Source organism: Furipterus horrens, unplaced genomic scaffold, assembly GCF_987537825.1.
Source record: "Furipterus horrens unplaced genomic scaffold, mFurHor1.1.pri manual_scaffold_3, whole genome shotgun sequence".
Classification (NCBI taxonomy): domain Eukaryota; kingdom Metazoa; phylum Chordata; class Mammalia; order Chiroptera; family Furipteridae; genus Furipterus; species Furipterus horrens.
The window spans coordinates 206,670,492-206,741,448 of NW_028327173.1; the positions used below are offsets into that span (position 1 = coordinate 206,670,492).

General features: G+C 45.5%; 1 protein-coding gene across 2 annotated transcripts; it reads left to right on the forward strand.

Moving 5' to 3' along the window:
* Positions 1-9,198: 9,198 nt before the first annotated feature.
* VRK1 (VRK serine/threonine kinase 1) lies at positions 9,199-51,772 on the forward strand. Of its 2 annotated transcripts, none has more exons than XM_090271373.1 (12): positions 9,199-9,358; positions 10,839-10,894; positions 19,020-19,089; positions 19,926-20,013; positions 22,532-22,640; positions 22,757-22,849; positions 25,007-25,139; positions 25,384-25,504; positions 25,793-25,851; positions 29,570-29,748; positions 41,591-41,678; positions 51,285-51,772. In XM_090271373.1, the coding sequence occupies exons 1-12, from the start codon at positions 9,199-9,201 to the stop codon at positions 51,305-51,307; spliced, it is 1,179 nt and encodes a 392-aa protein (XP_090127499.1). In that variant the 3' UTR covers positions 51,308-51,772. The 2 variants fall into 2 exon arrangements, with proteins under 2 accessions (XP_090127499.1, XP_090127498.1); XM_090271372.1 differs by lacking the exon at positions 51,285-51,772 and adding an exon at positions 46,170-46,582.
* Positions 51,773-70,957: the final 19,185 nt, after the last annotated feature.

The window sequence follows — 70,957 nt, forward strand, 5'->3', positions numbered from 1 at the left end:
GTCAGTGCCCTTCCCGTGGCCTGTGTGTTGGGTGCAGTTGTCACATCTCCGATGTCAGGCAGCTAGTGTGCTCCCCTGGCTAAGTCCCTGCCAGCTGTGCCAGCTGCCTTGCTGTTTCTGGAACACGCTGGGCATGCTCTTGCCTCGGGGCCTTTGCACTTGCTACTCCCCAGTGTGGGATGCTCTTCCAGCAGGTAACTGCATGGTTACCTCCCCTCACGTTAGTCTCAGGGCTTCATGTAAATGTCGCCTTCTTGTGAGGCTTTGCCAGGTCATCTTTTAAGATTCAAACCAGACAGCAACTCCTGGTCCCTACTTCATTTTTTTTCCTTAGCAGTTTTTACTGTTGGACGTAGCACATGTCTTAACTTTTTAAAAATTATCTCTCTCCTAAATAAAAATATAAGCTCAGCGAGGGCAGGATTTTTGTCTGATTTGTTCACTGCTTTTTTTCTATATTCTAGAACAGTTCTGTGCTCAAGAAATACTCGATGAGCAAATGAATTAGTGAAGCAGGCATTACACATTGTAATAATGTAGAATTCTGTGGAGCTCTATTTTAAATTAAAAAGGGCATACCAAGTACTATAAAACATGTGCACACTCTGGTGAGAAATTGGTCCACGGGGGAACTCTTGACTGAAGTATTCAGAGTTTGATTTTTACTTTGACCGAAGTGTTGTGAATTGAAGTACAAGTGCAGGACCTGTTCCAAAAGCGGGGTGTCCACCCCGTTGCGGGAGTCGGAGCCCTTCCCGTGGCCTTCGGGGCTCACTGGCTCTGCTGCTCCTGCGTCAGCCCTCCTCCCCTACATTTTCCAAAATATTAGATCATTTATCCATTATGTTTATTTTTAGTCTTTCTGCGAGAATGTAAGTGTCAAAGGGCAGGACCTTTGTTTTGTTCCACAGGTGCCTAGAACAGTGCTTGGTACATGGCAGGTTATTGATCACTATTTGTTGAGTGAATGAATGAATGAACAAACCATTACTCGTCTCCGTAAGTTCAGAGTTAATCTTATTTATTGCTGTGAAAACTAGTATACAAAAAGTGGAGCGAGGGCCTGAGACGAACAAGCTGTCACTCCTTGCTGCATCTCCCCAGGGGTCTAGACTGTGAGCGGCCTCAGCAGTGGATTGGAAACCAGATGGTATTGTGTTGTGACCGCGAAGGAAGCGAAGGTGTCCAGAAGGGGTGAGGCGGCCCCCGGATGAGCGCCGCTGGCCAGGCGGAGGAGGGGAGCCCGAGTGTCCTTTGCACTGGGTGCCCTTAGTAAGGGGGGTGAGGGTGGACTCCCGGAGCTGGATCCAGATGGAGGGGCCGTGGGGCGAGTGCTGGTACGTACAGACGGTTGTTACGGCAAAGGGAGAAGCTGGGATGATAGTGGAGGGCGACGAAAAAACGTTTGAAAAATAGATGAGCCATGAGCGTATTTAAAAGTTGGTGGGAAGGACCTAACTGAGGGAGATGTTGAAGAAATGAGGGAAGGTTAGTCAATAAATAGCCTTAGGTCCTGAGGAGGTGGGGCCCAAGGCAAAGAAGACCTGGCGTTTGATCGAGGAGGGTCGCCCTCCTGAGCACGGTGGCAGGGTGGGCGCAGAGAGGGCTTTGCGGGGGGGCGTTGGGTGGTTTGCAGGTAGGGATTCCCACGTGCGGCCTCTTTTCTTTGTCTTCGTTTTTTCCTGTAACCCAGGAGGTGCGTCACCTTGAGAAGTACGGGTTGGGAAGGTGGAGTCTCGTTTGGAGGAGAATGAGCAGGGTTGACAAAGTCATTGTAGGGAGCGGAAGAGACTTCAGTTGCTGGGCTTCTAAAAGGAGTGACAATGTCCACTGCAGCCAGGCGACATTCATTAAGCGTGAGGTCAGGGGTCCGGTGCTCAAAGGAAGAAAGAGCCTTTTGCTGTTGAGTTCACACGTTTTCTTTTTTGAATTCCTACCAAGTGCAGTGTCTTGTAGGACAGTTTTCTTTTCGGGGAACTTATCAACATACAGGGAACATTTATCAAAGGTGGTAGGAGGTAAGAACCGCGCTGATGCCAGAGGTCCTGTCCCACGGAGGAGGAGGGGTGTTTGGGTGTGGGAAGGGTTTCAGTAAGTGCAGAGAGAGAGGGCAAGAGACTGCTTTGTGCTGCGAGGCCTGGAGGTGGGACCATGCTGGTACCATTTAACGGAGTGGCAGAGTCCAAGTTGCATGTCTGTGCAGTTTAAAAACATCAGAGAAGCTCAGACTTTAAAGAACACTTCATAAAAATATACGACCCTCTCAAAGGAACTTACGTGCACACTTATTTCAGGGAAATTTATGGCTAGGCACCCAGCATTGTCATTTTGCAGTTTGGGTGTGATGAATTCACAGAGCTCACTAAGTGTAAGGAGAGTTGTTGGAATCATTGACACACTTTTCTCTTCAACAGAAGATTAAAAAAAGAAATTACTCCAAATTTGAATCCAGGACTTGAAAAATGCCAGTTGTCTAAATACAGTAGGGTATTGTGATAAATATAGCTATTGAAATTTTAAAAATCTCTTCACAAAACTATTTTAATATTCATAGCAGAACTTTTTGGAATGTTATCTAAAAAACAGAACCATTTCATTATCAGAGCTGACTATTAGTTAGGGTATTGTTTCAGATATAAAAGTTGATCTGCCACTGAAATTCTATTTGAATATGTATAGTTCCAAGCTTGCTTTGTGTATTTAATAACTTTAGGACCATAATTACTGTGTTTACAATTAAATTTTGGTGCATATGCTAATGCGGAATATACCAGTGAGTGGTTTCCGCAAAGGGCCATGTTGGCTTGAATTTTGATGTGCGTTTCAACTTGCATCTGCGTTTCCTTTAATGTCGGTGGGAAAAGAAGTCGGTTTTTGTGGTGGGTTGTGTGAGCTGGGGAACTTTTTCTTTGAAACATCTCTGGATTGGCTCTTATAATAGTGGATTTTCTCTTTTCCAAGTGGGCAGAAATTATGCGGAAAGACCTAATTTGGTCAAGGTGTGTGCCCTCCAGTGTATTCTTCTCTAGAAATCTTAATGTAAGTATTGGTTCATTGTTAGAAGAAACCTATAAGGTACTCATGTAGTTATTTAATTCAAATTAATATTTTAAGTTCTTCAGATAATTCACTTACTGAAGTAAATGCTCTGGTTATGTTATTTATCACAGTTTTTGAGCAGGGACTTCTGGTTTTAAATACCATATTTTTCGCTCCATAAGACGCACTTTTTTCCCCCCCAAAAGTGGGGGGAAAATGTCTGTGCGTCTTATGGAGCGAATATTGCATCACAGACCGTGATGTGTGTCACTTGACCTGTCAACGCTGGTGACAGCTGTTAGAAGAGGAAGCGGTGGGCCCACGTGAACCCCCTGGGGACACTTAAATGGCCCACTTTACTGCTGACTCTCAGGGCGTCTGGTCAGTATGAAGATAGCGAAGAAAGTGATATCAGTGATTGTGAGCAACCGAGCTTCCTAAATTCTGACACTAGCGATGATGAGTTCGTGGGGTCCCCAGAAAACTAGAAGAGTGAACCTTAAAGTCTCTCCTCATTTGTCAATGACAGTGATGATGGTTCTTAATACAGCTGCTGACTGCTGTTCACTTTACATGGTGAACTGTTATTCTGTTATATTTTATTAAAAACTTTAGTACACCATTTGGTTCAGAATTTTTTTTTCTTGTTTTCTTCCTCTAAACCTAGGTGCGTTTTATAGTGCGAAAAAAAAAAAAAGGTTATTTTCTGTTCTTTTCAGAAATCACCTAAAAGGAACAAGGAGACTGAGAAACACAGATTGCATGTTCTCTAAAACTGGGAGACCTCTGTAACCCTGGACCAGAAATCAGGAGGGGCTGTCAAGTGCAGGAAGGTCGGACAGGGGCGTGGGAGGGTGCTGGGAAAGGGACGCTGGGGTCTGGGACACAGATCTGAGACAGCGCGGGCAGCCGCGTGTTCTCTAAAGTAATGGAGACACCCTGGGGGGCCCAGCCGTAAGCTGGAGGAAGAGGAATGCCTGGGTGCTGGTAGGAAAGAGCCCTGGGCGACCTGATGGTGTGACGGAGGTGTTCCGTGGGTCTTGGTCCCGGTGGTGGTTGCTTGGGTGTGTGCGTAGGTGCAGTTAGCCAGTCTTGTGCACATGATCAATGTGTTGCCGCTCAACTCCAAGTTCACCCTCCATTTCTCTGTTTGTGATAGGACTTGAGTTCGACCCTGTAAATGTTTTCCTTTTCAGCACAGTGGCAGGTTTAATCACTGGAGGGTGAGGGAGACACTGCAAGGCCCAGTGGGGAAGGGGCCTCTCAGGTTCCAGTGTGCCTGGTTTTTTTTCTTCCTTCTCCCTCTTAAGGTGTGGCTGCCGCCCAGGCTTCCTCCGTGTGACGTTCTTGAGCACCCCGGTAGGCAGCTTCTTGCTCCCGCAGTACCCCAGCAGGCAGACTCCTTTGGGCCAGCTGCAGCCCACTGGCACCCTGGAGAACTCTGCCACCCGGCGGGCTGCGGCCACAGCTTGTCCCACGAAGGGTGCCTTTTTGTGCACTCCCCACTAGCCCCGTGTGAGTAACCGCTTCCTGCCTTTGCTGTGCTGTGTTCCTCAGCGTCCGCTTTTACCCCCTTTAGCAGTGCACCGCCTTTTACAAATGAATAACTTTTCTCTTAAACTTTCCGTTTCAGTTACTTGTGTATTTTTTAATCTCCTGACTGTACCTTGTCATAGCACTAATGATTTATGTAAATTACTGTGTTAATTTTACAAAATAAAAAACTGAAAAAAACATAAGCATACAACTTGATTATTTTTTATGACGTGAACGCACAGTTTACCTATCACCCGGACTGGGTATAGAGCATTCCTGTATCCCCAGAAACGGCCGTCTGCCAGCTGAGTCCTGTCCTCCCCGAGACGGTATCCCTGTTTGACTTCTGTCGTCATGGGTTAGTTCTGGCTGGTGTCACACTGCATGTAAGTGCAATCACCCAGCACATTGTCTGTATCTGATTTCCTTTCCTGTGCATAGTGTTTGGGGGGCTCATCCATTTCATTATATATTTTGCTGGTGATGGACATGTGAGTTTCCAGTGTTTGGCTATTTTGAATAAAGCTGCTATTATCATTCTTGTACATGCCTTGGTGGACGTGTTTTCATTTCTCTGAGGTAGACACACAGAAGAGGCCAGTTAGCAGCTCCTGCCCGTCAGGTTCTCATGTGGTGGAAACGGTGCCCAGGACGCGGGAACTCCACTTGCCCCATGTCCTTACCAGCGCTTCATAGTGTCTGGCTTTCACAGTCGGCGTTTTCGGAACCTTTAAGGACCTGGTCATTTAAATGCTATTTAAAGTCTATATTGTGGTAAAAGAAGAGCTTCTGAACTCTTTAGGAAGTGAGTGTAATAGTGAAATCAAGACAGATAAATCTAGTAGAAAAAAACTGCAGACCAGTTTCACTTATGAATATCCATTTTATTCCTAAATAAAATAATATCAAATAGAATCCAGCAGCATGCTCTAAGAATCATAACCATTATTGGGTATGGCTTTTTTTTTTGAATGGTTATTAATTAAATTGCCCTGTACAAGTCCGTGGCATGCCAGCTGTATTTCCTTAGGTCTTTTATGTCTCTCAGTATTTTGAAAGATGTATTTGACCAAATGTTTATTAATTCACTGCTATCCCAGCAGAAGCCAGCCCTTGGGCACTGGCCTGGCCTCCGCGGCCTGAGTCCCACCTGAGGTCGCAGGGGCTGGGAGGCCTCCATGTCCTTTTCCACGAGCTGCTGCAGGAGGAAGGGAGTTTCATTTAGGGGCATTAAATTAAATTAAATTAATTAGTTATCTCACCTGAGGACATGCTTATTGATTTTTAGAGATAGGGGAAGGGAGGCAGAGAGGGAGTGAAACATCAGTGTGAGAGAGAAACATTGATTGGTTTCTTCTCATAAGTGCCCGGAGTGGGGACCTGCAACCCAGGCATGTGCCATGACCAGGAATCGAACCAACAGCCTTCCATTTCATGGGGCGATGCTCCAACCAAATGAGCCACACTGGCCAGGGCCATTGAGGGACATTTAAAAGAAATAGTTTGTGTTGCAATGGCCTTTCTTTAGAGCTATTTCAGTGACTTCCTCATATTCGTATGGAACGGGTGGAAGTGTGCGGGAGACTTTCACCCAACCAGAAAGCCAGTTTCAAATACTACTGAATAAATTATTTTTCTTTCTCTTCTCTTCTTTTTTGTTTGTAAAGAAGCTGGTACACTAGGACCTATATTGAACAACTTTATATGAACCTTGTGCTTAGTTTACTTAAGTTGGTATAAGTTCCTTGAAAAAACTGGATTCCTACTTTATATCTTATACCAGTTTAAGTGTAGACAGATCAAAATTTTACCAACAGAATATGAAACCATAAAACAAGTAAGAGAAAAAACATGGGAGATAATTGAAAAAAGTAATTTGGGTGAGGCCTAAGGATGATGTAAATTCCAAAAGCACAAATAGACAATATCAAAAGACAAATTGGGAAGACTGTTTGCAATACAAAAAGCTAAATTCTTTAATGTATTAGCACCTCTAAAAAGCAAAGGGTATACAGTAGTTCACAGGAAATGCTGCGCAAATTTTACTAAGGGAGACTTTTTTACTTTCAGGGGGCAGGTGCTGTTGGTGGTGGTATGTGTGTGTGATAGAGAGAGAGAAGGAGAGAGAGAGAGAGGAAGAGAGAGAGAGAGGAAGAGAGGGAGGAGGGGAGGGAGAGAGAGGGAGAGAATATGAAAAAGTTCTAATTTTGATCCTGTTGTGGTTGTTATAGGAGCAGTAATTTTTTAATGTTTAAAACCATAAATAACACTACAGAAAACCTTATCAAGCAAATATAGACAATGAATTACAAGGCACTTTCTTAAACAGAATTTGGCCAGCCTTGTGCCCCATCCTGTGACCACTTTGTTATGCCTTTCCAGTGTAACCTCTGTCTTTTAAGGTCACGTCCTTTTCTTTACAGTTGTATGCTCAGCTGTGCACCCCTAAACGCTGTAGCTTACATTGGCCTGATTTAGCTGTGTTTTACATATGCCATCTTTAAGTCTTTTTAAATCTAGGTTTTTTTTTCCCTCCCCATTTCTTCTTTTTTTCCTTTGTTGAAGAAATGGGATCCTATGCACTATAGGGTTTCCCACAGTTAGGGTTGTGCTCATTGCTTTCCTGTCTTACAGTTTATCACATTCCTCTGTTCTCTTCGGAGCCTGTTATTGGTAGGCTTGATCAGATTCGGGGCCTATTTATTTATTTATTTATTTATTTTTTGGCAAGAGTGCTTCACGGGTAGTGGTATACTCTTTTATCAGGAGGCATATAATGCCTGGATATGTCTTGTAATTTAATGTTAGCAGCTCTTAAGTCTCAGTGTCAGGATTTATTAATTGATTAGTAGGGAGAAATGTTATTAACCCAGACTGTCATTAGTCATTTATTAGCTGAAATTTTTCTATACGGAGATATTTTTCTTCATCTTTTGTGGTTACCCAGTGGTACAATTTATATCAGCAAGAAAGGATAAAGGCTTGATTCCTGCCCTTTATTTATCACTTTTGAAAATTGAGTGGTCTTCTCTCATCCTCTAGAGGTGACCATTTAGGGTTTCTCACTGTAACAGACTGTTGAATTTACCCATTTTATGCCTTAATCCATTGTGGTTGTTATCTTTATTGACACAAATTGGCCCATCTTTGGTCAGGAGGAACATCTTTCAAGCTGGCTTCTGAGACATATTTGACATCACTATGGTAGTTTTTGATAGCTTCCTTGACATCTACAAACGACAGGTGTTCCAAGTCTTATCTTGTGCATTTGCAGCTCCAGACCTAGAATCAGCCATTTCTTCACCTGGTTTCTTTTGACAAGAAATGGTATTTCAAGAATACAGTTTGTCTACTAGGGATGCTCATTGCTGCTGGGTTGGTTATTGTTTTCAAGATTTTTTGTAAATGGGGTTAGGAAATAAAAAGGTGTGTGTGTGTTTGTGTGTGTGTATGGTTTTTGTAAAAATATCCAAATACACAGCATTTTAAACTTTACTAGTTCTGTCTTTCGCCTGAATTCTCTTGGTTCCATATTTGAATCCTGATTCTTAAGGATGTAGGGGTATGATAGAATTAAAATATCACAAAATTGTTCACTTGCATTATACCACATTTGCGCATACAATAACCTTAGTTAACAAAACCAACTATCACCACAGTGATTACTGGATAATTACTTTTTTTGCATATGTTCCCTGATTTTTCACAGTTGGACTGTATCTGCATTGTCAGAACATGTACCCATTATGTATTTTATTCTTTCCTTTGTTGCCATTTGAGTCTCGGGTTCTACAAGTACATATCTATTTATTGCTCGCTATCAGTTCTTATGTAGGCATTTTGGGTACCTGAGGCTTGTTCTTTAGTAGATTCGCACTCCCTTTTCCATGTTGATAACACTTTGATATCTTTGTACTTGAAATTTAACTGAGTACAAAGTCTTCAGTTTCTTATCAAGTCTTAAATAACATTATTATTTATTTTTCTGGCATAAAGTGTTGCTGTCAAAGCGATGACAATCTGATTTTATTTTCCATATGAAATATTGTTTTTGGCTTGGTGCTCAAAGAATACTTTCTTTTACTATTAAGTTCAGTAATTTTATTAAGCTGTTTCTTAGTGTTGGTTATCCTGGGTTGATTTTTCTTATATTATGTGGTGTGACCTTTCATTTTGATCTTCACATTATTTTTAAGTTCAGAAAAATCGTTCCTTTTCCCTTTGTGTTCATTGTCTTGTGTTTTCACCCTGTTTTCTATGCACTTATCACACTGGTATTGACCGTCATAAACATGCTGCCTTACAATAAAGCGGGCATTCTAATTGGATGCACCTTTTCCCCTTCAACTTCACAGATCAGTTTTTTGTTGTTGTTAAGTAGCACTTAAAACTATAAGTACTTTCTTGAAAGTAATTGCATAGATCATTTTATTTATTGTTTTCTCTCCAAAATTAAGGGATAATCGAATAGGATTATAAATTAGAAGGGCTGCCCTTTGAGTTTTGGAATTAGGAACGTAAACAGCATCTGTATTGCACAGAAGCTTTCCTCAGTGAAAGATGTTTTTGGCCCCTTCTCGGATTGTAGTTCTGAGGAGTGCTTTGTTTTGCGTTTCAGTGAGAATGCCTCCTGTGAAAGCAGCTCGGGCCGGAAGGCAGGCTCCTGCGAAGAGACGTCTTGCCGAGCACTTTGCAGCCGGGGAGGTGATCACTGACTTGTCAAAGAAGGAGTGGAAGCTGGGGGCGCCCATCGGCCAAGGTGGCTTTGGTTGTATCTATCTTGGTAAGTGTGTAACTGCTTGTAATGATGTGGCAAGCCAGGGTTGATGTGCTTTCTTACCCAGGCAGTTTCTCAGTTCGGAGCGTGCACAGGCTGTCCCTGATCTCCCGTCGGTTTAAGGTTGTAAGACTAGACATGGGAGTGGGAAAGAAGACGGTTGATGTAGCCACAACAGAAAAAGAGGGTAAAACACCTGTAATAGTGTCACTAGTGAGCACCGTGGCTTTAGATTTTTAAGGTATTACATATAATCTATTTTTTTTTGTGACCCAAAGAGATTGATGTAGATTTTTTTTTCCACCTCCACCCAATTAGGATTTATTTCCTCTGTTTTGGTTTAATTTGGCAATTTTCAAATCTTTGACAGATGTAAATTTTTTTTTCTTTTTATACAACTCTAATAGTCATTATTGTGGAATTAGGAGAATGATCCTGATTTCGCGTGCTGTACCCTGTTTCCCTTGACATTGTGGGGAGCCTGCTGTGGAACCCTGAGATTCTGTAGGTTCACCAGTTGGACCTGGTTACTTCTAATGCCGTCTGCTTCGTCCAGGGCAGCACAGTGACGCAGGGCGCTGCACGGTCGCCCTGGCTGTCTCTCTCCCTCCTGTTTTTACGTCGCCTTTAACCTTCGTTCTGTTAGTCCACACTTGATTAATTATTTAATTTCTGCCTGGAGGTTTATAAAATTTTATTTGTAGTAGTGGAGCCCCTTTTCTCTTTGAAGCAGCATCGTTCTCAGAATGCTGATATTATCGTGTAGATCAGCGCCGTGTGGAAACCTGCTAGGACTGCAGGTTCTCAGGCCCCGCCGCTGACCCGCCGGTCGGAAACGGTGGGGGCCCACACGTGCTGAAGTCTGAGAGCCCCTGACCCAGATGGGGAGCCGCAGCCCTCACCCTGCCCTTATGGTTTAATGAGCGCGGGCAGCCTTAGCTGCTAACTCAGTGTTCTAGGGCAGCGGCGCTTATTTATTTCATGAAATAAAACGACCGCTGGGTGACAGGTCAGGGTTTTAGTGCCAACATCCTGAATCTGGGTGGGGTTTTCCCCCCAAACTAGTGCTTTTTGGAACTGTAGCTCCCTCTTTTATTCTATTAAAAATGATTCCCTTCTTTACTAAATGTAAGCAGTTGCATCAGTTATTCTCTTGGTAAATCACATGTTAGTATATCAAAGGTCATGCATACTTTCTGAATGAAAGGTTTAACTTAGAGTTTTTCATACTTAATTCATGATCATATTGAAGATACCAGCCATTATATGGTGCATTCCAGTTTCAGACATGCTAAAACATGAAGAAAAGTCTTAAAATTGATGACACATACTGTAATGATATCCTGAACTACGTATTTGGGAGCTGAAATTTATTCTATCAAGTGGTTATAAATCTATATACCGAAATATTAATTAAGAGTTAGTAACACTATTATTATGATGCCACTTCTTGTTTTGATATTATATGTCAAATTTTTTCAAACAGCTGATAAGAATTCTTCAAAATCGGTGGGCAGCGATGCATCCTATGTTGTAAAAGTGGTAAGAAAATTTTTTGTTGTTGTTGATTTAGTGTAGTCCCCCCAACTTTTGAAATCCTCACCAGAAGATATGTTTATTGATTTTAGAGAGAGAGCAGGGGAGAAAGGAGAGAGAGAGAGACATCACGCAGTTGGCTGCCCTATGTGTCTTACCCAGGGATCAAACCCATTGCCTTGTGGTGCACAGGACGATGCTCCAACCAACTGAGCCACCTGGTCAGCACCCCCCACCCCACACTTACAAAAAATTTTTTTTTTAAATAATAAGGTTGTTCTGCTTTTCATAATTGAGTGCTAAGAGAGGTATTCTGGATACAAGCCTTTTTTCAGATATATGTGTTGTAAATATTTTCTCCTAGTCTGTATTTGGTTCTCTTTTTAAAAATGCTTTTTTCTTCATCTATGGAGATGGATCGTAGGATTTTTCTTTTTTATTCTGTTCATGTGGCAATTATATTGATTGATATTTGAGTGCTGAACTAACTTTGTATTCTTAATACACGCCCCACTTAGTTATGGTGTATTGTGCTTCTTACATAACGCTGGGATGGACTTGCTAATAGTTTGTTAAGGACTTTCACATCTTTGTTCATGAGGGATACTGGTCTTTAATTTTTTTCTGATATATATTTTTTTAACAGTTTGTTTTAATTGTTTTTCATTATTTATTTTTTAAAAGTACATTTTATTGATTATGCTGTTACAGTTGTCCCAGTTTTCCCCCTTTGTCCCCTTCTGCCTTGTGCCCCCATTCCCACCAGCACCCCTCCTCCCCCCATCCCCAGTTCATGTCCATGGACACATATAAGTTCTTTGGCTTCACCCTTTCCTATGTTATTCTTAGCATCCCCCCTGTCTATTTTGTACCAACCAGTTATGCTTCTTAGTCCTTGCACCATTTCCCCATTTCTCCCCCTTCCCCCTCCCAGCTGATAACCCTCCAAACAATCTCCATATCTATGATTTTGTTCCTGTTCTGAGTGTTTGCTTTGTTTGCTTTTTTTTTAGATTCAGTTGTTGATAGTTGTGAGTTTTTTGCTATTTTATTGTTCATAATTTGGATCTTCTTTTTCTTAAATAAGTTTCTTTAACATTTCATATAATACTGGCTTGGTGATGATGAGCTCCTTTAGCTTTCCCTTGTCTGGGAAGCACTTCATCTGCCCTTCCATTCTAAGTGATAGCTTTGCTGGGTGGAGTAATCTTGGTTATAGGTCCTTGCTTTTCATCACTTTGAATACTTCTTGCCAGTCCCTTCTTGCCTGCAAAGTTTCTCTTTAAAAATCCGTTCATAGTCCTATGGGAATTACTTTGTAGGTAACTCTGTTCCTTTCTCTTGCTGCTTTTAAGATTCTCTATCTCGAACCTTTGGCATTTTAATTATGATGTGTCTGGTGTGGTCCTCCTTGGGTCTAGCTTGTTTAGGACTCTCTGTGCTTCCTGGACTTGTATGTCTATTTCCTTCACCAAATTTGGGAAGTTTTCTTTCATTTTATTTAAAGATACATTTTCAGTTTCTTGCTCTTCCTCTTCTCCTTCTGTCACCATATGATTCGGATGTTGGTATGTTTGGAGGTGTGCCAGAGACACCTTATACTATTCTCTTTTTTTGAATTCTTTTTTCTTCTTGCCATTCTGGTTGAATGCTTATTTCTTTCTCATCCAAATTGTTGATTTGAACCCCCTCAACTTTTGGTTCCCTATAGACTTTTCTTTATTTTACTTAGTGTAACCTTAATTTCTTCCTGGGTATTTTTATTTTGTTGCTGTACTCAGTGAGTTCTTTGAGCATCCTGATCACCAGTGTTTTGAACTCTGCATCTGATAGGTTGGCTATCTCTGTTTTATTTAGTTCTTTTTCTGGGGTTTTGTTCTGTTCTTTAATTTGGGCCATATTTGTCTCCTCAATTTGGCAGCCTCTCTGTGTTTGTTTTTGTGTGTTAGGTAGAGCTGCTTTGACTCCCTTAGTATCGTACCCTGTTGTAGAAAAGGCACCTGTAAATTGTGTGGAGCAGAGTCTTAAGTAATAGCCAGAGTGGGGCAACCCGCTTCATCACTTTGTTGCAGTGTGACAAGCACTCAGAGAGGGGACAGTGTCGCTGCCTGGCTTCTGGAGGTTTGCCGGGCACTTGCTTTGTGTGACTGGTGCCCTTCTAGCTGTTGTCCTGGTGCTGAATCTTAGGGGTGTATGTCTGCATACGTTTTAAGTCTGTGCGGCCCTTTAATTGGAGTATCCTGGAAATCCAGCAGTTTCCTCTGCCACTGAACCCCCACTGGTTTTTACAGCTAGAAGTTACAGAGATTTATCTTCCCGGTGCTGGAACCCTGGGCTGCGCAGTCTGGCCTGGGGCTGGCCTTGCTCGCTCCCAAGGTGTCCCTTCTGGTTTTTATCCATCCCATGGGAATGGGGGACCACCTGTGCTGCTGCCGCCGCCTCTCAGCACTGCATCCCGTCTCTGTCTCTGCCCCTCCTCCCTCTCTGGGTGATTGTGCCACCTTTAAATTCTTGGTGTCAGACTTCCGTACAGCTGGATTTTCTGACGGTTCTGGGTGTTGTTTTGAGGTCTAGTTGTAATTCTTTCGGTGGCTGTGCAAGGAAGTGAAGTGCGCTTACCTACGCCACCATCTTGACCGGAAGCCCTCGGTATTTCTCACTTCTCACTTCTGTGTGTGGTTTTGGTGTCAGGGTCGTTGGAACGCTGCGTTTGGTCTCCCCGGTTTTTCCCTGCTAGGCCTTTATTCTGTCCCTTTCCACTCCTGTCCCCCTGTGCAGAAGGCTGGGGCTGTCGTGGGCTCCCTGTCTTCTGGTCGTTACAGGCCGCTGTCTGTACTGCCTGTTTTGTCTAGTGTGCAAACCAGTAGTTTCCTGTACTTGTCCCGTTTTCTTATTTGTTTACGGGGGAGGGGTAATCGGATCCCAGTTACTTCATCGTGTTTATCAGTGGAAGGGAAGTTGGTAACTTTAAAGTGTCGTTTGTGTGTTTCCCACCCCATCACTTGTCTTCTTGCTTTTTCCTTTGGGATTTTTCTTCTCTCTCATCTGTAGAACAATATTCCTCTTGAAATAGTCAGTTTGTCGGTATGTCAGAGGAACAAAAGTTCTTACTGTTAAATTGGATCATTTGCGTGGAGTGCAGAATATTATATGCATTTGTCTTTGATACAACTAATTAAAATATTAAAATCTATGGGTAAGATTAGTTTCTTCCTAGAATCTTCAAAAAGTTTCCATTGTGAGAAGAAAGAAGGTCCTCCTATGACTTCATAATCTTGAGGTTCAGAGAATATGGTTACTTCGACTGCGTTGCAGTTGGTCAGCCTGCACAGCCACCTGCACGTCTCAGACGGGGGTGGGACGGGCTTGGGACCTCGTCTGCTCCTCTCTGCGACCCGGGCTTCCTCAGACTGTGTTTTACTTTACGATTATGATGCTCTTCTTTGCTACGGGCAGTTCTGTGTATTTCAGTTGTGATTCAGGGTAACTTCACTGTTACCACCTTTTTCTAGAGTTTCGACATGTAGGTAGCCACAGGTATTTCCTAACTGCTTGAGTTAGCAAATTACCTTGCGGTTCTAAGTGTACAGCCGTTTGTTACCAGACCTGGCTCAGTGCCCTGCCTGCCTTCTCATTGGTTCCCTTCCCTGTAGCCTGTGTCCCTCCTCTTTGTGACTGCGGCAGTGGTGGGACGCAGGCAACTTCCCCTCTGCGTGTGCTGTTTCTGTAGCGGTTTCAGTGCCCTTGTCCGTCTGCGGTCCTGGAGGCATGCCGTGGACAAGGTAGCATTTCCAACTTCCCCGTTCCTCTCTTGGGGAGGCTAGTGACTGCGGTTTGCTTGTTTCGGCCCCGATACCTGCCTTTTCTGAACTCCTTTAAGCTCCTCCAGCCCGCATTCCATTTCCGTGTGTTCTACATTTTCACGGGCTAGTACCCTTCTCTTGCCACAAATGGTTTTCGGTTTACCTCCCTTACTAGGTTTTAAGTTATTTCATGGTAAGGAGCTTGTTTTAAACTTTTATTTTCTTTAAGCTGTCCTTAAATGCCTGTTTTATTCTTTTGAATAATTTACTCTTTAACGTCTTGATACTGCCTGCTTCCGTGTCCTGCCTGCAGCTGTAGAGCAGGCCCGTGTATGAGCTGCCTCCCGTGTGACAGGCTTCGCTGTACGGGCGCCCTGTCCGTCCTGCTCTGCGGTGGTTTCGTCCTCGGGGCTTCGTAACATTAGGCGTTGAAATGGTTCATCAAATATAAACATATAAAGTGAGGATCAGATCTTTTCACTCTTAAAATCTGAAATACTTATGAACATTTGCCATATAAAACACTAAGGCCTATTAAAAATCATGTTTTCAAAGAATAAATACTGCTCCTGGGAAATCTCAATGACTGAAAGAAAGGCAAGAAACCAACTAGTATAGAGGAAGTTTTTTAAATAGCTATGTATGTGAAGAAAATTCATTAAAAGTATTTCCAGATTTCCTAAGGAGAACATGTATTTTGTCTTTATAGAGAAAAAAAATCTCAGCAAATGCTAAAAATAATCAAAGGCAAATTGCCTTTTAATGTGACCTTACACTTGGTAGTGTAAGAGCACATCCAGCGGTGGTCCTCAGCTCCGCTTGCGCAGGGGAAAAGCAGAATCTGCGCACGTGGCCTGGTGAGTACAGTCCCCAGGGGACGCCCGTGTGCACGGAGACTGAGAACCTCCGGTGGAGCCTGGCGCACGGAGCACCTTGGTTGTGTCCGGTGGAGCTGCGTGGACATGCTCACGTGCACCCATGTTTGGGGATCCTGTTCAGCAGGGACATGCAGGTACCCTGTGCTTCTGGTAGGGCCTCCACCGTTATGTGGGAGACTTGTCCCTCACTGCGCTTGCTGCTAACACGCAGATCTGCTCTGTGAAAGAGCCCAGATAGTGCAGTTAACCCACACATGTTTTTACAGTGGGCTTTGAAATGAAGTTAAGACATACATGTTCAACATGAATGCTCAGGGAAATGCTAAATATATTCTCTCTTCTACCAAGTGAGTGTGTCTGGTTTTATTTAGGGCACTAATCCTTATTGACTTACAGGAGCAGCCTTGGGGTCACGGTGCTGGGTTACCAGAGATGGGGAGCTTGTCCCTCTGACTAGTAACTGAGAGACACTGTCTGTGCTTTATGTCAGGGAAGTAACTGTGCCGAGAGAAATGGTAAATTGATAATAATAAGTTGGATAATGCCCAGAGAAAAAATTCTCTTCTGTGATTTCTTGTTAAAAGACTTTTTAGTAATGAGCACTTTCAGTTACACATGCACCCCCTTTGCAGTTGGGTCAGTGAGCTAAGAGAGAGCTGGAGGTGAAGGTCATGCTTTTGGATCGTGGGTCCTGACAGGTCTTTATATCGTGGTCACTTTCCAGTTTGAACTAATGTAAGTCTGTATTTCTGAGTTCTGCGGAAAGAAGTTTGCGGACTGATGTTTCAGTTCCCTCACTGATGTTATGAGAAGTGACCTGAATTTTCAATTCATATATCATAATTTTTTGGTAGGAAGGCGAAACTTTGTACAGCTTCATTTTTAAATGGCAGCCAGTTGCTTTTAGATGGTGCCACTGAAATATATCACATTTTAAATTTTTTCTGTTGTCATCTTCATTTTGACACTTAAAAGTCTTAAAGAAACGTTTAGTGATATTCTAGTTAAAATGTCAGTCCTGATTTCTTTTCTAAATCTTGGCTATTATAGAGTTGGCAAAGTATTTTAGATTTGAAATATGTTAATAAAATTTTAGTTATGAGTTAAGGTAGCTCCTTCAACAGAAATAGCTGGCTTTGGCCAGAGTGCAGTGCCAAGGACGTAGCTCCTTTCTTTTGCTATAATGGAATCGTACTGGATTAGAAAAATAGGAAATGAGCTCAAAGATCCTTCATTGTAGTGAGGCTTTCATTATAACATCCTGATTTATATGGTTGATTCTCATTATTGTAAGTTTAATAAATTATTGCCTGAAGGAAAGCCTGAAAATTAAAGTTGATATGACATAGGTTGAAATTGAAGAAATCAGAATTTTATACTGATGGCTAATAAGCCAGGATTTGTCTTAGGAAAATCCCTTTCAAGCCTGAATTATATTGATGAGCTATTCTAAAAGTTAGCTTTTGGAGAGTAACTTTATGAAAATTCCTCCTCTTGAATTTCCATTTTTCCGTTTCTTACGCCGAGTCTCTCCCTCCTGCTGAAGGCCTGTTTCCAGCCTGTGAGCTCAGAACACGCGCCTGTGTCTGTCCAGCTACTGCTGCTGCTGGGAAAGGAGCCTCAGGTTTTGGGGACCCTTGAAGTACTGAGTCTGCACATTAGGGATTTGGCCCTCACACCCTAGTACGTGGGTTAGATTCTGCTTCTTAAGAGCGATGACGTGCCGAGCCCTGGGGTGCCGCGCTCTTCCCAGGCCGGGCCGGGCCGTGTGCTCAGCTGTCACACACGAGGCAGCGTAGTTCCCGGTTCTGAGCCAAGTGTCACACGGGATGCCCGTTTGCTGTCGCATGCTCAGTCTTAACTAGTCCTGCCTCACTCTGAAGGCGGGCTGAGCAGTTTTCCTGTAAGTTCTTCGTCTTGGGTTCCTATTTTCCTCACTTATGAGGAATCTGAGATATCAGAACTGTGTGCGCAGAGTGGTTTTATTTAAACCTCAAGGAAGAAAATCAGCATCTGTGACAGTGAGGGCGTATCTTGAGTGGAAAAAAGGAACATATTTTAAGTGTTGCAAAATACATAGCTGAAGACGATGTGTTTTCACAACTATTCTCACAGGATAATGGGCCTCGTTTTCCACTTCTGCCACTTTGCTGACCCTTGAACTCCAGCTACACAGATACTCTGTCCCAAATAACTTTTTTTTATACTTCCTAAAAGAAAAGCAGTTCTAATATTACTTTAGAAATGTTAGCTTTCTCATTTTAAGTTGTCACTGCTTTTCAAAGTTTTTCTCAGATTCCCAATGAACAGGATAATAACACAATATGAAATGTTAAATAAATACAAACCACTTTTAATGTGACAAAAGTTACTGTTTAAAAAGTCCACATGGCCCTGGATGGGTCGCTTAGTTGGTCGGAGCATCGTGCTGACACACTGGGCCTGTGGGTCCCCTTGGGTCGGGGCGTGCGCTGGGAGCTGCCAGTGATGAGCGCGTGGGTGGTGGGGCAGCAGAGCAGTGTCTCCCTCTCTTCCCTGCCCTCCCTCTCCACTTCCTCTCTCTAAAAACGTCAATAATTACAATGTTTTTAAAAAAAAGTCGACAAAATTATATAATCTTCCCCACCCTTTCATACTGATTTAACAAGACAAAACTCCCAACAGGCTGATAATTCTTGTTTGTCAAATACCTTTTTGTGAATATATACTTCTTTACCAAAAATTTTAACTATTAATGTCCCTTAAAATATGGAATGAATGTAGTTCAGTAAAATTGGTGGGAAACCATTGTTATTGAGCCCCATTTTCCTCTTGATTTTCAGTTTTCATGTGGGAAGTAAATTGTAGGCCCGTTGGTTTGACCCATGAGAATCAGTGTCGAAGGGAAAGGCTGCAGTTACATGCCCAGAGTCTGCTGTCTCTGCAGTTCCAGAATATTCTTCTTCTTCGTGGTAGGGTTGGCTTCTGCCAGTCCTGATAAACTATATAAAATTGTCGTGAGAAACATGAAAGGAATGGGATTTTGCCACTAACTGCTTAAATCATGTATTGACATTTTATTAAATCTCAGAAATGTCTTGTTGCCTCTCAGTGAAACAGTTAACATGGTTGCTTATTTTTGCTTGAAAGAAAGCTTAATAAAGATAAAATAAGTTTAAATATTTTTCTTAAACTTTTGCAAAGACCGAGCCATACGCTTAATTTTGTATAATCAATCACTTAATAGCACTGGAACTGGAGAGAAATGTAAGACTTTCAGACTATTCTGAGAACATCGGAAACATTTCTAAAGAGTCTGACTTACTCTTAAACATAGTTGTAAACTTAAGTATCAAAACTACCTTGTTTGAAAGTAAGAAAAATTGATTTGTTAGTCTTTTTTGAAGGTTTTCTGTAGATAACTCAGTAATTTTCACTCCTGCTAGTACTAACTCACTCTTGTGTTTCAAGGAACCCAGTGACAATGGACCTCTTTTTACTGAATTGAAGTTCTACCAGCGAGCTGCCAAACCAGAGCAAAGTAAGAAATACTGTACTTGTGTTTCCGTTTGAACATGACCCTGCGGGTTCTGTTTAAGCGGAGAGTAGAGCATTGTGTCTTACATTATGACTTTACTTTTCACTTTGTAAATGTGTTCTTTTAAAATGAGATTTGTGTGGAAGAATTCTGATCTCTTAATGAGTCTGTTAGAAGATTTTACCTGTACTGATATATAGAATAAAGGTAGTAATGATACATAAATTAAGAAATGTTGAAAGTTGAGAAATTACCCTAATTCATGAGTATGCCTCAGGGACCTCCAAATCTTTCTGGGTAGTTTTTGAACTCTGGCAAACATAACCTGGGGTACGTTCGGGGTGTCATAACTGATGAAATAGAACAGACTACCAAGGTACAGAGCAGGGCCTCTTCTAGCTGCTTGGGGCACTCCCCTCCCCCGAGACCCAGCGTCTCCTGGTGGTCTCAGGGAAGCCCTCCGTCTCTCCTAGAGCTTCATTTCCCGGGGGAGGGCTTTTAGAACGAGGTATAAACTTTTAGCCTGGGGTGAAAAGAAAGTTTGTGGAAGCAAGTAAACACTTGCATAATTAGGGATATTAATTGCAATCATAGTACTATGGTTTGATTTTTTTAAAATAATTTTTTTGCACATTTTTCATTGTAAAGACAATGTTTAGGGCAGGTTAACAAAATGCTTTGAATTACTTTTCTATTTATTGATTATAAAGTATTGTTTACTTTTTTATGAATAAATAAAAATGAAATTTTATTATGCATATAAATTTTGCTGTTAATGATTTAAAAGCTTATTTATGTTTAACAGAATTGAAATCACAAGCACCTGTTTTAATTTTTAGTTCAGAAATGGATCCGTACCCATAAACTGAAATACCTGGGTGTTCCTAAGTATTGGGGGTCTGGTCTACATGCTAAAAATGGAAAAAGGTAAAAATATACATGTTTTGTTTTTCTCTTCCCCTGTCTGGGCGTTCACGGCCTAGTTGGCTTAGTGAAGACATACACCCTGGGCAGCTACAGCCCTGCTGCTGGGCCTTCCTCTCGGCGTGTGCCGTGTGCGCGACAGGCCAGCAGGTCACTCTGGCTGCTCTCGGCTTTCCGTAGCAACAGATTGTGATGTCTTGTTGGGGGGGCGCCTCTTCTCTGGAAGGCTGTACCGAGTGCTAACAGCTGCCTGGGACCCAGATGACAAGTAGGAACAGACCCAAACACGCCTTACCGTTTTTTGTCTCGAAGAATAAACAAACAAAAAACTCCTTGTCCTGTATGTACAAAGTAGCCCTTTCAATTTGGTATTGCATGTTAGATATATAATCTGCTCATCTTGCTTTTTAATGAGGCTTCAGTCTGGATGGTGAGATAGAGCTAACACGAAACACATATGAATCACTTAGAGCAGTGAGTGCTACGTTGTGGCGTTCTGACTCTTACGGATCCTAAGGAGTCTGGAGAATGGAGAGATAGTTTTGGCAACAAAAACCCCTAAACATCGCTGAGCTAGATTACACTTGACTCTGTCAGTGTGGTTCTGGGTTAGTTACTTTTAGTTTCTCCTGCTTCTTCACTTGTAGGGTGAGTGGAGTAGTACTTTCTCTGTGGAGTTTCTGTGAAGATGAAAAGGGTCACCAGGTTGCAGTAATCCAGTTCTTCTTTTGCTCTGAGGGCCACGTTTGTCTTTATTAAGTTTTCCAGATTCTGACTTGTTTAGTTAAATTACTCAACAAATGAATAAAAACCAAGACCACTCTGAAAATGTATCAAGATGTCTTCCAATGGGGATAAGATGCATGACCATCTCAGTAACAGCAGCTAGTGGTTACTGAAGCCGTGGTGGGAGCGCGGGCTTGTCTCCGCACTTCGGACGCGTCATTGCGCCCACTTCACCTGCCTGGGTGAGGAGGGTGCTCCTCCCGTTGGCCCCGTTTTACAGCAGGAGAGCACTGGCGAAAATAATTTGCCCTCCAGTAAAGTGGGGGGGCCTTTCGATCACTGCACTACACATAGGGAAATAAACGTCACCAGGACACAAAAGTCCCACTGACGTGTGTGTTTAGGCTTCTAAGATAAAAACACAGTGTGATTTGTTCAATAGGGAAGGAAGAGCTAACGTTAAAATATAGCAAGCCAAATAGAAAATTCAGAATTCTTCCCATTTTTGTATTGGAAGAGAACCAGAGGTCATCTTATATGGACATCTTTAATAGATGATTAGTATCTGTAGAGGTAAAGTGATTTGTCTAAAGACATAGAATTAGTGGCAAATGCATTCACTCACGTAAGAGTTTCCAGTACCTTGACACCTAAGGTAATAAAGCGGGAACAATGATTTGACTGCCTGGTTTCAGAGATTGAGGGAAGAGACTGAGGACACATGTACATGTTGGTTTTTTTACAAATAACTGATACGAGTGTATAATTATTATCAAATAATATTTGGGGAACAAAAACACAGCCTCTGCTAATAGTTTGGAAAAGGGCCGAACCGCAAATGCTTCATTCAACACGAGATCCATGCCTGCCTCACATTAAGCAGTTCTGTGTTTACATTCGCAGCTCACTCCACCTGCTTAGTCCATAAGCAGCCCCTAGATCACCTCACTGTTTCTGAATTAGCCCATCAGCTGAAGCGCGGTTCTCTACATGGCATAGAAATGTTTATCACACTCTTCTAGAAAGGCATTTCTACCCCTGAGTAATGACCTGAAAGTTATTTCTAAGTAACACCTCTACAGTAAAACCATCTACGTATACTTTCCTGGAAACTTGAGCAAAGCAATGCAAATAATGGGAAAATATAAGTCAGTATAAATAATTTAATAATAATAGGAGATAACATTTTTTATAATCCTGATACTATTCTAAGTACTATATACCTATTAATTCAAATCAGTTACAGGGAAAAGTAAGGATTTCCAGTAATATATATAAAAAAAGGATTTCTGTATCTTTACTTTTATAAGAACCAAAATGATTGTTCTTAAGAGCTTCAACCTAAAAAGTAAATTGATACCTTAGAGGCAATTAATGCGCCGTTTTAGGAGACTTCCAGCAAGTTCATGTCATAGGAGGACAGGAGCGAAAAGCAGTCACAGGAAGGGACCTAATACCCGGAAACGTACAGGAACTGTGAGGAAAAGCAGTGATACCCCGACCAGTCTTTACTGCGAATGGACCTGTTAGAGTCCCTCTGTGGGCCTTATCTTACCTTCCACGGAGCGCTGTCCCTGCCGACTGGGGGAGGCCGGGAGGGGCCCCCGGGGTCAGAGGACAGGAAAGCCGCGAGCCAGACTTGGGGCTAGCGGGCACGGTCTCGAGTGTGGTCTTTCCTTCCCGCCCTTCTTTTCCCCGGACACTGCCTGGAAACACTACTTTGACGGGAGAGCGCGCTTCACGCCGTCCGTTTCTCAGAGTTGTATTTGTTCATTGCCTTTCTGTCTGTCTTCAGTTACAGGTTTATGGTAATGGACCGCTTTGGGACTGACCTTCAGAAAGTATACGAAGCAAATGCCAAAAGGTTTTCTCGGAAAACGGTCCTGCAGCTGAGCTTAAGAATTGTACGTGAGCTCTGTGATTCTTGCTGAGAACCCAGTAAGGCTCCCGCGTCGGGGCGCGGTCCTCTGCTGGCGGGCGTGGGCACTGCGCTAACCTGTTCTGTGTGGTGCTTTCGCAGCTGGACACCCTGCAGTACATCCACGAGCATGAGTACGTCCACGGGGACATCAAGGCCTCCAACCTGCTCCTGAGCTGCCAGAACCCTGACCAGGTGGTTGTAGACCTTTACTCTCCTGCTTTTAGGGCCTGGGGCTTGGGCGTGCACATGGTTGCTCTGAACTTTCGAACCCATGCAGAAATTTTACTTTTTGCAGTAGATATGGTAATGATCATATTTCTTCTTGACACTTGTCTCTAGTTAGGGTTCTACATCTTTGATGCAATTTGTTGGTGCTTTATCAAGTTGGCTATTTTGCCCTAAATAATATTCAGAAGAAGTGCCTGTGATACAAAATGAATTTTAAATAGCTATTTGGGGGCGGAAGCTTAAAATTATATAGTGCACCAATGAATTATGTTTGCCTGTCTGCTTTGTCATTTTTTTATTTCCTTTGTTCAAGAAATCCATCAAATGTAAGTGTTCTGTTACTTGGAAAATTTGGTCTTTAACATGTTGATTATTCAAATCATTTGGTTTACACAATATCTTAGCTGTCTAAATTTCTGTGCCCTGAGTGTTTGGAATTCAGATTTGCATTTTTCTTTTTTAGTTTATTACGTTCCCTTTGTAATTTTTACTTTTTAAGGAAAGGAGAAAAGCTAATGTTATTTTACATTTTTTTTTGTTTGTTTTGAGTTAGTTGGAGTAGAGGGATCTATGCTATTTTCTTGTGGCTGTTTTGATGGCTTTGGGAAGTAAGGGTTGGTAGGCGTCTCACTGCTGGGCCACTGGACTTCCTCCACCCGTGTGTGATCTCACTTCTGACTTGACCTTGTGTCGGAAAAGAGTATTTTAAACACTTCAGATGTGTGTATGCCAGTAGTCCGTACTTCATCTTTCTTTTCTTCAGCCCTGTCTTTGCCTTCCGTTTGCTCGGTTTTTCCTTCTCCCTTCGGCTCCTCTTCTCTGTCGCCTCGTACATTTGCCTCTCCTCCCCCACCCCCGCTGTGGGGGCCGGAAGGGGCCCGTGAGCCCGCACAGAAGAGTGTTGCTGTGCGCTCACGGGGAAACCCTAAAGGCAGTCACTGCATTTTTCGCCGTCCTGTTTTAGGTTAAAAACAAATAAAACAGCTAAGAGCCTGAGTGGTAAGGGTTCCACTAATTGAAGTAGACTGGACGTGATATAATAAATAATAATACAACCCTATTTCAGTTTGCAGTTGACTGAAACGTGCTGCCTTTTGTGTATATGGAAATACTTTGCAGCCCTGTTATTCTTTGGGCCTATGTTTTAGGTGGGATTATTTTCTAGTATGAGATGTATGGGCTCGATCCATCTCCGTATTTTTATTTCACTTCTCTCTTGTGACCAGCTGCCTACGTTTGTGAGACAGTTCCCAGAACTAGAAATGTAATATGAGGCTCTGTCATAGAAGAAAGCCAAATTTATTAGATTTGTATGCTAATCCAGACCCACATGTGTATGCCCACAGATATGTGTGCATGTGATATTAAAATTTAGTTTTAATTTTAAAGACTTGAGTTTAATATATACTATTTAAATGTAGATGAGAGCCTCATCTAAAAGTTCTTGAAATCATTTTAAAAATCTGAAATACTAAAGGAACTAATATAAATAACCCATGAACATGGACAACGGGGTTGGGATGGACCGTGGGAGAAGGGGTGAGCTGGGTGGGGGGGAGCAATGAGGGAAAAAGTGGGACAACTGTAACAGAAAAACAATAAAAAAAAAAAAAATCCGAAATGCTGAAGTGAATTGATATTGCATTATTTTATAATTGAAGAAGCAGAAGGGTAGAAGACAGCTAATCTATCACGTGTTAGCGAAGTTAGCAGGGTTATACTGGAACGTGGCTGTTGTATTGCAACAAGTACCGATGGTTCACTTTGTGCTCCGTTTTCTTTCAGACTGTAAGGAAAAGTATGAGGTTTATAACCCTTGCCTGAATTGAGGAAACAAGAGTAATTATAAGTGTAGCGTATTTGTCCAAAAAAGCACACGAAGTCAGGTGCTACTGTCTGGATTATAGCTACATGGTCGTCTAACGTTTTCCTGTAAATAGGAAGTCTTTTAGAGTTAAGTCTTTGCTATTGTTTGCATGTAGGACCTGACTTCCTTGGGGTGACACAGTGTGGCCTTGTAGTGAATTTACCCTTAAGTGGCAGTGTTTTGTTTCTGGTCTTTAAAGAAAGCTCTGTGTAATCATTCTGGCTTTCATTTGTCTCGGTGCTCGGAAATTTCAGGTGTACCTGGTAGATTATGGCCTTGCTTACCGGTACTGCCCAGAGGGGGCTCATAAGGAATACAAGGAAGACCCTAAACGATGTCACGACGGCACCCTTGAGTTCACCAGCATTGATGCGCACAATGGCGTGGGTACGTCGGGGGCCGAGGAACAAGAAACACTGCTAACGTCCATTGAATTCCCGTACAGTTTTTAGTTCTGCATAAATAACTCAGTAGAGAAGAATGAAGAGGCAAGCTGGGGTGGGGAGAGGGGCGACTAGACTCCCCTGGTTGGGTCACAGCCTGACTGTTTCACCTTATTGCTTTATATATACTTGAAATTAACCTTAAAAATTATTTCAGTGTGCTCAACCCGCTTCTTCTGTATTCACAGCCCCATCCAGACGCGGCGACTTGGAAATACTTGGGTATTGTATGATCCAGTGGCTTAGTGGTCATCTCCCGTGGGAGGATAATTTGAAAGATCCTAACTATGTCAGAGATTCCAAAATTAGGTAAAGGAGACTTACAGATTATTTTGGGCAAACTCAGGGTAAAGCAGATGTTTCCATTCAGAATTTCTTCACTGGAACGGTGGCTTTAACCAGTACTAATGTAGAAATAAGAAAGTGCTTTTAAACAGTGAGATTTCTTGGTCTTTTGTTCAATTTATTTTAGAAGAATGTGAGCATATTTAGGATGTAGCACAGTGCTGCTTAATGTGCTATTTACTATCATTAAATATTAATAACTTTCTGTGGCATCAAGCTTCAAACCATGACTCATTCTTTAATTTTTAACAGATACAGAGAAAATATTGCAGGTTTGATGGACAAATGTTTTCCTGAGAAAAACAAGCCAGGTAGGAAAAGACTCCTTATGTATGCATACGGGTTTGGTTTTCTGAGAGGAAAAAAGTCATGATGTCCGTGGAATACCCATTAATGTGAGTTTAGGCTAACCGCTGTCCTGGGGCCTGCTGCCGTCGAGAAGGCGCTTTCCTTTTCAGAGGTGAGCTGCAGGAGCGCTTGTGCTGCACTCAGTTACCCACTGCTTTCAGGGAGGGAGCCAGATCGCCTTCATTCAGTCAGCGGTTTTGTTTTTCTTATTGAAGTTTTATTGTGTGCCAGGGACCATTCCAGGCACTAGGGACACCCCAGAGAACAGAGCGTAGCCATTGCTGCCCTCATGAAGCTGACGCTCTGGTGGGAGAGGGAGATGGTAAACCCACGAGGGAATTTTATAAGAGTTAGTATTGTGGAAGCAAGAAGAAAACCTGGAGTGGAATTAGGGACCGAGTGGGGAGGCGGACTGGGGTTTGAAGGAGGGTGGGCAGGGACGGCCTCCCTGACGGGGTGGCCTTGGAGCGGCGGTGGGAAGGGGAGCGGGGAGCTGGGTGAGCCTGTGGAGGTCTGGGGGCGTGGCGGAGCTGGGGAGGGAGCTCTGGGCAGGAGGTGCCCGAGCGCCTGGTGTACGGGGGGAGGGCACCTTTTGGCTGTCCTGAGGGCTTTGGCTTTTTCTTCGGGCAAGAGTATGAGGTGTGGGGTGGCAACGTGACACGGACTGTCTGTCTTTAAGGGACATGTCTCTAGCGTCTGCTTTGAGGGTAGACTGCTGAAGGAGCAAGCAGGATACACGCAGGAGCTGGCTCGAAGTAGCAGCCAGGGAGTAGAAGTGGTCAGTTTGGACGGAGGTGGAGGTCTTTCCAAGCCTTCGCCCGGCTGTCTTTTTCAGGGGGGGTTGAAGTTGCAGCCTGCGGACCACATTAAGGAATGGAGCATCACAGGTTTCTCAGGACCCCCCCGGTCCCGGCCTGTCCCTCTGGCCTAAGGAAGCCCTAGCCTAACTTCCGACACCAAAGGTTTGATTTTGAACTCTGTGGACGTGGGATAATAGCGTGAAGAAAACATAAAGATCCTCGCCCCCGTGAAATCAACAGCCTACTTCGGTCAGAGTCCTTCCCTTGCGCTCAGTGTTGGTGTGTGACGCTCATTCCCGGTGTCGCCCTGGTGTCTTGGATGTTTTTACTTTTAATTTTATTGAGGAACAGTTACAATATAATTGTATATACTTAAAGTATACAACATGATGGTTTGACACACGTATTCATTGTAGAATAATTACCAAACCAAGATAATGAACCCATTCATAACCTCACGTAACATTTTCTGTGGTGGGAACGTGTATGATCTGCGCTCAGCAACTCTTGTGCACACGGCCCTGCATCACCGACAGCAGTCCCTGTGCTGTGCGGGAGGCCCTCGGCGCCTGCTGCGGCCTGGCCGCCAGTGGTTTGTTCCTTCTCCTACCTGCGTGGTCTTCCGTTGTGTTTCCGTGCGGGTGTTTCTCTCTTCTGTGGGGCTGTTTCCAGTGTCGGTCACATATAGATAGATGTGCAGCGTGCCTGCAATTAATCGTTGTGTATTGTATCGGGAGGGGCCGTGTTTCTTCCCTGCCCCATGTCTGTATCTAGTGACCCAGCAGACCCTGTATGCCGCGTTTGTCTTTAATCAGGTGTGGGTCTGGGAGTCCGTTTCGGGACTCTTCTCTTGCCTTGTTTTCGTCTGTTCTCGGATCCTGCTGTCTGAATTATTGCAGCTTTATCTTCCGTCTCTGTATCTGGTAGTGTGAGTCCTCCAGCACTTTCTATAAACTTGACCTTGATCTTTTGCTGTTGTGGGTCTTCTGCGTACCTGTGTAAGCTTAAGAGTGCCCTTGTCTCTTTGGCACACACGCCCTCCGTCCGCAGCGCGCTGACGGCACTGATGGGGGATATGACGTCATCGTACCACCGAGGCTCCCGGTCCACTCGTGCGCTGTAGCCTCCGCTCGATTCAGCCTCACTTCCTCTCAGCGGTGCTTCCCGTGTTGTCTGCGAAAAATCTTGCCCATCTTTCATCGTCTCTGATGCGTTTGGTGCTATTTTATGGGGTATATATTTTTAAAATATTTTCCAATTGCTTGTTGCTAATATACGGAAACAGAATAGATTGTTATAAACTTGCCTTGCTTCTGTGACCTTGTTATGTTTACCTGTCCTAGTCGTTATTTAAATCGATCCCTTAGCATATTCTACATGCACTATCATGCTTATGAACAAACTTTTAGATCTTCCATTCACCTCTGTGCCTTGTATGTGTTTTCTTGCCTTACTGTACTGGCTAAAAGCACATGTGACTAGTGTACTGAACAGGAGTCCTTGCCATTTCCCCTTGCGGAGGGACAGTTGGCGATGTTTGCTTTAGGTTTTCTTGCATCCCCTTTACCCGAATACGGAAGTTGGAAGGGTTTTTGTTATGTGTGTTTTTTGGTCTCTTTTTTTTCCTCGTGTATCTCAAGTATCTATAACCTTGCCTGGTACTTAATAGGTGCTTATACGCAATCGAATGAATGATTGTGTGTATGAGATCCCGACAGGACCCCTCTCTTTTTCTCTTTTATCTTCACCTGAGGGTATGTGTATTGATTTTTAGAGAGAGAGGAAGGGAGAGAGAAGAATGTCGATGCTAGAGAGAAAGACCGATGGGCTGCCTCTCATGTGCGCCCTGACTGGCGACTGAATCCACAGCCCTTTGGTGTCCGGGACGCGCACCGAGCAGCTGAGCCCCGGCTGGGGCCCTGACGGGGTCTCTTGATTGATTGAGTGCGGGCTGTGGGCAGAGAGGCCTGGCCTGAGGAGCTGGAGGATGGAGTCTGTAGTGCGGACAGGGAAAGCCACGGGGAGCAGGTGCTCGCGGTGTTCGGGGCAGGTCGGGAGCTTAGATTCAGACTCATCGGGGTTGGAGCCGACATTTCCGCGTGTGAGAGCCGCTGTGGGCGGCAGTGCACAGATGCGTCTGCGGGGTGTGGGGGTGAGGGGGGCCGGGCCTGTGCGCGTCAGTAGCCTGCAGATGGAGCTTTAATGGCGGGGTGGGTTGGTCGTGACTAGTCAGATCTCGTTATGGATATGGTTCTGCCTCAGTGTGCAGTGAAGCCTTTTCGTTCAGGTGACTTTTATGGGAGAACCAAGTCTCGCTTCTTTCTTCAACCTGTTTTTGGTGTGTTTTATTTCTCATTTATGCAAAGGAACCAAAAAAAGAAAAACTGGCTATGATAGTCATTGTATTTAAGCACATTTTACATCATAATCTATATTTTACATCCTTTTGTATTTTTGATAGCTTTAAAACCAGAGGAGTTATTTCTGTGCATTTTAAAGTTTTAAGTATGCCTTTTATCTGATTGCCTTACAATAACAAAACTGTTTTTACACTGTATCTCAATATATATATATTTAATTTTTGATTTATTTATTATTTTTCTATTACAGTTGTCCCACTTTTTCCCCCGTTGCTCCCCCCACCCAGCCCACTCCTTCTCCCGCAGTCAGTCCCCACCTCGTTGTACATGTCTCAAAATACAATTTAAAATTTTGACTATTATCTGACAGTTCATGAGTTCAAAAGCATACTTTTCATTGAATAAGTAAGAGAAAAACAAGACATTTTTATTCTAATTTTATTATAACCATTTTCTTAGAAGGGATAAATAAGTTGTATTTATGATTTAAAGGTTCCAAAATAATTGTGTTATTCTTTTAGATGAAATTGCTAAATACATGGAAACAGTGAAATTACTGGACTATGCCGAGAAACCTCTTTATCAAAATTTACAAGACATTCTTTTGCAAGGACTGAAATCTATAGGAAGTAAGGACGATGGCAAACTGGAACTGGGCATTTCGGAGAATGGAGGTCTGAAAACAAAACCTGTAACAAAGGTGAATTTTGTTCTTGGATTACCCTTTGGACCTCCTGTGATTTTAATTGCGGCAAATACTAATTTTAGTAGAGTAAATCAGTATCTCAGTAAAGAAAATAATATTGTTTGGCAACTAGACATTTATCGCTTATCTAAAGGCAAGCTCTTTATGATACAGAAAAATACATAGAGGGTTGTAGAAAAGTGAATATTTATATATTTGTTGTTTCAAAAGAGTCTACCTTGGGGTGGTAATTCCTGGCCGAGGGATTCTGACAGGCAGTCAGCTCACAGCTGGTGCGCCCCCCTCCCAAGTCAGCCCTCGGACCGGTCTCCTCTCTCAGTCTCGTCTTGTTTGTTGGCGCGGTCAAAGCGTTTAATATTTGAAGATTGAAATTTGAAAAATCGCCATTTAAAAGTTCTCGTGTTTGTTGGTGTGGTTACTATGTAAACATGATTTTTTTGCTCTTTACTGAAATGTCATTATATTAAGCCATGTATATGCATATAAGGGATTCATTTTAGAAATGTTAAGAAATAATGAACTTTATGGTCAAAGTATTGTGCAGCCATGTAAATAACTCCTGGTATCACTTTAATATTTAGATTTTAGAGGTATGCATTAACTTTTTGGTTAATTATTGGTTATTTCTAATAATTATTGACGTTTCCTTTATACTCTGAAATTATTTAATAAAATGTGTCAGCTGCTTTGCTATGTAAAAGGAACACTGCTTGTAGAAGAAACGTGTTTGTACACCAGTCTTACCGTCATTAACTCTACAAGCTCCGGTAGATTCCCTTGGAAATTTCATATTCCAAACTATGAGAAAAGGTTAAAAACAGATTTTCTCTCTTTATGAAGCAGCAAATCAAAAGACTTTTATAATTCTTCCTAATTTACAAGGGAGATTGGAATTTTGAAAAGAATTCTTTTTGGCAAGTTTTTTGTGAGTCGCATCTGTTCAGTTTTGTGGTCAACAAGTGCGCTGAAACTTTGGAATGGAGGGGGTACAGTGGGGTCCTGCGTGCAGTTCCTCAGGAAGGTGGTGCATTTACAGTTCGCGTCCATGGCTAAACGTGCAGTGCACACCTTCACCCCCAGACAGAGTGCTTTCCCTTGTATTTATAGCTAGCTGCTGGACTGCTTTTCTCTCAAATTGTGCTGACTGAGAAGAAAAGATCCTTGTTGCGGTGAGGACTTGGCCGGCGCCATTCCCCCTTCCTCTGCAAACCGCTGTTTGGGCCTGTGTGCCGGGGACAGTTTGGTTTCTGAGGGTTGGCTGGCTTTACAGCTGAGTAGGCCAGCCTGCTGCAGAGCTAACATCTGTGACCTTGGAAATTTCTGTGTCCTTGGGTGGTTCAGAAGGCTGGAAATTTCCCGTTGGATCATTCCTACACGTAGAAAGCTTCATTAGGGGGAATGTATGAATACCAAGTTGAACTATAAGGAGTTTTCCTTTATTAGCTTCCTGCTTTATTTTGTTTTATTTTGTTTTCTCTTCATGGATGATGAAAGGCTACTCTGAGTATTAAAAAGAAATTAAAGTTAGGATTAGGTAAGATCATGAAGTTGCTTGACAGCCATGTAAGTGTAGGTGAGATATTAATTTTGTTGGCTTTTTGTCTTTTTGTTCGTGGAAGTGAAAGAGTTGGACCAGACAAGTTTCCTTCCTTCCTTCCTTCCTTCCTTCCTTCCTTCCTTCCTATTTATTAGGGTGAAATGGATTTGCAAAACCATACAGGTTTCAGGTGTGATCCTCATGAAAACATGATCTAGGCATTGCATTGTGCGCCCATCAGGCCAAGCAAAGTCTTCTTTCTTCCCCAGTCCCCCCTCACCCTTTGCCCACCCCACCGAGCCCTTCCCTCTGGCTGTCACCACACTGTTGTCTGCGTCTGTGGGTCATGTATATGTTTTTGGCCAGTCTCTTCACCTTCCTTCATTCAGACCCCCTCCTTTCCTCCTGACAGCTGTCCGTCTCTTCCATGTATTCATGCTTCTGTTTCAATTTTGCGTATCAGTTTATTGTGATCATTAGATTCCACACATAAATGAGATCTTATGGTGTTTGTTTTTCTCTGACTGGCTTATTTCACTTAGCGTAATGCTCTCCAGTTCCATCCATGCTGTTGAGAAAAGATTTGCTTTTTTACTGCTGCGTAAATGTACCACAGCATTTTTTTTCTTTTTCTTTTTTTGCAATTGACATAATCTTTTATTTATTTATTTATTTTTAGAGAGAGGGGAAAGGAGAAAGAGAGGGAGAGAAGCATCACTGTGTGGTTGTCTCTCACTTGTTCCCCCAACTGGGGACCTGACATGCAACCTAGTCATGTGCCCTGACTGGGAATCGAACCGGCGACACTTGGTTCGCAGGCTGACGCTCAATTGACTGAGCCACAGCAGCCAGGGGGATGTACCACAGCTTTTTTATGTACTCGTCTACTGAGGGGCACTTAGGTTGTTTCTAGATCTTGCCTGTTGCAAACAACACTGCAGTGAACACAGGGGTACCTATATTCTTTTGAATTGGGGTTTCAGGATTCTTAGGATATAGTCTCAGCAGTGGACTCACTGGATCAAAAGACAGTTCCATTTTAATTTTTTGCAGAAACTCCATTCCCTTTTCCACGGTAGCTGCACCAGTCTGCCTTCCCACGAACAGTACACAAGAGTTCCCTCTTTTCCACATCCTCGCCAGGACTTGCTTGTTGATTTTATTGATGAGGGCCATTCTGACAGGTGTGAGGTGATACCTCATTGTAGTTTTAATTTGCATCTCTAATGATTAATGACGTTAAGAATCTTGAAAATGAAATATGTCTATTATCTGTATGTCCTCTTTGGAAAAGTGTCTATTGCGTTTCTTTGCTTATTTTTTAATTAGATTGTCTTTCTGGTATTGAGTTATTTATATATTTTGGAAATTAACCTCTTATCAGATGTGTCATTGGCAAATATGTTCTCCCATACAATGGGTTCCTGTTTCATTTTGTTGATGGTTTCTTTTGCTGTACAGAAGAGTTTCAGTTTGATGTACGACCATTTGTTTATTTTTTTTCCTTAGGAGATATATTGGCAAAAATATTGCTACAAGAGATGTCTGGTACTTTACTGCCTATGTTCTCTAGGATTTTTATGGTTTAGTGACTTAGGGGGCACCCAGAAAAATCTGGAATTTATTTTTGAAAATTGTGTATTTATTCTTCATGTTTAAACTTCAGTCACCTTTAAAGTACTTTCCATTTTATGTAATATGCCTGTCAAGATGTTTTTTTCCCCCTCAAGACAGGTTTTGAACTTGTTGATTCTCATGCTTTTTAGTGCCGTTTTTGGGTCACCTCTTCCACATTGGTGGAACATTTCCCTTTAAGAATTTTTTTCATCCTGGGAAACAAAGAAATGTTGCTTAGGGTGTGATCGGGTGAGTAGAGAGGGTGGGACATGGGGGCCCTGCCGCTTTTGGTCAGAAACTGCTGAACGCTTAGCGTGGTATGGGCAGGTGCGCTTGTAAATCACCCATCATGGGATGGGCAAACTGTTGAGTCTCCAAAAAAAATTCACTGAAGCCGAACACAGCCTCTCACAGCAATGCCAGGTGCTGCGCTGATCCAGATGGGCTCCCAGGACACTGGCCTAGTGGGGGAGCCTGTCCTACAAGGGGCCTGCCCTTCAGAAGATAATTCTGTTTTTTTGGGGGGTGGGGGAGGCATGCATGTTTATGTCTTATACATTTTGAGTTTATTCTTGTGTATTGTAAGTTGGTGGTCTGTTTCATTTTTTTGCATGTACCTGTTTAATTTTGCCCAAAACCGTTTATTGAAGAGACTGTCTTTAGTCCATTGTATGCTCTTGCCTCCTTTGTCAAATATTAATTGACTAAAGGTATAGATTTAATTTTGGCCTCTCTCTTCCATTCCATTATACCTGTGGTAATGCCACTATTGGGCTGTTTTAATTACAATGGCCTTGTAATATAATTTGATATCAGGTATTGTGATTCCTCCAACTTTGTTCTTCTTTCTCAAGATTGCTGAGGCTGTTTGAGGTCTTTTTTGGTTTCATATAAGTTTATGGAATCTTTGTTCTAGATGCCCAAAATATGCCATTGGTATTTTAATAGGAATTGTGCTGAATCTGCAGGTTGCTTTGGGTTGGATAGACATTTTAATGATGCTATTCTTCCAATCTATGAACACGGTATATTCTTCCACTTATTTGTATCTTCCTCGATTTCTTTAATGTCCTGTAGTTTTCGGAACACAGGTCTTTTACCTCATTAGTTAAATGTATTTCTAGGTGCCTTATTTATTTATTTATTTATTTATTTATTGTTGCAATAGTAAATGAGATTGTGATTTTTAAAATTTCTCTTTCTGATAATTTATTATTGATTTATAAAAATGCTACCAGTTTCTGAATATTAATTTTGTATCCTGCTCTTTCGCCAAGTTCATGGCATTTTTACTTCCTTCTTTCCAATTTGGATGCCTTTTATTTCTTCTTCTTGTATGAGCGCTGTGGCCAGGACTTTCACTACTGTGTTGAATCAGAGTTGAGAGCGGACATCCCTGCCTTGTTCTTGGTCTTAAAGGGAAACACTTCTGGCTTTTGCCCATTGAGTATGACGTTGGCTGTCAGTTTGTCATATATGGCCTTTGTTATGTTAAGGCATGATCTCTCTATTCCCACTGTGCTGAGTTTTTATCATAAGTGGCTGCTGGATTTTATCAAATGCTTTTTCTGCATCTATCAATAGGATCATGTGATTTTTATCCTTCTTTAATGTGATGTGACACATTTATTGATTTGCAAATATTGTACCAACCTTGCATCCCTAGAATAAAACCCACTTGATCATGGTGTATGATCTTTTTAATATATTACTGGATCCGGTTTGCTAATACTTTGTTGAGGATTTTAGCATCTACGTTCATCTGCGATATTGGCCTATAGTTTTCTGTCTTTGTCGTGTCTTTATCTGGTTTTGGAATTAGGATAATGCTGGTCTTCTAAAACAAGCTTGGAAATCTTCCCTCCTCTTGAATTTCTTGGAATAATTTGAGAAGGATGGGTGTTAGTTCTTTTTTGAATGTTTGGTAGAATTTGCCTGTAAAGCCATTCGGTCCAGGACTTCTGTGTTGGATTTTTTGATTTCTGCTTCAATTTCACTAGTTGTAATCTGTCTCTGATTCTTCCTGATTCAGATTTGGAAGAGTGTATGTTTCTAGGAATTTATCCATTTTTTCCTGATGTTCCAATTATTTGGCATATACTTGTAGTATTTTCTTACAGTTCTTTGTATTTCTGTGGAGTCAGTTGTTACTTCTCTGCTTTCACTTCTGATTTTATTTATTTGGATCCATTCTCTTTTTTTTTTCTTGATGAGTCTGGTTAAAGGTTTGCCAATCTTGTGTATCTTTTCAAAGAACCAGCTCTTGGTTTCATTAATATTTTATATATATATTTTTTAGACTCTATTTTGTTTATTTCTGCTGTGATCTTTGTATTATTTTCTTCCTGCTACTCACTTTGGGCTTTGTTTGTTCTTTTTAAAGTTCTTTTAAGTGTACAGTTAGATTGCTTATTTGAGTTTTTTCTGTTCCTTGAGATAGGCCTGCAGTGCTATGAATTTCTCTCTTAGGATTGCTTTTGCTGTGCCCTACAGATTTGGGGTTGTTGTGTGTTCATTTTCATTTGTTTCTAGGTAATTTTTTATTTCTTCCTTGATCTCATTGTTAATCCCTTCATTGTTTAATAACATGCTATTTAGCTTCCATGTATCTGAATATTTTTGAGTTTTTTAATTGAGGTTGATTTCTAGTTCCATGCCATTATGATCTGAGGAAATGTTTGATATGAATTCAGTCCTCTGGAATTTGTTAAGGCTTACTTTGTGTCCTCACATGTGGCCTGTCTTCGAGAATGTTCCAGGTGCACTTGAAAAGAGTGTATATTCTGCTGCTCTGGGATGAAATGTTCTGCCAGTATCGATTAAATCCATCAGGCCCAGTGTGGTGTTTAAGGTTGCTGTGGCCTTCTTGATTTTTTGTCTCGAAGATCTGTCCGTTGATAACAGGGTGGTGGTGAAATTCCCTGCTATGACTGTGTTGCTGTTGCTCTCTCCCTCAATGTCCATCAAGATTGAAAAAATACATCTAGGTGCTCCTGTGTTGGGTGCATGTATGTTTACAAGGCTCATAGCCTCTTGTTGGGTTGATCCTTTTGGTATTACTCAGTATGTAGTGACCTTCACTGTCTCTTGTTTCAGCCTTCGTTTGGAAGTCTGTTTTGTCAGATATAAGTATTGCTACTCCAGCTTTTTTTTTCTCATTTTTTCGCATGAAATATTTTTTTCCAATCCCTTCATTTTCACTGCACGTGTATCTTTTGATCTGAGGTGATCTTCTACAGACTGTTTTTTTTTTAACTTTTTTTTTTTTAAGACCTAGAACTTTTTTCCCCAAATAAATGGTAAATACCACATATCTAAAACAAGTAAAAGCAGAGCTCCACTGACTGAGAAGTTAGGGGCTCCTTATGAAGAAAAACGTTCTCTTTGGAGAAATTAGTACTCATTTCATTTTTAGCAACAGGTATGTATGCAGGATGTCTTTTTTTCCTCTGGTTACCAGGAAGCTCGGAGCTAAGTATGATTCTATGATTATAGAAATTATAGTATTAATCCTTATAATTAGCATATTTGTTCACTCCTTTTTGTCACAATTTTTAAAGTTTTTTTCAGATTTATTATTCAGATCATTCATATATAAGTGGTAGTTTTTGTTTTTGAACCTATTCATTTCTTGGAAATTCATTTTTAGAATTGCAAAGGACCTTAGAGATCCTAATGTGATTATGCAAAGTCAAGCTTTGGAATTAAAGTGTCTTGACTGTCTTTTCATTATACATTGTATAAAGAACTGGCCTTTGGTTTTTTTGCCTCTCAAGATTTTTTATTCTCTTCCATCCGAACAGCTTTAAGTCTTATAACTGGTCTCCAATCAGTGCTTAGACTATTAGTAAATTATCAGTCTAAATGCAGCTAGCCGATCTGTCTTCCTGTTTCTAAATTGGAAGTGAGAAGCTGCTAATGAACTACATTTCAGCCTAGTGTATTTGAATACTTCAAAAATACGATGTGTGTTGTATATGTTAAAACCCTTTGAGATAAACCTCATTTGTTGAAGACGGTTAGCCATACTGCATTAAAAGAAAACTCCCTCTTAAGCTTTTGAGTTACTCTGTGCGTCGTACGGTACAGCCATACCCGGTCCTCCTAGGCTCCAGAGCGCGCCAAGCCCCGCTCTTGCTGCACTTTGACAAGAAGAAGGTGTTTCGGCGCTCGCCGTACTCCGTGCCCATCGGCTCCGGCACTCCTTACGGGCTCTGGAGTAAATTAACGACAAGCACCCGGGCGCCATTGTATCTTGGTTTTATTTACAAATGCAAGTAAAGGCACTTGTGAAACCTGGGATGGAATATGGCAGAATCCGAGATCAGCAGGGTCACTTGTGGAGCTGTTTTCTGCTCCAAGAGAACCGAATTAGTCAGCTCTTTGTATCTGCGGGTGTTGCTTCTGTGGATCTAACCAATTTCGGAGAGAAAGTACTAAGGAAAAAAGCCGCAGAAAGTTCTAAGAAGCAAAACCCTAACTTGCCACACGCTGAGCGCTACGCTGAGCCCACGTGACGGCAGAGACGCGTGGGCGTGCCCTGCGTAGCCTGTGTGCAGATAGGTTTATGTGTACAGCATCGCGCCCTTTTATACCCGGGCCTGGGGCGTCCCCTGATCTGAGCGTCCCCTGGGGCGGTCCTGGACCCATCCCTAAGCATCCCCCGCGTATGCCCAGGGACGAGTACATGCACTGTCCGAAGCCCAGCACGCTGACAGATAACGAAGTGAAGCGTTTGGATGTGATCAGGAGACGGAAGCTGGCAGCAGAATGCTTGGGATTGTACTCCGTGCCGTATCAAATGAATAATATACTTAGATACCTTTTTTAAAAAAGTGTCGTCGTCGTCGGCAGCCGTCCGTCTCGAGAGACGATGGTGTAGCTTCTTAAGAGTCTATCTGCACCGCCGAGAATGGTTGTGCAGTCCTACTTGGGAGTGACACGGTATCTGTCTCCTCCCGTGTTGAATCGACATCTTGCGATGACGCTGGAGTGTCCTCTCCAGTGAAGCTGAAGCTACAGAGCCTGGGCAGGGTGATATGGAGGGTCTGCTGTTGCCCATGCAGCAGACCCCCCCCCCCCCCTCTTCGCAGCTGAAGGGTCCAAGGGAAAGACGGAGTCAATACAGCTTGGCTTCAGGTGCGCCGCAGGAGTTGCCGGTGTTGACTACAACGTCAAACCGCCTTAGGGACTCCGGCTCCGGATTTTCTGTCGGGGTTTACTCCCTTAGCCTTTCCCCTGAAGAGGTATGCCGCAAGGCAGCGGAGGTTTTTTGGAGTCAGAGTTTTCCTTCTCTGATGTGCCCTGACTGGAAGATCGAACCAGCGACACTTAGCTCGCAGGCCGACGCTCAATCCACTGAGCCAAACCAGCCAGGGTCTTGGTAAAATACACATACCATAAAATTTAACACCTTAACCATTTTTTAAGTGCAAGGTCACTGATACTAAGCACCGTCACGTTGCTGTGCACCCGTCAGCACCGCCCATCCAGAACACTTCATCTTGTGAAGCAGAACCTCTGTCCCCAGGAAACACTAACGCTCCATTCCTTCTCCCCACGGTGCCTGGTGAGCCCCAGTCTGCTTTCTGTCTGAGTTTGACTGCTCTAGGTCCCTTATACACTGTTTGGCCTATTTCCCTGAGTATAACCGTCCCAAGGTTCATTTATCTTGTAGTATGGGTCAGAATTCCCTTCCTTATTTTACTTATTTATTTTTTAAAAGATTTTATTTACTTTTAGAGAGAGGGGAAGGGAAGGAGAGTCAGTGTGTGAGAGATACATCAGTTGCCTCTCATGCATCCCCAACCGGGGTCCTGGCCCACAACCCAGGCATGTGCCCTGAGCAGGGATCGAACTGGTAACCTTTTGGTTCTCAGGCCGGCACTCAATCTACTGAACCACACCAGCCAGGGCTCTTTTATTTATTTTTAAATTATTTTTCAGTGATAGTTGACATACAACATTATATTAGGTTCATGTATGCAGCATCGTGGTCAGACATTTGTACACCTTATGAAGTGTTCACCCCAGTAAATCTAATACCCATCTGACGCCATACATAGTGGCTGCCATATTATTGACGGATCCCCTACGCTGCGCTTTATGTCCCTTTGGATGTTTCTATAACTGGCAGCTTGCACTTAGATACTACTAAACTTGAAGGTTTTGGTTTTTTAAAAAACAAATAGATCACAGCCTGTAGACCATTGGCTCTCTCTGTGCAAACGACATGCATGTGAGGGCAGCTGAGCGGGAGACACCTGGCTGAAGCGCGGGTCAGTGAGAGTCCGTGCTTAGCCTGATGCACATGACACGCACAGGTGTCTATGACTTTCATTTCTACGTCATTTACCTGCAGGGAGATTAGAAACTCCTTTTTATTAAATAAGCTTGAAAACAAGATGAATGCACTGGGTTCTTGGGTAGAATTATTGGATGGCTCTCTTTATAATGAGCATTTAGAAATCTGCCCTCCTAAAACTGTAAAATGCATTTTCTCTTGTACAGAAGCAATCTAGCACTGAAATATTCCTCCTTAATTTTGGTCCGAGTGAACAAAAGTGTCTGTGTTTATTCCTGCCTAATGCATCACAAATCTGCTGACATGCTAACCTTGGAGTCCCGGCTGGCGTTAATCAGGCCCATGCACCGGCAGGAGAGACGGACCTAATGCACTCCATCAGTGCAGTTTGCATATGGAAGCGCTCGCAGGGGAGCTGCCCCGTGCCAGCTGAGGGTTACCTGCCCACTGCAGTTATTGTATGTAATTATCGAACCAATCTGTTCCACCCAGCAGGGTTTAGATGGTAATCATGAAGCAACCCTTTGGAAAAGAAAGATGTAAGGCACGTCCCCTTCTCTCATCCGTTACATGGTACAGCCACGTTACAGCTCTTTTTGAGAAGGAACACCTCCATATACAGATCTGCTAACTGAATGCTTTTCAGGTGTCCTGAGCTGTAGTGAGGCTGTTAGTTTTGTATTTGTGAAGCTTTTTCTTAGGAACATGGTGGGTATCTCTTGAGTTCTGACCTTCACAGCCACCTTGAGAATGTTTTGAAACAGTGGGGTAACTGTAGTACATAGTTAACAACATTCGCAGCCATTGGAGGTGTTAGAGGGACGCGGCTTGAGTCCGCTGCGCTCTCCCGCGCAGTTCTCTCTGGAACGGAAACCGTGGCCGCCATCAGGAAGGACGGGGGCTGCCCGCACGCACAAGTCCTGCAGCCAGGAAAGTGCTCGGACGAGGCTCAACCTGATGTTCTCGTTGGAATCCGAGACTGCGGGTGTTCTGATGCGTTGTGAGTCTGTGAAGTCTGCGGGAGTATCAGATGATTTCCTAGCCGATACAGACTTATTTTAGGCAACCCAGAGAAGCTTTGAGTTAAAATGTGCATTTTAACACATGCAAATTTGAGACTACATGGGATAAAGTTATATGAAAAATGCAAAGTTTTAAATGTATTACTAAGGTTGTCCTTCTATAGTTATACCTACATATAGAGATGTTAAGTGACTTAAAAAATACACAGGAATGAACTAGTTAGAAAATGGTGTGGTGAGGGAAAGTAATAAAAAGAAATTGAATGAACAGTTGGGAAGAATGGGTGGAGACAGAATATGAGCATTCACTTCTAAGTAACATTTAACTGGAAAAATAAATAGAAAATAGGGAAGACCTGAGAGAATGGTGGAAAATCCAACCTGTCCTTGAGATTTTAGGAGAACTATGTACTTTTAAGACCTTTCCTTTATAGTAAGGTTTATGGCTCTCTTAAACTTCTAATAAAAATATTCCAAATGAAAATATACTGCCCCCCCCCCCCCCCACAGACACATAATGTGAAATGAGTATCATTGGCCTCAGTGAGTGGTGATACCAAGTTTATAAAACACTTGGCTTTAAAAGAGAGTTTCTATATAATCAGCATGGAAAGTCAGAGGTGGGTGTAACAGGTGTACCCACTGTCCTGACCGACTTGAGTAGTTGAAGGCTCTCCCAGTCCGTGTTTTCCACCCCACTCCCCCTTCCCTTAGGTGCCCACCACCCTGAAGTTGTGTACAGTACCCCCTCCCCCGCATCTGCATTTCTCTTTCCTGGGTTTCCGTTACCTCCGGTCAGCTGCGGTCTGAAAATATTAAGTTGGAAATGCACAGCCCGTACGTTTTAGACTGTGTGCTGTTCTCAGCTGCACGGTGACATCTGCCGCCCTCCTGCCTGACACGTGCATCGCACTGTGGTCCGGCGTTCCCACCGTCCCTCAGCCACTCGGTAGCCGAGGTGATCAGCTTGACTGTCGCAGCGTGCAGCGCTTGTCTTCAGGTCACCCTGATTTTAATAACGGCCCCAAAGCGCGGAGCAGGGGTGCTGGCGACTTGGGGACCAGAGAGAAGCCGTGAGGTGCTGCCTTTCAGGGCAGAGCTGTGCATGCACAGGACAAAGTGTCGCAGGCTCTGTGTAGGATTTGGTACTATCTGCAGTTTCCAGACTCCACTGGGGGGCTCGGGGCGCATCCCCTTCAGAGGAGGGGGGACTGCTGTGTGTGTTTTGTATGTTTTGGTGCAGCACACCTGTATAGATTCATATATGTACTAATAGACAGTAAGTTTGCATGAGTGTTTCTTTGACCATGAGATCACATCTCTCTCTTTCTCTCTCTTTAAATTTTCATGTGTAAGAAGCGGAAGAGAGAAACTGAGCAGAGCTCAGAAGCGAGCGTGGAAGACATGGCGTGCTCAGACGCACAGGCGGGGGCCATGCAGACCCGTAAGTTGACCAGTCTTGCCTCTTTTTCCGAATGTGAACGCAGATTTCCTTTCCTTTCACTGAATCTGGGGTTAACTATTTGGGTCGCCACACTGAGGTTTTATGGTAAGATGTTGCAGGAGATCTTACGTTTGTGTCGTGTCTGTCACAGCGTCTTCTGTGCACAGTGTCTTACTGGGACCGGGAGCGTCTCTCGTGCAGCTGTGCAGCCCGGACACCGCGTGGCAGAGCTGCTGAGAGAGGGCCGGGCCGGCCTTGGCCTCTGCGCTCGCAGGCCCGGGGAGGGGCCCGTGGTCCCCGTGCGCCCGCCGCGCCCGGCCCCGCTTGCCCGCGCTGCCTGGTCTTTCCCCACAAGAGGCGGCCCTCCTCTCTCAGTGAGTTAGGGCGCGAGGAGTCAGAGCGTCGAATCACTGGTTTTCAAAGCTCCGGAAGCAGTAGGCAAGCGGGAAAGCCATCAGACGCCGCGCTCGCCGTGCGGACCGCACCTCGGGGGGCAGTGGTTTTAGGGCTCTGCTGGTGGAGGCCGCCGTGCACGGGCGGGGCTGGGGGCGCCCAGTCTGGCTCATAAACGCCGGTCTGTGGGTGACCCGGAAAGGGAGGAGTGCCCGTAAGAGACGGCTCACTGGCCCATGAAGGGAGACTCACTGTGGCCGCAGACCCGCTTCTCCGCTGTCTCTGGTTTTGGTGGGGAAGGCGCCCGTGGGCAGGGGGCTGTGACGGCGGCGATGTCCCCGCCGAGTCGGCGCCGTGCTGTGCCTCCCCTGGGCGGGGCTGCGCCCGCCGGTGAGCGAGACGTGCGGCTGCCGCAGACAGTCACCTCTGCCCTGGTTGTCTCAACGTTTCCTTCGTTATCCAGCGGATGGAATAGCCTCGGTTCGTCTGAACTGACCCAGGAGAGCGGTTGGGCTGTCTCAGGGGCGGGCGTGTGGCTTCAGTCTGCAGGCTCCAGGTTCTGAAGTCGTCCCGGCTCCTTTCTGCCGGTCCCCGTTCCTGCTGGGCGCACAGTGGGGCGTGGGGACACGCGGGCCCCTCCTGACCGCCCGGAGCCGCTGCGGCCTGAGCTCTGCTCACTGGGCGCCGGAGGCCTTCGCTTTGATGCACCCATGGTCTGAAATTTGACCCTAATTACAGAAAAGGTTTTTATACCTAAAATTTTAATGGAAGGTCCTTATACATATAGTTTTCACTGTGAGAAAATGTTAATATTTTTGTTTTACTTAATGACAAAAGGAGAGTAGCTCCCATTGTTAATTTAAGAACAGATTTTTTTTTGATATAAAAATGTGAATAATCAGATTCTCCCTTATTTACATAACCTCTGAGTTGCTTTACTTAAATACTGTTTATTTTCCCATTGTAATATATTTTTTTCCCTAAAATGTAAGACTAGTTAAGGAATTTTTCTATGTAAATATTGAAAAATGAGAGAAATATCTCCTGAGATGATAAAATATTATTGCTTCTATAGCAAAAAACCAAACAAACAAAAAACCCAAAGGGTCAGGAAAGTGTATAAATCTGTATTTATCAGTTTAAAGTAACTTGAAGAAAGCACACTATTACATTTGAATTTTTAAGGAACAAATATGTAACCCGGTTCAGTGAGTTCTGTTTTAGAGCCTTAAGAGTTTGTGTCATGAATGTGTCTGAAGAGTGGTTACCTCACCCAGCAGCTTTAGAAATGTCAGTTTCTTCATTAACAATTTTATTTTCAAACACAATTTAAGGTTTACAATATGGTAAGAGATTTTTCTCACTGTGTGATCTTTTAGAATGCTGTGCCTAGCAAAATGGGAGCAACTTCCCTTTAATATCTATTTAGACCATTTTAAAAACGTGTATAATTTTCTTGATACACCTAAACTCATTTTGACTAGTTGGGGGTCTATTGTGTAAGAACACATTCTGAAAGCTTTCAAAATGTGTATTGTGTGGGTTTTCTCAAAGAAAGAGAGGAGGTGATGGGGTGGTTTTCAGGAAGAACAGTGGCCTCTAATCCTTTTATTTTTATGCAAGGCATAATTTTTACCAATTGAGAAAATTTGGTTATTTGCTGCAAATAATTTCTTTCCTCTACAAAATGATAAGCCTTAAAAAAAGCATGTGTATTCTGGCATTTCAAAACCATGCCAGTATTTCAGAATTGGACTAAAAATTAGTTAGTGTAGCTATGATATTCATGGCTGGTATACTTGTACTTTGGCTGTTCATAGAATGGACAGTTTACAACCCTGTTCTCGTTGGTGTTCTTTATTTTTGAAGTACCTTGGATTTTGGGCCGTTCTTGAGGATTCTTTGAGGAAAGCATGATCTGTATTTATCTCTTGAATATCTGTGGTCTATTCAAGAAAGAGATATTTGAAGGACACCCCACGTAGACATTTCCCACTTATTTTTTTCCTTCGATATTATAAAATCATAGAGTATCCCCAGACTTCACATTCTGTTTTTCAGGTACTAAATTTTACACATACTAGTTTTGTGATGTGAACTTTACCAGTAGTAGCATGTTACGAAAATGAGTCTATATTTTTAAAAAGATAAGAAGAGAAGTAAATTTTTCTGCAGCAGTCAGAATCGATTATTAGGGAAGTGGACTTGATATACGCAGAAAAGTGTCTAAGTTGCATAATACTGATTATATAATAAATTCCAGGTGGTGATGGCATTGACTTTAACTCTAGATTGAAGGGGATGAGCTGCAATGGCATTTAATTTGAGTAAAATGTCAAATGAGGACATTGATGAAGCAATAGTACTTGAACATAGCTGTAGTCACGGTTAACTTTAGTGTTCTTAGCATGTAACTAGATTCAGAATTTATTGAAAGGGAGGTGTGCTATAGTAATGATTATTGACCTTGAACTTGTGATACCATTTTGCCAGTGTTGGAAGATCACAACATTTTCAGTTTTCTGTGCCAAATTAATTCCAAAATTCTTGACATAAACGCATAAAACTCTACCATGGGATGCTTTAAAAAAAGGCCATAGCACAAAAATTGAAGAAAGAACTCAAAAGTTTAAGCCAACCATAGTTACAGGCTATACCTTTGAGTGGCAGGAAAAAGATAGTCGTGCATGTTTGGAATGTGCTTTTGATTCAGCGCAGCGCTTCTGAAGCGTTTCCACCGCACGTCACACGTAGATTAATTACCAGAATTCTGCAGCACACCAGAAATACGTGTTTTGCTGATGGAACCCCAAAATAGGCACAATTTTGATTCATTCGCACTGGATGGCGGTTGTCCTTTTTTTATTGGCCTGTCTAGGGGAGAAGTGGTCAGTGCCCCTGACCACACAGTCGGGTAGGGCTCGCTTTAGAGATGCTCGCAGCGCCCTGGCTGGGAATCGCTGGTTTCGTTAGTGCATGGCGGTTGCATAGAAACTAGAGCTTGGAAAAATAAAAACACACACACTGATTTTTAAACTGATCTTCCAGTTAAGTGACTAAAGAAATCTGTAATCAGAAAACCTTTAGACCTTTATTTTTAGACATGTGTTGTAGACATTTTGTCCTAGATTCAAAGAATGTTTTGTACATTTAAGAAAGGAAGTATTGATCTCTTTGTAGCCTGGTGTGTTCATTGATCGATCACGGGCTACTGCGCGGCCCCGCACACTGGCAGAGCGCAGTGCTAGGCATCGTGATCAGACTGCAACGTGTCCTTCTGACTCTGCCCTGGGGATGGGGGTTGGGGACAGTCTCCTTGGTGAGGCAGAGTTCCCGTGTCCCCAGTAAAGAGTCCCTGATTTGTTCCCACCAACCCGGGGACGGTGGCATAGAGCTGTCACAGGTTACGTAGACCAGTCTCAGATGTGATGCTCTTCTAGAAGGTGCTCAGTTGGGACCTGCTTAATTCCTAGTGGCAAAACTGTTTGTGAATAGGCCCGTGCTCTCCCGCCCAAGCAGTGTAGGTGACAGGTTCTAAGAGGCCACACGACGGTGGGGGACTGACTGTGGGAGCGGGGGGTGGGCTGGGTGGAGGAGGGCAAAGGGGGAAAACTTGGGACAACCGTAATAGCATAGCAATAAAAATAAGTAAAAGGCTACACATTTAGAATAAAATGTCTTGCTTCTCTTTTTCATAAGATGCATAACCTCATCAGTTTCCCCAAGGAGTGAATACTTATCCTGTTGCTGTAGTTTATATCAGGGTTAATATTTTAAATTATACAATAAGATTTTTTGGGAGAAATATTGTGTTTCAGGAGCACTGTAAATTGGGTATATTTTGCCAGTGGAAGAGTTTTGATGGAACTTAAAAGGTGGACTTTGTTGGCATATATTTTGACATACTAAAAAAAAGATACAGTTTGCTAAAATTTTCAGGATATTAACAGCAAATACCTTTGTGTATGAATTTTGTCTCCACAAATCATTGTGGTCAATAAATTAAAAATATTAATAACTATGTATGGAAATACTTAATTTTTTTGCTTTTGTAAATGAATGATTAATATTTTAAATTTCTTTATTTTTCTCTTCAAGGTTCAAAAGGGAGAAAGAAAATCCAGAAGTAAATCGCATGCTGTGAACCAGTTTTCTTTTTTCCTTTCATTTGACTCTTTCTTCTTTTTCTGTCTTAAGTGTTTTTATGTGAGTCGTGTGTAGAGGTAACAGGAAAATACCTGTGTCTTTGAAAAACAATTTTTGTATTAAATGCTTTGTACAATTTATTAAAGGCTAACTTATAAAACTTCAAAACCTCCAGGTTGCATATACTCTTTAGGCTGGCCCGCACGGCTGTGGGGAGGGTCTGGGTACCTGCGTAAAACCACTGTGCTTCGCGCTTGCCAGTCGCCACGTGTTCCCCAGAGTCTGTAACATGTTTGACCAAATCCTTCTTTTAAACGAAATCTGAAGCTTAAAATAAAGCAATCTTTTTGCCTGATGCAAATACAGTTTGTTGTGGCCATAAGTTTGGTTTGTACTGATTTTGTTCAGTTCCACAGCATCTCTTAAGCATCTCTCTGTATGAAACGAGACGTGCAAAGAAGGAAAAGGATGTGAAAGATGAAGTGGAGTAAGAATTGTATCTGCGACGGGTCAGATGTACGTGCTTGGAAGTTAAATCATGTAGGACTTATGTGGGGGTGCACTTTGGGAAGAAGGCAGGCGGGGATTTCTTTTAAGGAAATCCTGGGAAGGGTGTCTCTTTGTCTGTCTGTCTTTCTAATTTGTATATCTCAGTCTCTGTCTCTATATTTTACAGATTATTCTTCTTAAAAGTTTCATTTTTTGTTGCATGTGTTTGTATAGTAAACCAAACAGTTGAGAGTTTTGGTGATTAGGAATTTTAAGATGTGGACTTTTTATAGTTGCCCTGGGAACAGAAGCTTGGAATTTAAACCTTTATGAACAACCTCAAGATTTACTTTGTCGGAGCGTCTTCTGAGACAGGACTGATTCTCTGAATGGTGACGCGCCTCGCTGCTGTGTCCTGTGCAGGGCTGGGTGACGTGCAGATGCGCTGTGTTTAAATGTTGAAGCCTGTATTTTAATATGTGTTCAAAATACAAGTAGTACATTAAACTGGTGATTTCCTGTACTTTTTACGACAAGAATAATTCGGTATTCCAGTTTTTAAAACAAGTCGATCTGAAGAAAATATTAAGAGGATGGGCGGGGTGTAGACAGATCAGAAATCGTCCAGGCTGTACCAGGCGTGAGCCACTCCGGAGCACACAGACTGTGACTTGCGTGCCAGTGCGGACACTTAGTTGTCCCGTGGGGCGCTTAGCCCCGTAGTGGTCAGAGGCCGAGAGTGCAGCGCAGACCTGCAGGCTTTCCTTTCAAGGTGAGTGTCGCTGCGTCCCGGGGCTCCGTGTGATTGCAGGCCGGAGAACTCGGCTGTGGGCGAGACCCCTGCCGCCTGCAGAGTGTTGGGTTCTGGAACTCATCCGTGTCACCACGGTCCCAAGTTTATCTGGAGCACCCGGATCCGCTCTCGAGTTCTGTTTCAAACACACTGACGCCTAAGATAGGATAAAATGCGTGTCGTGTGGTTTTGTGTATATGCCTCCGCCGTTTTTATTTTTCAAAACACAAAGTCATGGCAGAAACTGTTGGTTAAGTATTAGGGAGACAAATACTTCCTCACATGCTGTTTTTAACAAGTGCTGGCGTTTTCTTGAATGTTACTCTGTTGACGGGGCCGGAGTGGGGAGAACCGGGGGCCACAGCAGCCCGAGCGGCCCCGCAGCTGCACGCCGTTCTGCTGGGCTCCCTGCCTGCCGTGTGCTGGCGCTTCTTACTGCGCCCGCCTTTTAAGTTAAGTCATCTTCCTGTCATCCGGTCTTCTTCTTCTTTCTTTCTTTTTTTTACTTTTTTCAGTCCTACACTTACTCTGTTTATCTTGCATTGTTTTTACTTTCTTCCCCGACCCCGCGTTCAGTGGGTTTTGCCACGCTTCTCTCACCCTTTGCGGGTCAGCCGCCACATCTGGTGTGTGTTCCTTACACCGCTTTGTCACCTGCTCTGCCGTTTTCTCGGGCCTGTTGTGGACCGACACACCTGTGCCGCTTCTCTTCCTCACACAGCAGGATCATGGGCGCTCTGTGTTTTCTAGAAAGCCACCAGCACATCCTGGCGACAGACAAAGCCGTGTAGTGAGAGAGCTTCGAGATGTTCTTCAGAAGTCATCTCTTAAGACAAATAAAATGGGAATGGGCCAGAGGCGTAGGACCCAAGTTATTTCTCTGAGTTACTAACTTTAGTGTGTCTGTAGAGACCTGAGTTGCATAGCAATGAATTAGTGGTGGAAATATTAATAGATTACGTGCATTTGGTGAGTGTGTGTGTGTCTAGTTGAGCATTCTATGCCTGTTTATACTTTGAAATTCTATTTTTAGTGTTAATTTAGTGTTCTGGTTATCAATATGTATTAATAAAACATGGTCTCAGTAGAAAATTTGGAACATACAGAGAACTGTCAGAAGACAAACTAGCCATGCAGCCACCACCACAGACAGCTGCTATTGTTTGACACATTTTCTTCTAGTCTTTTTAGACATTTTTATCTTTATATAATTATTATACTTTATATAAAGCTTTATAGTCTGCTTTTAAAGCTAACATTAAACACATTGCATGTTATTATAGATAAAATTGACAAATATAACTTTTATGTTTCCCTAATATTTTCTTATAGATTCATGATACTCTCATGACCATTTCTCTGATATGGGACATTTGTTTTCAGTGTTGCAAGAGTATGAGCATTATTCATGAACAAAGTTGGGCAGAAATCTCTTTCCACATGGATAAACATGTCTTTAGATTTTCCAAAGGGAACCACTTGGTCAAGGACTAGAAGACTGGGAGAAGGCTACTGGCCCATAGTGACAGGTTGCTTTGCAGAAATCCATCACTTAGCACTTGCCAGTAAACCAGGGTGCTGAACTTCATTTCTTCATTGTTGAGTATTACTAATTTTTATAATTAGATAGCATAAATTGTTTTAATGGCTAGTGAACCTGAGCAGTTTTTATTTGTGAACTGCTTATTGTGATCTCTCTTTGGTGTGTGTGCTTGTACCGTTTGAATAGTAATAATTTTAACCGTTTGCCGTGTTTGTTGCTGACTTTTTCTGGTTTATTTTTTATTGGTATATTTGTTTTTATGAGGTTTGATTTTTATAACTTAATCTGTTGATCTTTTTTATTGTAAATTCTGCCACTGGTTTAAAATATTTTCCATCCTGTAATCAGAAATATTTAACATAATATATTTTTTATTTTTTTGTTTTAATACTTCTAAATTTTTAATTCATGTGACATTTATTTTGGTGTGTGCTCACGCCATGAGGTAAGAATTGCAATGGATTTCTTCCCCAAATAGTCCACCAGTAGCTTCAGTATGATTTGTTAAATAAATTCTTTTTGCCACCTGCCTTCCACCCTGGTGTGTGATGTCTGCTTTATTACATATTAAGTTCTTATACCACCAGGGTCTGTTTCTGGACTCTGTTCGATTTCATCGATCTGTCTGTTCTTATGCCCACACCATGCCGATTTAATTAATGTCATTTAACTTATTACTATTTATTTATTGCCCAAATTACGTTAATAGGAATCAAAATGAAAGAAAAAATTTAGACTCTCATCATCAGAACAAAATTCAGACTCATGTATTTTTTAGTCCTGTTTCATGCCTGCTTAATTTTTCATAGTTAAAACAGTTGCATGGATAGTTCTGTGGTTTTTGTTTTTTCCTTAAAATTCACAGATTATTCTATATTCCTCATTTATGAAGCTCTATAAACTGTAAGATACACTGAAGTACTACTATTGAGAAGGGGTTCTCCAATAAACATGTCCCCGTCCCCCCCCCGCCCCCCCGTCCCCCCCGTGCAATGATTCTGTGCAGCAGAGCACTGATCATTCGGGGGGCGTTCTGTAAGCAGAAGGCTCGCCATTGTCACGGTGCTGAGCATGTGTTATTCAGCCGTTACTGCGGTAACATTTTGTAATTTATGACTCCTGTTCCTAGATTTTTGTAATTTAGTCATGAAATTACCTGAGAAATTTCTGCATTGAACAAATCAGTTTTATTTATAAACCACTGCAAATGATCTCCGAAAAAACTGTTTTGACCTTTAAGTTCAACATTTATTACAAGTCTGAATCATCAAAATCATGAGCGGAGATGATCCATGTACTCTTTGTGCCCAGAGCGCGGAGACTGGACGGGGTTTTGGAGGTGTGAATCCAGAGTTTGGAGGGGAGGGGGTAGGATGCTGTCCAGAAATCTGTTCCTATTTTTCTGTAGGTTGTCTTTCTGCTTCCGATATATTTTAGACGCACGTGAAAGTGGTCACACTTAGGTAAATGGACACCTGATTAACACCCGGGCTGTAGCTTGTTGAAAAACTGAGAAATCGCAGTATTCAATACTTCTGACTGACAAAACATCTTACTTGGTACAGAGGTTCATGATGGTCCTTCTTGGTGTCATGCTCAGGTGTGAGAGATGCTTCTGCACGCATTCTGTGACTCCTCGTGAGGGTCCCGTGAATGTTAGTACTTAGAAGGCGCGGCGAGGCAACGGGAGGGTCTGCTGGCCCTGCGCACGGTGGGCTTCCAGGGCTGTGTGTCACGGGGCGAGTTGCAGCCGGGAGGCCCACGCGGGTTCCGTTAGATTTCCTGGTGGAAAAGAGAGTAACGCAGTTCACTTCCTGAAGTCTTGTAGATAGGTAAATGTGCCTTCAAGGGCCCTAAGAAGACCTTTATGTGCTGGGCATAGCACATGCCCACCCCCACCCCCAGTAAAAGCTTTGTGATCGTTTTGGTGCTAACGCGTGGGTCAGCCCCCCTGGAGAAGGATTCCGCACGACCTGATCTGGTGAACCCTAGTTGCAGAGGTGTCTGCTCTCTACAAGAGCCCAATAGCCTTCCTCTCTCCCGGCCGGCCCCCACGTTTCTAGTCAAAAAAGCCTTCGCAGAACTTACCCCACCGCTGTACACTTTAGAGAAGGGTCCTTTAGACATTTTTAAAGATAAACATACAGTCACTGTTTTTCCCCTTATTTTTACTTTTTATTTAATTATTTTAATCCTCACCCAAGGGTGTGTTTTTTCATTCATTTTTTTTTTTTTTTTTTAGAGAGGAAGAAAGAGAGTCATTGATTGGTCACCGGGACTGGGGATTGAACCCGCAACCTGGGTGTGTGCCCTGACCCGGAAATTGAAACCCACGACCTTTTGGTGTAGGGAACAACGCTCCAACCAACTGAGCCACCTGGCCAGCGCTCCCTTTTAGAAAAGCTTCTAACCAAGCTTTTGAAAGAAGTTGTCTGTGTCCCAGGTGCTGCAGCCCCCCAGTCAGTCTGATATGTCATCCAGGTGTTCAGGAAGCAGAGGTGACTGAAATGACACCACGTGATGTTCAAGGCCCGGCCCTGTGGGGGTCGGGGAAACCACAGCCTGCAAGGACACAATTCGAGGTCAAGGATCTGAAACACCCGCACTTCCCAAGGAACCGCAATGCACACAAATGTTTGGGAGGGAGGGTCAGGCTGAGCGAACAGCCATCATAATACCCGATTGGTCTTTTAGCAGCACAATTGGGGGGAAATATGAAACTTCAAAACGGTGGGATTTTTTGGGGGGTGCGTTATTGTTGCTACCCCATTTGAATGAAAAGTCCCTGACAAAAGAAGCAGGCTGCCTTTAGACTGCATTTACTGCTCTTGATGACTCCAGTTGTGTGTAAATATTAGAAAACAGCAGGGTCCTGCATTCCAAGAATCACTTGAGCAGTGTCACGAAGACAAGTGTCCTTACTGGTATTGTAGTCATACTCCCAGGCTCTCCTGCTGTTTCTAATCTGTGCGCACAGCCGTGAAAAAACCGGACTGACATTTACAGGCACAGCGGGGAGACACTTGACGAGGGAATGTTAAAGACTCCAGTGCCTCCGATTCAAAGTGGCCACCACACACGGTAAATCTTCACAGGCGCGCCGCTCGGCGCCTCGGCTCATGCCGTAATGAGGGTATCCGTAATGAAGCAGAGAAGCAGAACGTTTTCCCCCCTCGAAGCTCAACTTTGTAGCAGGTAGTAACGGTTCTTCTTTAGACCTAAATAGCGAAAAGGGAGCATAATCGTGCACGGGCAGGCTCTTCCCTTTGAACGATGCTTTCGGAGGGCCTGAGCCTCCCATCGCCCCTCCCCAGCCCCTGCTGGGGTTTCTTCCCAGGACCGCTCCTCAGTGGCAGACCGCCTCCCCATTGCCTGTGAGTGACAATACATCCTCAGCAATCAGCCCTGGCTGGCAGGGAAGAGAGGGTCCGTCGCTCTGCGAGTGGGGCTGGACAGGCTCCTCCCGGCCTTGTCCCCGCGCTCGGCCAGGTTTGAGTGCCATAACACTGGCGATGCCATCAGGCTGGCTGCAGCGTCTGGTTGGCTTCTCAGTTAAGTTTCTTCCCCCGTGGGAATAAGCCGAGACAGACTGTCATTTGCTATTACTAATTCTGCTTAGCATTATCGCTGGAGCTTTTTTTGTAATTAGCTATCTTAGTTGGCTCTTAAATTTTAATAGCCAATTGAAGCTACGTTTTAGCCAAGTTCCATATCTAAATTGCATTCAGTCCATTAACAAAGTTGGTTAAAAGGCTATTAAGACAAAAGCCAATATATGGTGGCTCACACATCTTTGTGGCGGCGGCGACAGCAGCCGCCGCTGAGTTCCCTCCTCGAGCAGAGTTGCGTGTAAGCTGGACTCGACCTTGAGCGGCAAGAAATTAATGTTGGGAAGAAATTAACGTTGAGAAGGTTTTTTATTGAAAAATGTCACTGCCCACCCCCTTTTCCTTTCTGCGAAGGTTCTTTTGGGGTTGGGTTTTTTATCTGGTTGGTGATGACAGAGGGCGGGAGAAACGTGCCTTTGATAATTCCAACGTAAAATGAACGGATTTTGCAAAGCGAGTAATGGAAATGATGTTTTTCTCTATTTCAGTTGATCAGAATTATTAGCGACACCATCTGAGGCACCTTCTGGTAGGACTAGTCTCGCTGGGTGTAGTTTGTAAAACGTTTTGCCAGACAGAAAAAAAAGAATTGTAGGCGAGCCGGCGCACAGGCTCAGCACTTGCTGCCTAGTGGGTAGCCCCCGGCGCTACGGGTCTGCACCCCGAAGGCGACCCTGCGCCAGCACCGCCCATCCTTCGTGCCTTGGTGCGCCTCGATTTTGCTTCCTACTTAGAGTCCTCCTCCCTCCAAAATGGGACAGAGGGTTTGTTTTCCCATTTTCAAAGCTGCTTCACTTCAGAAATGCTTGTAATCTGTGTAATCTGTGGCGCAGACTGTCAAAAGAAATGAGACTGGTGCAGGGCAGCTGAGGGGACATGTTACTTCTGAACCGAGCGCCCTGGGGAGGAAGGCAAAGGGCCCCGCCCCTGGCTCAGCCGAGGGCCCCGGGAGCGCTCGCCCCGACCGGCTGCGTGTGCCCGAGTCCTGTTTTGAAATGAATAGTTTTTCTGCTTCAAAAATGTGCAGATTTAAAAAAACTCCAAATGGTGTTTTTTTGTTTTTTTTTTTTTTTCCTTCTGTTTCCCCATTTAGAAGATATGAGGAATTTGTAGTTTCCTCTTAAAATTTTAAAGTAGCCATTGGGTTTGAAAACGTCGCCTCTCCCAGGGTCTCTGACACCCTCTGCGTCGCCCGGAAGCTTCGGTGGTGCCGCCTTCCCCGCGTGGAGGCCGCCTGGCGGCAGGTCCCGGGAAGGAAACCCACGTGAGCCTTCGTGCAGTTCTCTTTCCGTTTTAGATGTGTTTCGTGGCCCACATTCACTTAGACTCAGCAAAGGATCAGAAAAGCTGGCGGGCTCGTGACTTTCGTTCTCTGCCAGAAGCCGAGGGAAGAGGGCAGGAGGCTGTTTTATCCAGTGTTAGTTTAATGATCAAATTCATACACTTAAAATGACTGCAGCTAATTGTCCTTTGATAAAAATAGAACTGGCTTTGAAAATCAGGCCACAGCCTCTGAAGAGGTCAGGTCAGGGCTGAAGGCGGGGACAGCCGTGCTGTGGTTTTCAGCCTCCCCCCCCCCCCCCCGCAAGCTGTTGACAGTTGACCTTTATGGGCTTTAAGTGAATGTCTACTACGTTCAACCTCCCCTAACCACACTTCATGTCCAACTGGTTTTGAGGAAATATTTTTTGAGTAGGTAATACATGCACATCGTAGATGATAACAAAAATCCATGAGAAAAAGGTAAATAGTGGAAAGGCTTTAATTTGAAGAACACGGACCTCTAATGAATCTGGGTAGAAAGGAACCTTTTTTAGTTTCATTAAAAACTGGAAGAATCCATGACAAAGAAAATTAAGAACCTTTCCTTCCGCAGAAATAAGGACCATTACAGGTTTGGAGAGCGAAGATGAGGGCTTCAGTGTTTTTCTGGATGGCAGTGAGGGGTCTAGCCACGCTGTGGAGGTTTTACTGTAACCATCCACCATGTCAGGGCATTGTGAGACAGCTTTGTCTCAGTCCCAATTCTCCGTCAGCTGAGGATCTCTCAGTGAGTCCAGTAGAAGGGTGTGGCTTTCCCTGTCGGCACTGGGGACAAGTGACTGGCTCTCCAGCCCAGCCCAGTCCTCAGGCACAGATTTTCAAAGCCTCCCCTCCTGCACATATCCTCCATATCACCCTGCCCAGGCTCTGTAGCTTCAGCTTCACTGGAGAGGACACTCCAGCGTCATCGCAAGATGTCGATTCAACACGGGAGGAGACAGATACCGTGTCACTCCTGAGTCGGACTGCACAGCCATTCTCGGCGGTGCAGATAAGACTCTTAAGAAGCTACACCATCGTCTCTCGAGACGGACGGCTGCCAACCAACCTCCTGCACAACTGTCTTGGGATCGAGTTTCCTGGTCTAGGGCGTGCCTCTTGGTTTATGTCTTTTACCTGGGGGGTCACCTCCGTTAGAGAAGAAGAGGTGCTTTTGGAAAGTGTTTGGAATCCTGTGTGTCTGAAAGGAATCTGTTCTGCCTTTTCTCTTGACTGCTGGTTTGATTCATGTAGAATGAGAGGTTGGGAACAACTTCCCTGCAGTATTTTGACGGCGTTACTCTGGTATCTTCTAGGTTCCAGTGTTGCCCATGAGCAGACTTGAAGTCATTTTGTTCTCTTTCAGAAACTGTTATTCAGATGTTGGGAATCCTGGGGTGATCTTCTAAGGTTCCTCCCCCCGCTCAGCCCCCAGCCGGGGACCTACCTTCCTCCTGGTCAGTTTCCCCAGAGAAGTTTCTTCCGGTCTCTGGCCTGGGGGTTGAATTGTTAGAAGGACCCAGTTGTCTTAGCTTGGGCTGCTGTCGCAAAGGTACCATTGCCTGGGTGGCTTCTGACCAACAGAAGTCGATGTCTCACTGTCCCAGAGGCGGGGACCCTGAGCACGCCAGCATGGCCGGGCTGGTGAGGGCCTTCTGGGTCATAATTGCCGATTTCTTGTACATTAGCATAGCGGAGAACCGAGCAGGGAAGCGCGCTCTCTCCTGACTTACCATCCCATTCATGAGGGTTTTACGCTTGACCTCATCTAGTCCCCAGGGCCCCTGCTCCCGATACCATCCCATGGAGAGGTGGGGTTCAACCTAGGAATTTGGGGGGACGCACAAATGATCAGTCCAGAGCACCCACCCAGTGTATATCGATTTGGCCTTATATGGGCGTCAGGTCTAAGAACTCTAGCCCTAAGATTCTGGAGATTCTCTATTTTTTCCTAAGAGTTTTACAGTTTTGTGTTTTACATTTAAGTCTGTCACCCATTTTGAGCTAGTTTTTGTATAAAGTCGGAGTTTTAAGTTAAAGTTGGTTTTTACATATAAATATTCAGTTGTCCGAGGACCGTGTTTTGAAGACTGACCTCTACCGAATCGCTTTGCACCTGGGTCAGAAATGCGTTGGACATACTTGTAATGGGTGTGTGTCTGGGTCTTCAGTTCCGTGTGGCTGGTGTGCATGCCCACGCCTCCTCACCCACGCCCACACTGTTTGATCACTGGAGCCGCGTAGTAAGCGGTGTGTTTGGTAGGGCGAGTCCAAGGATCCCTCCCGCTTTGTCCTTAAAAAAAAAAAAAAAAGATCGTTTTAATAATTAACCTTTTTCGTTCTATATAAATTTTAGAATAAACTCATGTTTGCAAAAAATTTGCTGGGATTTTGGTAGGAATGGCATTAGAACTGTAGATCAGTTTGCGGAGAATGGACATCGTGACTTTGTTGAGTGTTCTGGTCTGTGAACAGTGTATCTATTTAGGACTTCTTGGATTTCTTCTATCGGCATTTTGTAAGTGCCAGTATGCAGATTCTGTTTAATTACGTGTATGCCTAGGTGTTTAATTTTCTGTGGATCAATTGTCAATGATGGTATGTTTTTAATTTTGGTGTCCGCAGGGTTATTGTTAGTTTAAAGAATGCAGTTGTGTTTTCGGTGTTGATCTTGGATCTTCTGACATTGATGAGCTCCCTGTTTATCAATTGTAACACTCAGGTATTGAGTTCTTATTATGGTAGATAAGGTCTTAGGTTGTTTAAAGATAAATTGATGTTTACATTATTTTGACTAGATAGGTATTGTTTACTTCAATGAAGTATGATACATCATTTTTTTGTAAAACTTTGTTTCTCCTGGAGTTAAAAAGGACTCCATTTACTTTTTATTATTTATAAAGTTTTCTACGTATTTCTGATTCTTAAAGTTTTTCCATCAGATCCTTTGCAGTATCCATCAGTAGATTTTTTTCTTTTATACGTTCAGTCATACCAGAAAAATCTATCAATTTTTGTTTTCAATCAGAGGCCTCCCTCCTGGAGCCTTTCTTCTTGCTCCATCAAAGGTGGGTTAGTCCCTGGGCTCCCGCGCAGCTCCCCACGTCGGGTGACACTGGCCTTCACTCTGCCACTCGCTGTGCGTGTCTCCTGTTCCTGGTTCCTCTGGCTCCCTCCCATGTCCTCTCTCCTGTTCTGTACTCGTACGTCTTCCCGAAAAACACACGCACAGGTGATTATTAATTTCTTTAATCCTTGCACGTCTGAAAATGTATCTGACTGCCTCATAGCTGATCGATAGTTTGGCTAGGGATGGGCGCCTGGGTCGAAAACTGTTTTCCTTCAGTGGTTCGCCCCACTGCCTCCTAGCGTTTAGTGTTTCCGCGGGGAAGCCTGATGCATTCTGTTCCCTTTTCTCTGTGAAGCTCTTGGGATCCTCTCTCACTCCTTGGTGGTACAGTGTGTCCTGCCTTGGCGAGGCTTCTTGTCCTTTGTTGTTCTGGGAGCTCAGTTATTTTCAGATATCGAGCACTTTGTCCGAGACACTGTTTTAAACCCTGGAGATTCTGCAGTGAACGAGGCAGACAAGGTTTTCACTAATTATGGAGCTTATAATCTGGTAGGGGGAAAAGATAAGAGAGAAAAACGGCAGTAGTTTCAGATAGTGACAAGTACAATGAAGACTATAAAACAGAAGAATGACTTTGACGACTGGGGGGACAGTGGGTGCTGTTAGTTAGGGGGGCCGGGGAAGACCTTGGGAGACAACGTTAGAGCTGAGACCTGGGGGCCGAGACGGCGGAAGCCACCGGGGAAGGTAGTTCCTGGTAAGAGGCGAGACCGGGAGGGGAGGTGCTGAGCTCGGACGTGTGAGGAGCAGGAGAGTGTGGCTGGAGGTTGGGGGACAAAGGACGGAGCGGCCGAAAGCAAAGCCCAGCTCGGCACAGGTCACTTCACACGGGGCCATGGGCGGAGTTTGGATTGTATTCTTTATGAGATGAAAGCCCTTGGACAGGTATGTGTAGAGCAGTGACAGGCTCCTGCGGGACCCTTTAGAAAGCCCACCCCGGCTGCTCTGGGAGGACAGGCGAGAGGGGAACAAGAGCGGAAGCCGGTGACCACTGAGGAACCGGTTCCCAGCATGCACGTGGCGGGCTGGGACTCAGCAGCCCTTCCTGGCCGGAGGGCCGTGGTGCTGGGAAGTGCGCTCTGTCCTCGGGGTATTTCCTCTCCTCCAGCTTCTGTTTCAGGTTTCTGGGCCTCTTAGCTGTGACTTGTTGGACTGCTCTGTTTTTTCTGTATGTTTTCATTCCATTTTTGAGGAATTTCTTTCATCTTATCCTCCAGCATTTTTAGAGATGTGTAAAATTTTTGGAGCTATGAGGCCGTGCTGAATGGGAATGGGAGGCAAGGGTCCAAACGAGCGCCTCCGTTTTCAGCCCTGCTCTCTCCCAGCGCCCCAAGGAGCCTGTGGTTCTGTGCTGCTCGGGGAGCCCCCTCTGCCCCGCGGCTCCCTCTGTTTCCACCCTTTCCTCTTTAAAAACTTCGTTTACTTAACAGATGCATGTGTTGCGTCCCCTCTGCCTGCCAGCTGACAAGCACGGCTACTTCCACGCACGTGTGTTTCAGTTTTCCTGCTAAAGGGAAACACCCCCCTTCAGAGGGGCCCGGAGCTGAGGAGTACGGAGTGAGCAGGGATCGTCGCACCCTGGCGGTGCGCCCCGTGCCCAGGTGCGGACCCGCACGCTCAGGGACAGCTGGAACGTGCTGGCTGTGGTGGCAGAGACGTCCGTGGTTTTCGGACAGTTGTGGAAAAGGTAAGAAATGCCAGAGAGCAGGAATGGGCGAGTCTTCACATGTCAGTGCCACGCCGTCTGCTGGATTTAGTGATGCGAACAGATGATGCTAACGTAAATCTTTATTTTTCGTTGTAGAAAACTTCCAATTCCCGTGGAATACATATATTCGTTTCAGGTATACAGCGTAGCAATTAGACATTGATATAACTTAGGAAGTGACCACCCCCAAAGTCTAGTACTCATTTGACACCTTTTTTCTTCATTTTTAAAGTTTCTTTCCTTTTGGTTCCTCCCTCTCTTCTTCCCTCCTTCCTTGCATTCTTCCTTGTATATTTACTTTCTCAGTACTTAGAAGAAATAAAGAGAGTGAAACTTTTTTTAGCAAGACAGAGGGGCACAATATGGCCATGAAACCTCTCCTAGAAATCTCTGATTGTCCCCTGTTTAAGGCGGTAGCAGAGAAGCCAGGATGTGAGTGAATGTCTTCCATTCGGATTGCTTGGTTATCACTTCTCTCGCCGCTCTGTGCCGCTATGCAAAGGACAGGCCTCACCACGTTAGCTAATGCTTTGGCGTGTTTTGGGGCCATCAGGTTCTGGGTGAGTGATAAATCCTGCTCTCAGGGCACTTCGTCTGGGAGCACCAGCCGGTAGCACAGCCAGGAGGCTACTTCTCACTCATCTGCAGAGAGATTTTTCCCAGCCAGGGCCCTGGAAGCTTCTCTTCACTGGTCTCTCATGTTTCTCGCGATGGCCGGAGAGATTTGTCCCCACTTGACAGATATATAGACAAGGACCCTGGGGCTTCTACCCGGGCCACAGTGTGGCTAGATGTCTCTGTCTGATCTTACGGATGGCCTGGGCGTCCGTCCTCCGCACGACAGCCCCAGACTCTCACTTGAGATGCGGGAACTAAAGCTCAGTGAGATGAGATGAAACGCCCCACGGCCCAGTGGTTGGGACAGGGTTGTCTGAAGCCAGGTCCCGTGGGGACAGAGCCTGGGGTGGAAAGAGGTCCTGTCTTCAGGACGTTGACTGGGGGCCTTGGGGTTGGTAGCGTGGGCCGCGTTGTGCTCGTCCGTGCGCAACAGTGATTGTTTGGCCGGGAGGAGTTCTGATTGGTGGTTTGCCAATTTCCGTGGCGCAGGCTCTCCCACCAGGGCTGGTTTCTAGCTTCCAAACTGATGGGACTGAATTCAGAGTTGGCAAGAGTGCGTGAAGGACACAGGCCGAGGTGGAGGGAGGTGCAATTGCGGTAAAGGGAGGCAGGGCTGGCCTTTCACTGTGTCCCCAAGCAGGGGGTATGGGCCACCTGGGGTTGGGTAGGGGCCGCTCTGTGGTGCACCCGGGGCCCTCGCAAGCTTGTAAGCTCCGGCCCCGTGTGGCAGGCACGCCTTATCCTCGCTTCTTGAGCTCCGCTGGCAGGAAGCACGGCTTCTGTTCACCCTTGTTTCCCCTGCTTTCTTGGTGCTCGGATAATAGGGAGATGAGCCAGTGACTGACGGAAGGTTCGAGAAGGGCCCGGTGGCTAGGTCTCCGGTTCAGCACACAAGTTTCAGGCTCTCGGCTGCGTTCTGCTGCGTGAACTAGGATTTCCCCACCTGGGGTTATGAGGTCATTGGCACTGGATCTGCGCGTCCCCTGGGATCCTGGAGCCGCTGGCCTCGTTGCTGCTCCCCAATAGGAGAGATTGAGTGGGGGACCCTGGGATTGGCACGACTGATGCATTTGATAAGGAATTTCCCTTGGGTAAACCAACTTTTCTCTGGGAAAACGGGAATATTAGAAATTAAGAAAACAGTTCAAAGTCACTACACGGTTAAGGAGTTCAGTGAAGGAATTGGATGCTGCGTTACATTATGTGGGTGGACATGGCAAATAAGCAGCATTCCTGGCAGACTTCCCAAGGTCAAAGACCCCTCCCCCATAGTCACAGATGCTCTCTTTCCTGAGTGGACAGGTGGGATCTCGGGCACACCTCTGTTCTGTGACCAGCATGCTGGTGATGCCCGGCATGTATAGATGTCGGTCTCTGCTCCGCGATGACTCCTTTCCGATGGAGTAGCCCTGATTTCTGGGGTTCCTTCTCCAGGCCACACAGGCCATGGTTTTGGTCAAATCAACCCTCTAACGGAATAAATGACCCAAGAGCCATCCCAGATGCCCCCTGGTTGCGTGTGCGGGATCGCAGGATCCAGCCCCTTTTAGCGGTTGGCTTCGTGTTCCCTGCTTTCCCTGTGATGGTCAGCGTCACTTCCTGTGGCCCCAAGCCCTCGTTCACCAGGCCTCTTCCAGGAGCCTCGCTGGCCCGGCCCCCCATGGCCATCCATGGCTCCGGAAATCTGTTACCCTGGCTTGTGCGGTCTCTCTAATATGGGCTATTCTCTAAAAATGGTAAAGACGTGTGACACTGATTTACGGTCGTACCCCGAGGGGAGCAGGAAGAACCACTCAAGGTGCTCTAGATACTGTGCAGGAAAACTGGTTGGAAACAGATGCTCACCCCTTGGAGGCTGTGTTGCTGGGAGGCGTCTTACAGAAGCGCCTTATGGATCTTCGGATGACCTGCTCGGTCAGGCCTCTCTGCTGGCACGTGGCGCTCCTTTCTCCTCTCTTCCAATTAAGTGATTTCTACCGATTCTTAGAGTCTGGATTCACTTCCTCCAGGAAGTCTTCCCTGATCCCACCAATCTGGCTTTATAGAATCCTCCTGTTTGCTCCCTATTTACACTTATAAACAATAATTTTTAATAATTCAGTATGTGCTGTGTCTTTCTGAAAAAGCTCACAGAAATACCAGAAGAATAATTGCTGACTTAATCCTTGCTGCCCAATGTCGAGAACAGGAGACACTCAGAAAAGGAATTTTTGGTGGGCTGAGTTATGAGGTTATTTTGAATGAAGAATCGCATTGCTTCAGAAGGGATTTGATGCCCGGCTGGCAAAGGCTCCCTGTCTGCAGAGTCTGGGGCAGAGAGCGTTTGGATGTTGGGCAAAACAAAGGAAGGCGCCGGGGCACATACTGCTCTCCGTGTTCTTTCAAACTGGTTAAAATAGAAGTCAGCACAATTTAATTCATTCTAATAACGTACTGCGTATGTCCCCAAACCTCATGGAGGAAATTCCTACCCTTTAAGTCGTCATAATGACAATCCAAGGACAAAGGGTAAAAAACAGTGACTCGTCACATTATTTAAGTATGACATGAACACAGAAGGCTCAGATGTATATGACGTTTCTATGCAACTTTTACAGAGCTTGCCCTCTGTAATAACGTGGTGGGGGTGGGGCGTACGGAATTCTGTGTTTTCTCCGGAGCTGCCGTCCGAGCTCCGCCGGGTGGAGCGGCTCCGATCTGTGTTTGCCTCCAACGCAGCCCCGGGGGTGGCTGCTCAGAGAAATACATGCCCTCCCGTCCCTACTCGGGAACTGGGCAGTTTTATGTACGAGCTGGTTTACGCCGCGCACCTATGTCATGCTGACCTTTTTCCCGTTTACCTGCTGCGCGTGGTATTTGGGGAAGTGAACTTTTCTTGGCAAGTAATGGTGTCACCCTGCTCGCCAGCTCTGGGGAAGGCAGGGCAGCGGCCGCCCCGGCCGCCCTCGGGAGCAGGAGTCGCAGACCCCACCACGGCACCTCCGTCTGCACGTCCCAGGCCAGAGATGCCGGTCCTTCTCTCGGGCGCTCTGCGTGGTCCTGGGGTTTTGTTTTCAATAGTTCACGGCACATAATTCTGAGAGCCAGTGGGGTGCATCGCAGGACCGCTGTGCGATGATGGTTCTGGGCTGGGGCTCACATACCAGCCTGGCAGAGGCCCCCTGAACATCAGGACGGAAGGGAAAGAATCCTGCAATTCGCACGCCGGTCTAGAGATGGCTCTCGGTTCCCATCATCTCTTTGGGTTCAGGATCGTGCTGCCTTGAAAAGGATTTTGAAAGGACAGTGCTTTGCTACCCTACCCAGCATGGTCTGCATAGGGGTGTGACCTTTAATTAATTAACATCAGCCTTTATGAAGCCGATATTTCATATCGATTGGGCCTTTATAAGTATGTTCTGTACCACAGTAAGCAGAGCCCCCTAGAAGCCCCTACCTCTCAATCCAAGTCTTGGGATCCTAGACTTTGAAAATGAACATGTTTAGATGAGAGTGGATAAGTGGGCTGAATCCCCAAGGTGGAGATGCGAAAGAGTCACTTAATCCCACTGAGTGGAGGGCAAGTGTCACCCATGGACCCTCAGGGTCCTCGGCCTTCGGGCACCGCATTCTGCGCCCAGGGCAGCCCAACCAATGTCCTGGCAGCTGGCTGATCCGGCAGTGGCTCCTCTCCCCAGGGCAGGGGTGAAGCGTGACAGGCTGGAGGTGCACCCTTCTAAGGAGTGTACTGCTTGGACCATGCCCCCTGAGGAGGCTGTCATCATCCTTTGAGGCCAGATGTGGTGCTGGGAGGTAGTTCCACATTTGGGGGAGACAAACACAGCAACAAGACGGACCATTGCACTGAAAGATACAGCGTTTGGGATGAAAACAATGTATCGCTCCAAAAACAAAACCCTTATGTGGCTTGCAAATGGACCCCAGTGGCAATCCGAAAATAAGATTCCAAATGAGGTGGGCGCAACGGCAGCCCCAGTGAAACGGGTCCGTGGCCTCCCCGGGGGTGATCATCGGAGATTCTGCGCGAGAACAGACGTATTTGCCAAACGGCTAGACCACACACAACCACAAAGCCAGGGACGTTGAGTCAAGGCCAGGGCGTGAGGGCAGTCTACACTCTGCCTTACATTTGGCAGGCGGGTCCTGGAGGACCTCTCCCCTTCTCTGCCATAAGCAGTGTTTGTTCACAGCTCTAGCTGGGATGCCAGAGCCCCCTCGCACCTGGGCAGACTTCTAGGCATCCTTCCAAACTCAGCTTGACTTTCATCTCTTCAGTCCCCAGAGTTGCCCTCCTCTCTGCTCCACTTTGCTTTTGTCTCCATTCTGTGATTTTCCTGCTGCATGGTCGCCATTGGCTGGGTTTTTATCACCCCCCACCCCTGTCCCTACACTGAACATCTTGCAAGCAGGAGTTGTCCTGATCACGTCTGCATTTCCACTGCTTGGCATATAGTAGCTGTACAATAAAATGCATCGTGAATGATGGAGCCAGCTTTAATGAACCCCCGTTTCCCCATTTATCACGTGTGCTCTGAACTCACAGGATCTCGTAAAATGAGAGGAAGGATGTGGGAATTCTGTGCTCATGTGTGTGCCTGCTCTAAGCACACACAGATGGTGCCATGGTTTCTGCGCTCTGGTAACTGCGGGAGCATATTTCACTGGCCTGTGTCTCTTGAGCCTCCATGTGTAGTGGGCATTGCCGGGGACGCCCCAGATCTGGAGAGCCAGTTCCCCTAATGAAATCCATGTCTAAATCCATCGTGTGGCTCAGCCCTGCAGAAGTACTCCCACTATGTGCCATACGTAACAAGCAGTGTTTGAAAGTCAGTTACCAAAAGGATACCGCTGTAGGATAAGAATGGACGAGCTGTGGGAAATTAGAAAACTATACAGAACAGTCTTTAGTCTCAAGTAGCCACGTTTCCCTGTCTCCCAGCAGCTGAACCAGAGTGTCATTGGAATGGGAGCTTGGGCCTGGCATTGCTTCTGATGTCCCTAATTACGCAATAATGGCAATCGCCGAAGGAGGGGCCCCACATCCAGAGCTCAGTGATCACGGGGGAGGAGAACATCAGAGCAGAATACGTTAATTTCAGATTATTGTTCGATAAGGCAATGAGTGAGAGCGGGCTTTTACAGCCCGCATTGTGGAGGCTAATGGGTGGGAACCCCCCTCAGAAGGATGTGTCAGAGAGCCTGATGCTCCCCCCAAAACGGCCAGCTCCAGGCCTGTGCTCCAGCCCCACCCCAAAAGTTGAAGGGCCATTTGAGACAGGGTAGAAATCAATTTCTGACTGATGCTCACCTCCCTTTCAAAAGAACTGGTTTTTATCATTGAGGGCTGGAAGCAGGAATAAGGGATGGGCCTGGCCGGTCTCCATTTCTCACACCTGGGGCGAGGGCCTCCAGTCTGCGGTGGCAAAGGCGTTCTGATCTCCCATTGGATGCCTTTGGCATTTCCGGACAAGTAGGGGCAGCAGTAGATTGCAGAAACCGTCACAAATCCTTTTACTCCTGTCAAGGGGCGGAGTCTCTACTCCTTGGAGTAGCTGGTATGGGCTGTGCTTGGCCAGCAGGATATGAACGAAGTGAGGCGAGCGAAACCTTGGAGAGTGCCCGTGGGGGCTTACTTTCTCTTTGTATTCTTGGGTCACTGCCACAGCCACCACATGAGCAAGCCTGAGCTGTCCTGGGAGATGAGAGACACATGACCCAGCCCCCCGTCTGGCTGACGATCAGATGTGTGAGTGACATCGTTGACTGACAGCTCATGCATCGATAAGCTCAGCCGATGGCAGCAGAGGATCCTTGTGGTTGAGGTCCACCCACATTGCCCAACGACAGAACTGTGCGTTACGTAAATGACTGCCGTTTTAAGTCACTAATTCTGGTGGGTGATGCTGCAAGACTAACTGATACGTGGCAAACACATGTATGGCATTTATTATGTGCCAGGCACTGTTCTAACCACCACGGGTATGAACTCAACTCATGCCCACAGAGCTCTGCGGAGGGGCTGTTCATGTCCTTCCTGTTTTGCCCACGAGGAAGCTGAGATGAACTGAGCTGTGTGATTACGAAGTGGCCTCTTGCAGGGGCAGGAGCCTGGGCCCCAGAGTCTTCACCCCTAACCTTTATGTTCAGTGGATCTTGATGATCCAGGAATGTCACCTGTTGAGACCCCTCCAGGGGCCATGCCACCACCTCAGGACAGGAGCTACTGCACTCCTTGGCACAGGGTGGAAAATGTTCTTGATTTCATGCAACAAAGCTTTAACTGAGGTCTGCTACATGCAACTCCTCCCAGTCCTGGACCTGAGCATGCACGGCCCTGCCGAGCCCCAAAGCTTGGGGTGACCAGGAGGGCTGGCCCTGCCCTCTGAGGCTCGCGGAGCCCCGTCCTCACTGAGCCAGGTCTGAAGACAGGCCCAGCGGAAAGTGTTCAATTCCATTGTGCCTTTTCTCAGAAGTCAAAGCCTCGCTGGAGTTTAGTGCGCGTGTGATCTCCTCGTGTAATATTGCAGGAGAGAAAAATTCATTCCTGTAAAAAAAAAAAAATGTTACAGAAGATACACATGGATAGAAAACATATTGCTGGAAAGAAAAAAAAAAGGTAATGAATAACATTCCACATAATAGGGACTAAAAGCAAAATAGTCTTCAGCTGTGGTTACAAGTTGAGTTCAAATTGAAGGTACTTTGTAATACTGATAAAATAGCTGTCCTTTCTGGAGGAAAAATATATTGTACTACATTTTATCAAGTGGCCGAAAGACAGGGAAATTAAATCTGAGGAAGCCGGCTTTGGGAGGATGGAGGGAGGTGGCAGGCGGGTGAACGGCAGCTTTAGAGTTTCTGCCCTTGTCACGCTGCCGTCGGGGGAGAGACACAGTCATAGAGTCACTGCAGAAACGCAGGCTTTGGTCAAAGGAGCCGTTACTATTCGTGGGCAGGTGTTTAATCTCCATCTTTGCCATTCTTCTTACAGGAGGGGGGCACCTCTGCCCCTCCTCACGGGCTGTCCCAGGACCTTCCCGTGGAGTTGAGGGGAGGGCGCTGGAGTGGGTGGGAGGCTTGGCACAGATCCTGTCTCTGCCCTAGTTCACTGGAGATCGGGCGGCTCATGTAGTTCCGGCCTTGCTCGGCCCCTCTCTGAACTTGGCCTGGAGGTGTTCACCATGCAGCCCACAGGGTGCCCATTTTGGGGGCTGGTGTTAAGTAAGGTCCTGTGACAGTCCCTTCTGGCTGCTGACCTCTCCCCCCTGCCCACGCTCCATGCTAGATACTCAAAAATCTTGCTGATCCCCCTGCCGGGCTCCCCTGTGGCTCGGGGTGGTCACGTGTCCCAGTTTTGGATTATGAGATGCACAGGAACACTTCGGGGAAAGTTTCTTCGGCAGGAAGGGAGAGGTGTGTAAGGGTAGTTCTTTTTGCGGGAGTCTCCCTTTTTACCTCTTGCCTTTGAGGGCTGCAGTATGAAGATGTGATGCCTGGGGCCATGGCAGCAGTCTTGCACCCATGAGGGCAAAGCCTCAAAGCAAGACGTGCCTCTTAAATCGGCTGAGTCAGAATCAAAAAGAGAGCCTCTATGGCTGGAGATACATTTTAACAATTCCCTCTCCTGATCCTGCTGGGCACGAGTCAGCCCTGAGTGCCTTACCAACCTTTTTATTCATTCAGCCAACCAAGACTTGGGGAGGGCCTGCGATGTTCCAAGCACCGTTCGCCTGCTGGTGACACATGAAAGGATAAAACAGACTCCACGCGGAGCCTGCCTCCTTGTAGGGGAGACAGGAAGTACCCAGCGCCCCACCCCCACGCCCATCAACTGTGTTTTTCTCCTTGGTGCTTGGTCAAGGCTGGAGACATTGGGGGTCACACATTGAAGAAGTCACAGGATGGAAGGAGCCTCGGTCCCTGAATCATTCAAGTTAGAACTCTGCTTTGGGCTCCACGGGAGCCAGACCTAACCCTCTGTTGGACTTGGAGCCCCTGGTCACTGAGTGTGCTCCTGCTCGCGGGCTGGGGGTGGGGGGTTGGGGGGTGGGTCTCTAACTGGAGTCCCTGCTTCTCAGCTTACACTTGGAGGAAGTAAAACTCGTCTGGCCAGATCAAGACTGCTCACCGGCACCTTAGCATCCCCGCGGACTACACTGTCAGGCTCCAAGGGTAATGCCCGTGGGGGGTGGTCTCAGCAGAGCCCTGGGAAGCTGGCAGCCTCCCTCCCTCCCAACCATAGCACCCCCAGGCAAGGCATTTGAAAAGCCAAAAGCAAGTCCCTCTGGCCCTAGTGAAGGGCAGGCGGTGGGAGGGCTGGATGGCAGGCTGGGGCTGGGCAGCAGGAGCCCCTCCAGGTGGGCAGAAGTCTCTAAAGAGAAGGGCCCTCCCCTCACACCCCAGCCAGCCGTGGGAAGAAAGCAGAGACTTCCCTAAGGTTCAGGTAGGTGCTTCGCGTTGCCTGGGAAACGTCCCTATTCAGGCTGCACGCCCGGGTGCTGGCCTGCTTCTCTGTTCCTGCCCCAGGCCCGGCCGCCCTCTTGAATCCTTCGGGAGCCCTCCAGGCTGGGGGTGGTCAGTCCCAGGGAGCCTGGATTGGCTCGAGAGGGTCTGGAGGCTGTGATTCAAGCTCACTCTTCTCGTCCACTCTGAGTTCGTGGCAGACTGTCTTTGTCAAGCGTGTCCCTGCAGCGTCCCCTGTACTCTGCTAGGACGCTGCCACTCTCCTCCCCAGGTGAGAGGGGGTCTAGTCCCCTTCCCCTCGAGTCTGGGTGCACGTGTCTTGAGTGTCCTGTGGCTGCCATAACAAGTTACCACGACCTGGGTGACAGGAGACAACAGGAATTCACTCGGACAGCTCCGGAGGCCAGAGGTCAAAACCAAGGCACCTGCAGGGCTGTGCTCTCTGAAGCGTCTGGGAAGGGACGCGTCTCCGCCTCTTCCCCGGTTCTGGTGCCTGCCAGAGGTCCTTGGCTTTTGGCTGTATCTGTCACTACCGTCTCTGCCTCCATTGTCATACGGCTGTCTTCTCCCTGTTTGTCTCTCTGTGTCTCTGTCTCCGTGTCTGAATCTTCCTCTCCTTGTAAGGACACCAGTCATATTGGATTCAGGGCCCACCCTATTCCAGTATGGCCTCATTTGAATTGCTTACGTGGGCAAAGGCTCTATTTCCAAATGAAGTGACATTCTGAGATTCTGGGTGTACAGGGGTTTTGGGGACCCCGTTTAACCCAGTACAGCTTGGGCTTGGAACCAATAGAAGGGGCAGAACGGAGCCGCTGCCGGACCACCACCCGTCTGCCCGCCCCCGGGCCTGGTCTCGGGTCGGAGCCCACTGCCCGAGCGAGCGCGCACCGTGCACGCGGAGAGACCACAGGACGGGGAAGAAGTTCCCAGCCGGCCCCTCTCCATCCCCCGCCCCCCCCCCCCCCCCCCCCCGCAGCGGCGTGAGACCCTCAGCCGGAACCGCCCGGCCGAGCCCTCCCAGCCCCAGGCCTGCAGGTCCAGCGATCATGACGTGGCTGCATCGTGTCCCCTCCTCACAGGTTCGCGTCCTAACCCCGGTGCCCTCAAACGTGACTGCATATGGAGACGGGGCTTTCAAAAAGCTAATGAGGGTTCACTGAGGCCGTAAGGGTGGGGCCCTCGTCCAGTATGACGGGTGTTCCTATAAAAAGGGGAAGAGACCCAGCGATGTGGGCACAGAGGAAAGGCCGTGACAGGGCAGAGAGAGAAGGTGGTTGTCCTCGGGCCAAGGAGCGAGGCCTTGGAAGGAACCAGACTTGCCGAGACTTGGATCGTGGGCGTCTACCCTCCAGAACAGTGGGAGAGTCAGCCCTGTTGTTGGGGCCGCCCCGTCTGTGTGGTTCCTTGTCACGGTGGCCGTGGCAGTTGAATACTGATAAGAACATGGTTTTTGTTTTAAGCCGCTGTGTTTTGGGAGCATCGTTAATACACAACAGGACGTGACAGAGACGTGGAGAGCGGGGTGGGGCTGAGAACAGAGCTCAGGTCCGGGGCTCGGGTCCTGGTTCTGCCGCCGTCTCCCTGGGTGGGCCTGGCCTCCGCATCCGCCGTGGGCAGGTCTCTCAGCGCCCCGTGATGACCTGACCTTCCACACGAGTTCTGGGGAGAGGGACGTGCAGCCAGCCCGAGGTAGGCCGCTGCGCTCCTGCAGACTGCGTGGGCTTCAGAGACATTTTCTCAGGGTCTAAGTAATCCGCTCCTAATAATAACCTGCTGTTTAAGAAGCTCACTCGGTGTCAGATTGGAGGTGATTTACATATGTTATGCCATTAAATTAGATCTTCACAGGCAGTCCACGGGGCAGAAGCTATTTTCATAGCTAAGGCAGCTGAACACGGAGGTAAAGTGACCTGCCCAGGGTCACACGCCCAGCAGTGAGGGGGCCAGGATGGAGGCCACCGGCCGACTCCCGAGCCTGCCTTTTCTGTCGTGTGGCTGGTTCGTGCGCAGTTGCATCTGCCAGGCCCTGATTAAAAGGCTCTCTGTCTGCGAGGGCTTTCTTCGGCGTCACCGCACTTTATAGAGTGACTGTCCCTTCCTCTGACTCTCAGATGCAGGAGGGGCAGACGAGAAGGCGGGTGAGTGTCTGGCCATCTGCGAGGGGCCGGGGGATAAATGCTGTTATTGTGTCTTAAGTAAGAGCGGGGAGGGTTTGTGTGTGGAGGCCAAGCGAGGAGAGATTAGATCTGCCCTTAGAGGTCCTCCGAGGGCCAGGCCCAGGACAGATGGCAGGCCGTTGTCATTTGATACGGAATTAGGCCAAGTCGAAGTTCAGGCTGAGAGGCTGTGGTTCAAGTTTCCATCAGCTGTCGGGAAAGCGAGCTCCCCTAATGAGTGGCCTCCTGGCCACTGGGATCCCCTTTTTCATTTCTGAAAACAGCTTTTGTGTCTGATGGCTCTTTTTCCATCACAGCGGCACCATTCAGTTGGGTGACTTATGAGGTGCTGGGCGCCCATACAAAATGTGCCTTTTATTGGGGTGCTGCTGTTGGGTGCAAGAGGAGCCCAGGCCCAAGCTGTGGTCTCATCGCCGCCACTTTGTGGCCGTGGGGTCTCCGCACACCCCTAATGTCTCTGAGCCTCAGTCTCCTCCTCGTGCCTCGGGGATAAAACGCAGACCCCAGGAGTGTTCGTGACGACTGGACGCTTTCAGGAGCCTGTCCAATGTAGTAAGTGCTCACTTAACGCTCATTCCTTTCCCCCTTCCTCCTTCCTTTCAGGGAATGATTTATTCATTTAGGCACTGGCTTATTCAGGAGGTGTTTCCCGAGAGCCTGCTGTGTGCCTGGCCCGCTTCGGGGTGCCACGGTTTCAGGGACACCCTGTGCGCAAGACCCAAAAGTGTCCCTGCTAGCCAGGGAGGTGTGCCGTGGACGAGTGAACAGGCGAGGATCCTGTCAGAAGCGGGAAGCTCTGCAAAGGGACAGAGGAGATGGAGCGGCAGCGGGCGGGGTCCCGGGTTTCTCTGCCTGCAGGCCCGATGATGCTCTCCCAGGTGGGTTCTCCCACGACAGAGCCCTTCC

Excerpts from the sequence above, each read along its gene's own strand:
- VRK1 (XM_090271372.1), top strand. The coding sequence starts at position 9,199 with ATGCCTCCTGTGAAAGCAGCTCGGGCCGGAAGGCAGGCTCCTGCGAAG. Across the intron at positions 25,505-25,792 it reads GTCAGAGATTCCAAAATTAG|ATACAGAGAAAATATTGCAG; the intron begins GTAAAGGAGACT and ends AATTTTTAACAG. Across the intron at positions 29,749-41,590 it reads AAACAAAACCTGTAACAAAG|AAGCGGAAGAGAGAAACTGA; the intron begins GTGAATTTTGTT and ends TTCATGTGTAAG.